We start from the raw sequence: 71474 nt of genomic DNA on the forward strand, positions 1-71474 counted from the left end.
GTACTCTAATTAATGTAGTTGTGGAACCCAGTTTCCACTGGCTTCCCCTGAACAACGTTTCAGCTGGAAGCTTTTTGCTTTGCTTTGCTTTTTTTTTTTTTTTTTTAAATAACATCACTGGGCCTTGCTGTACTCCTGGGACTTCCAGAGGACAAGGCCCTTTCTTCAGTCAAGCTGACCTAAACAGAGCCAGCCCTCCTTCCCCTCCCAAGCCACAGCTGTGTGTTGGAAAGCTGGAAGCTGGGGCCCCTAATAAAGAGCAGACCTCCCAATCTCCTCGTTCCTTCCCTCTCCCCTCACACGGGTTTCAAATTAAAAGTAACTCAAAGCTAAGGCCTAAGAGGAGGAGAGGGGAGTAGGAGGTACAGAAACATCCCTAGATTGAGGAAGTGGGGCTCTCTCCCTAGGGAAAGGGTATCCATAAATCCAGACGCAGAGGAGTCTAGTCCTACCACATCTTTCCCAACTCCACAGTCTCTGGTCCTCAGGTCGGTAAGCAGGCTGAAGTGTTAGGGACCCTAGCAGAGGGTGCCTCTGGTCTCCAGCCACGGGGAACCGCTTTCTACGTCTCTCGGGAGACGAATCTCCGCAGAGAGAGCAAGGAACCCAGAAGAGACGCTGCGCCCTTAGCCAGACACTGGGAAGAAGAGGAGGTGTGCCAGGGGCCCCAGGGAGAACTGTCACCCCAAGTTACACAGGCCGGTCTGGACCCTCTTTCTCCTCCCTTTCTGAGACTTGGGCCTCTCTGCGTTCTGAGCGTGCAGAGGCTCGCAGCAAGCTTCCAAGCCTTAGCCGGGGCAGACCCGAGGCAAGGGCGGGGTTCCCGGCGCTCTGCGGGGACTCCACACATCTGTGCACCACGTCCACAAGCCTCCTCCGGGCCTTCCCGACGAAGGTCCCTTCGGTGGGCCCACGGAGGCGTCTCTTCCAGGCCCAATCAAGAATTGAAGGGGGTGGGAAAAGGGACAGTTAGAGCCTTTTTTCCCTCCCAACCATCAAACGGCCCTTCATTTTCAATTCAGAAAGCCAGAAATGTGCCCCCCCTCATCAATTTCATTTGAAAAACCAGTTGCAGGTTGGTGTAAATGTGATTTTCGTTAACTAACGGCTTTGATAACTGCTGCAACCAAAGGTCTCCTAAAGCCAAAGGACCTTCTGAATTCTCCGCGGAAAGTAGAATTGGGGGGCGGAGCTGGAGAGGAGGGGAGGAGTAAAGGAGAAACAAAAAGCCAACTCAGCGGGGAACGCCCATGAAAGCCGAAGGTGTGACGCCCCGAGCTGCGGCAGCGGTCTCCCAGGGGTGGGGTGGGGACCGAAAGCGCGAGCCCGGGAAGCAGGGCAGGGGGAGATTTTGTTTTTGTTCTCAGGAACCATTTCGATTTGGTTGTAAAAACTTTGTGGAGTCCTCTTTTTGATGGCTGGCTCTGCTACATCTTTTGCCTCCACTTTCACAGTCGCTTGAGCGCCTAGATGCGCAAGGTCACGCCAGAAACACCGCACTCCCCAAACTTCCCACTTGGCTCAACTCCCGAGTTGGGCCTCCTTCCCAGAGGGTCGCAGCTGCCCAGACTCCGGGTTTGGGGAGATAAACCCTCATTCTTAACCCCATGATGATCCCTCAAGGGAAAAGCAGAAGAGGTTGAAAATCAAAATCCGGGTGCAGGCTGAGACCTTCGCTCAGCTGCCCAAGCCGGCGAGGGTCACTCCTCGGGGCGCACAGGGGTGGCCCGGTCACCCGCGATGCCCCAGGCAGAAGCCGACGAGAAGAGACCCCTCAGTCCGCCTCGGCCAGGAGGCGCTTCTTGCCCGCTGCGGCTCCAGGACCACCCAGGACACCGGGCATCGGGGGGAGCAATCTGGAGGATCTTAGAACAACACGGGGAGAGCGAAACTCGGCTCGCCCCACCTCCCAGCGACGCCCGGGCTGACTGACGGGCGCAGCCCCGACCTCTCCAAGCCTCTGGCCAGCGGCGGAGGGCGGACAGCAAGATTCAAACCCGCCTATGAGCAGTGGGAGGGGCAGCTGGGCGGGACTCGTCTTAGGGAACGAACCGCCCCTTCCCGAGGACCTCCAGCCCCGAGGTCGCTCCTGACCACTGGGTTTATTTTGCTTTTGCTGGAGAGGCAGATGTTGCCCTCTCTCCATCTTTGCTCGGCCCAGACTCGGCGAAAACTTCTCCCAACCATTTGCTTCTCTGCGCCACCCCCCACCGGTGTTCTATGCCGGGAGTCTGCTCCGCAGGCCTTTAAACCGTCTGGAATGTCACACATGGAAACCTTTAGCAAATGTTTGTTAATGATCATAACAAAGGCATCATTCAAATTAGGCAGGTAATTACTACCAGAAGGACAACTGAGTGCTTACTGGCTCATCCATTCTCTGCTTTAAACTGGCGAGGAGTTATGGTCCGAAGACACCCTCCGCCCAGTCCGTTTTTCGGGCCCCTTTAAGCTTCTCTGAAATGAACTGTGAAGTTACCATTTGTGGGCGGGGAGTGCTGGGGCCCTGCGTTCGGGAGATCCCGGCGTGACCGGTCTGGCAATCTCTTAGCAGCAAAGCAGGCCTTCCTGGGTAGGCCCTGCTCCCTGCCTCGCTTCCTACCCTCTTGGGTACTTGGTATAAAAACTTAGATCTCAGCTTGACTTTTTTAATTGCATGAAAGCCAGCACCCGCGTTCCCCCTATTATTCCGCACTCCAATTTTTTTGGGGGGTGGTGTCTTTAGTTCCCGTTCGTTATCTACAAACATTACGGTATCCTGTTAGCATTCCGAACAAGGGGCTGTTCATATATTCGCCTTCAATGATTTCCTGAAAGAACATGTGGAAGTAATAGTGAGCAGGGCAGTCACCCGAACCGAAGATGCAGGAGAGGCGGTTGCGCAGAAGGGCTGGGGGTATAGGGCCCCTAGCCCAGCCTCAGGCGTCTTCCCCTGCCTGACATCCCAGGAACCGGTCCCAGTTCAATACAGCACCCCTTGGAGTACTTCTCTGGGACCATCCCCTGCAGGCTGTCCCGCGTCCATCCTCTGGATGAGGTAAAGGTGATGGCTGTCTCACGTTCCAGCCTAAACCGGGCCGCGCTGGCCGTTCTCAGGAGTGTGTGTGTTGTGTGTGGGGAGTGAGGGTGGGGGAGGGATGAGCCCCTCCACCCAGCAAGAGAATTCAAAATTAGGGAAGGCGGGGAAGGTGAACTCGCTCCCTTCCCCCGCCCTCGCTCGGCAGTCCCACTCCGCCCAGGTCTGGTTCCTGGAGCGTCAGCGCCCCCTTTCCTTCGCGAGCAGGATCGCTTTCTCCCGGCGTTGTCTCTTGCCTCGCGCCCCCGGCAAAGGGTTTGGGGCTCCGTTCTCAACCCCCAGGGCACAGGTAAGGTCCGACCTAGGCGGCGGGAGGGAGCGCAGGGAGAGTCAAATTGCACCCCCCAACACCCCCCACACACCTCCCCCCCACCCCGAGCGCGGAGGTGACAGGCTGTTTGTAGAGGATTCCCCAGACGCTCAAGCCTGAGCCTTTTTGTGTGCGTGATAGAAGCCAGGACAACCTCGCCCAGATAACCATGAAAACAAAGACATGACAAGATAAGTGCTCCAAGGGAGTAAAGGTCGTTCTGTCAGAGAACGTTCCAAACCTATGCAGACCCTCGACTCTTTGTACCCTCCTTCAAACCCGTTTTCAAACAAAACCAAAGCAAACCAAAAAACACCCATCATCTTCTTATTAGACTCAACAGTTTGCCTAATCCCATTAAAGGATTAGCAACTGCACGGAACTTTCCCTAAAAGACCCCAGGTTCAAAACGACGCGAGCGCTCGGAGATCTCTCCTGACGGCCCCAGTTATAGTCGGGCTAGGAATTCCTACAGAAGGGCCACTTCTCGATTCCAGATTTATATTCTCTCTGGGCATTAACTACAATTTAACGTGTTCTTTTTCTTCCTTTCAAAGAAAATACAAAGCAACTTAGCTGCGTAGGAAAATGTCCCCCAGATCAGGAGGCAAACTCATTCTGGAAATGATGGGCAGTTTGTATCTTCGCGAACCCCTTCCCCGGCAGAGCATCCACACCTCCCTCTTCCATCCCACCCACCCCATCTGGTCTGCTTCTCCCCGCCCCCCAGTTGTTGTCGAAGTCTGGAGGTTGGGGCTGGACCCCCTGATTGCATAAGAGCGAAAAGTGAAGGCGCAATCTGGGGGCTGGAAGATTCAGAGCGCACGGAGTTCGAGGGAAACTCTTATTTTGAAGAGGCCGAGGGGAGGGGGGGCCTTCATTTCCTGACAGCTATTTACTTAGAGCAAATGATTAGTTTTAGAAGGATGGACTATAACATTGAATCAATTACAAAACGCGGTTTTTGAGCCCATTACGGTTGGAGCTAGAGTGAGTGAAACAGAGGAGGGGACTACAGGAGAGGACTGAAGGCCGTGGACACATTTTTTGCTCCATATGTAGGATTTTCATTGCGAATTGACATAGGAGGAGAAGGTAAGGGAGGAGAAAAAGGATTTTTGTTTCTAAGAGAAGTCCCTAATCAGGCCCTTTGGGCTACAAGAAGTGAAGTAACTTCACTTAAAGTTTGGGCGATCAGAAAAAAAAAAAAATTGGAGTTGAATTCTAGTTGTCTGTCCAGAGAGTAATTTATTTTGAATAAACTTCACTTGGAGGAAAGATAACTATAGAGTTAGAAAGTCTAGGCATTTTAAAAAAACCCACATTTTCCAGACCTATTTTTAAAAGCAGTGTTTTTCTAACAACTCTATGGCCTCCCAAAGAAATTGTTTAAGGTTACATTTTTGAGGTTTCTTTTGGGATTGGGGGTGGTATTCCTGTATACTGGGACTAGCACCTAGTACTGCTGGGAGTTGGGGCAGAGGTGTTTGCCCTCTTCCTGGCATTGGGTCCTGGAAGGCGACAGGTTTTTAACGAGTATTTTCATTCCTCGCCCGCAGTTTGGCGCGACAGCGCTGTAGCGGGTGGTGTGGAGCGCGGCCGGTGGACCGAGGGAGGTGGGGAGAGAAGAGCGCGGAGCGGGGCGCGGAAGGGGTTGAAGGGAGGGGAGGCGTGAAAGGCTCGGCTGGAGAGGGCCGGACCTTGGGTGCCCGCCGGGTGCACATGGCGCCGACCCAGGGCGCGTAATTACTGGACGACGCTGCGCCCGGTGCGAGCCGGGGCCAGACTCACCACAGCCTTGGCGGCTTCGAGACAAGCAGAGGGGGCGCGGATTTGGGCGAGGTTTGGGGAGCTCCTCGGCGGTTTGTGGGATCAGTGAAGTGCAAGGGAGAGCGGGCGCCAGCGCCGCAGTGCGCTCTGGTTGCGCGCTCTAGCGCGGGGGCGACGGCGGCCAGGGCAGGCAGGCAGGCGGTCTGGAGTAATGACAAACACATTTGGCCCCGAGTGAAGAAGTCATCGTCGCCTCGCATTCCAGCAACTGAGATTTGAGGAATTTCGAACTGCGCTCCAAGGGGCCCTCATTGTGCGCGGTGGTCCCCACCCCCACCAATCTCTGCGCGCCCCCTTCCTCGGTCGAACCGTTTATGCAAAGCCCGGGTCTCTGCTCCTGCCCAGTCCCGGCCGCAGGAAGGAAAGAAGGAAGGTCGCCAAAAAAGTGGAGAACTTCTTGTGGGGGAAGTTAGGGACAACTCGTAACGGAGAAACTTGGTTCCCAGGTAAGACAGGAAGATGGGAGGCGAAATACCTCCCTCGGGGCACCCGGACCCTGCACCCCCCTCGCATGCCCCTTTCCGCGCGGGGATGCGTGGCACTCGCCGCCCGTGCTTCACCCTCTCCAGTGTCCCTGTTTCTATTCCACTCCCTGCGCCGGCCAGAGTCTCTGCCCGCCTCGGAGCTCTCTCCTCGCGCCCCTCCTTCTTCCACCGTCTATCCCCATGGAAATCGGCTTTTATACGTGAGATTAACTTCTCCAGGCAGCGCCAGGGGAGCGGGCGGCGTCCACTTGGCTCGGAAACAACTGGGATCAGCGGTTCAGGTCGGAAAGGGTCTCGGCCAGCTGAGAGTGAGAGGGAGTGTGGCTTGACCCGAGCACCGCTGTCTGAGGGGGCCAGGAACCCCGGCCGCCTGGCCAGGTGTGAAGGAGCTGCCAGTAGCCTGGGCAAGCGTCTCAGCCGTGGAGGAAGCGAGGGGCTGTCGGTTCGCTGTCTCTCCCGCCGCCAGAGCGGCCCCCCCACCCCCGCCCTTTGCTCCCCCAGCCCATCTCCAGGGTGAGAGGCAGATTGGGGCTGGAGAGGGAGCGTGAATGACACTTATCAGGTCCGGACTGCCCCGCGCCCGGCCCGGCCGCCTGGAAAAGCCCCTGGCTTCGCTGTGTGGGAAATGGCTTTTTGGCTCCGCAACCGAATTGCTCAACGTTTTGGACCGCCTCGCCTCGCCGCGGTCGCCTTCGAACAGAACTAGGCAGGTTTTTAGAGCAGGGAGAGACATCCGGGGCAAACGGGGCACGACAACCAGCCGCACAGCTCACGGGACTAACACCCCAGAGATCGGCGAGCCCGGGGGCCGCTGGAGGGGAGGAAGGGGCCCCCGGGACGTGAGCACCTCATTTGTTTCCGCTCTGGCTCTGGTTTTAACATTCCCTCCCATCCCCAATCTCCACCTCCATCTGACCGACCCAGGCTCTGGTACTGCTGCTTTGCTCCCCTTCCGTCTTTTCTTTCTCTCTTGCCTTTCTCCTCTTCACAGTCCTTACGGTAAAGGGGGCCCTTCCTCCACTCCCCGACAGGCGAGGGCCCGACCAGCCTCACTGACACCCTAGTGAGTCCCTGCTTCGGGCTCTTGGACAGTCTTGCTTTGGGTTTGACCCAAGTGTAGCTGGTCCAGGATTGGAGTCCCAAGAGCGAGGGGTGGTGGCGAGTGGGAGATAGACGAGGTGGGAGAAGGCACCAGGAAGGAGCCCTCAGCTGCCCCTCGGCCCTTGCACCAGCCTTTAGACCGAGAGGGACTCGAAACGGAGCCTTGGCTCCCGGCCCCAGGTCCGCTTTCCTCCGGGGGCACGGACTGGGGAGGGGTGTAGGGGGAGGGGCATCGGGCCGGGCTTCCCAGCTGCAAACGCGTCTGGCGCCGAGGCGGGCCCGTTTTGTGCCTCCTGGGGACCGGCCGTGGGCGGCGCGCAGTGCCGGGACGCATCCTGGGGACGTGGTGACCGGCGCCTTCCTGCAGACCCCGGTGGGTGGGACTCCCTCTGGCCTCCGGGGAGCTGCGATAGGGTTACATGTTGTTGATGGAAAAGTGGCAATTCATGGGGGAAAGCTAAAAGCTTGCTCGGTCGCCGAAAGGTACGGCTCTCAGCCTCCCTTGCGTCTGGTCTTACGGGGTCCGCGCGCAGCATCAGCCAGCGGGGTACGCGAGGCGGGGGGTAAGGTTTGTGGTCTTGCCTCGAGCGCGGGAGGCAGAGTCGGGGCAAATTGCTTTTCCCCACAACACTCTAGTCCGGGCTCTGCCGGTGCTTGTCTTGTGCTGTAGTGGCTTGGTGGCATTTCCTTTTGTTTTAAACTGAACAGTGAGCCAGGGATCCGTTGGAAAAGTAGATTGTAGGGGATGGACGACCTCGGAATCAGGGTGCTTCCTTCCCCGCCTATAGCAGTCTTCCCCTTCCCCGCGAAAGGGGAGCGAGAGGCGCAGGCGGCGCTTGTGTGCTTAGGGCAGCCGCGGCTGAGCGAGCGTCGGGCAAGGGGGACACTGGGGAAAGGCTGGGTTCTTAAAAGCGCAGGAGGCGCAGCCACGGCGGCCTTCTCTGCGAGCAGCTGTCCGCGGCCGTGGCGCTTTCCGACCCATAGGAGGCGCTAGCGTGCGACTGTAACCCTAAACCCACCCGGTCCTTCTCCCTCCACCCCGTCCGGCCCCCTCTCAGGTCTCAGCCGAAAACAATGCAAACGCCTAGCGTCGTGCCTGGGGCGCAGCGGCGGACGCGGGCGCTAAACCTGGGAGCGAGCGGTCGTTGCCCCAAGCGCCGGGGTGACTGAGCTGACGAGAACGTGGACCAGCGGGAGGGGGAGCGGCCCGCTCGGTGTTCGTGTGGGCGTGGCGGGGCCGGAGGCCGGACTGTGCCAGCGCGGAACCACCCCGGCGAAGGTGGGCGAGCAGCGGTCTCCGCTGCGCTGTCGGGGACCCGGAGCCAGAGCGGCCGGCCGGAGCGAGGAGCTAGCCGGGTAAGATTCTCGGGGCTACCGCGCCCTCTAGCGGGCGTCCGGCTCGCAATCCGGCTCTCCGCCAGCCTCCGGCGGTCCCCGCAGCCGCCGGGTCGGAGCGCAGCGCTGAGACCCAGGGGAAGACTAACCTCGGTCACCTTACCCCCTCCTGGAGGCCTCAGATTGACGCCTCGCGGGCACTTTGTGTGCCCGGATGGCGCTGGGTGGACGAGAGGGGCGGAGGTCTCCGGGTTTGGGGATAAGGGTAGGGGCGTCATAGTAATTACATGTGGGAGAAGCGGAGGATGTAAAATCCTGGGCGCTCTTGGGTGGGGGTCGGTGTCAAGCCCCTCGAAAGTTCTCCTGCCGCGCAGGCGGCCTCTTGCTGTTTGTTTTACGACCCTGCGTTATTATGCAATGGGAGCAGTCGTTTCCAATCAGCCCGTAGTTCCCGGGCTGCGCGGCCGTCGCGGCCCCCGCCGGGGGCTTTACGAGGGGTGACAATGGTATGCGAACAGATTGGGCAGCGCGGGCCCGGCCACGGCGTCGGGACCCCCACCTAGCGCTGCCCAGGTGGTCTCCCTCCCCTGAGCGGGCGGAAACTGCAAGGTGGGGAGAGCGTTGGTGAAACAAAACCCTGAACCGCCCGACCTCCTCCCGAGTGGCTTTTCCTGCTGAACTTTCTAAACCTTTGCGACCTGGGATGGCAGCGCCATTTTCCTGGCTCCCGAAGCTCAGTCTCCCCGGCCGACCCTCTGGCAGGGGTGATGGTGATGGTGATGGTGGTGGTGGTGATGTATGGCCTTCGGCGAATTCTCTTGGGGCCCCGCGGAACTTTAAGCCATTTCGCAGGCAGTTACCCTATTCCTGTTTCTATTCTGCGGGCTTTGAGCTGAGGTCACCACGAAACCTAAATGTACAACCCAATAAAATAAGAGATTGGAAGTTAAGATTTGGGACGTTTTGGCACAGAACTTGTAGCAGCATCTAAGCCGGACTGCCTGTCCCTTGGACCAATACTGCCACCTGCTGGTTTTACTTGAGAACTGCAACGACCCTGTGAGAGAATGGGCTTCGCGGATATTCTAAGCGAGTCGTGGCACCAGGAAGATGCATTTTCCACCCGGTAGGACCAAGTTTTCTTCTTCTGTGAAGTTGCAAGAGTCATTGGGCTGACAACATTTATTTTATGGACTTCTGGGTAGTCTTTCGCCTTAGTTGTTAATCCTTTGTATTTACCTAATGAGCAAAGTGCTGACCTACCACATCTGATTATCAGAACAGACCTGTGAAGAAGATAGGTGGGTTATTTGCATTTCCTTTTACAGTGAAGCCCTAGTGTTGGGGACTTGGTGAGATCAAGTATACTACAAGCTGCTACGCCTAAGGTTGTCCCATTAGGTGTCACACCAGTTTGGTGACAATCAAAAGGAAGTTGACATTGTAGTCTCCTGTGGTCAAATATCTGGTGCAGGAGAGCAGAAAGGTTTATGAGCTCAGACGGTCCCATAAAATGTTCCCATGTAAAACTGCTCCAGCCCCCGCCCATCACTGGAATGTCTAATGGAACTCAAGGAGATAAAAACAGTAAAACAGGCTCTGGTGAGGTGCAGATCCCAGTAAACACACCCTCGCTGAAGTTGCCACCAGGGTAGACCAGCATTTGGATTGCCTGGGCTGAAGTTGCAAGAACATTTGTCGCAGGGGAAAAGCAGCCCATGTAATTTTCACAGTTAGAATTAACTGAAGAGAGCTGAAATTAACTGAACCTCGGAAATCTGAATCTTGAGGTCGTCAGTGACTTTTGGGACTGTGAGAGAGTCTTCTGTGGCCTCTAGTCATGCCAGGGTGGGGTGAAATTCAGTATTCAGCGGCTCTGCAGCGGGATGCATTGTGCAGCTGGTGATCCGGAAGCCAGCTCTCTGGCTTTGTGAGAAGAATGCCATGCTCTCTCTTCTGGAAATAGTGCCCTTGCATTGCTTGTCCTGTGTTTACTCTCTAGCTTAGCATGTTGTTTTTGACTGTAGAGTCATAGTTAATGGCTCTTTGCTTCTGTTTGCAGGGACAGAGATGGCAACCTGTTAAAGAGAAAGAATAGTGGCTGCAAACAGATTTGTTTCTCTGTTTACATGACTGTATATATTGGTTCAACTTGAAACAGTGTTGATAACTACACCAGGCTTCACCACATGCGAGTTCAGATTCAGTTCTCCACTACGCAGGCGGTACAGGGCCAGTCAAGCCTCTGGGGCCTGACTGGTCTCAGTAAGTAGAAGCTGCAGTAGCCCCTCTGATGTCCCTCTCATCTAAAACATTTTTGGAGCCTGCAGAAAAAGAGGCAGTATGAAGCCTAACAGCTGCAGTTTCTGAAGCCCTTTCAATTACACTATAGAATTTAGTCTTTATAATAATGCAGTAAGGCAAGCCAGCGAGTCAGGTGTTAGTCTTGGTTTACGGAAGAGACTGAGGTTCAGAGAGGTGGCCTAGGTGTCAGATGTGGGATCAAGGCCTGCTCTAATGCCATTTCTATCATATCTTCTGAGAGAAGGAATGAAGGACCAGAGAATGGGGGATGGGAGGAGAGACCACACTCATTTGTCTGAGAGTGAACACGGAAGAGATCTCTTTTCTCCAGTCGTTTCTCTAACCCGTGGCAACGAGCTGTGAGTATAGAGGATTGAGACTGAAGTCTCAGCGCACGGCTGGCATGAGAGAAATGATTATGATTAAAAAAGATGTTTTTTGGATGAAATCCACTGTACGTCCTTGCAAAGTGGTTTATTCTTGCTGACTCATAACACGCTGTGTTTCCCTGAATCTGTAACCTCAGTTCCTGATATTTGCATGTCCGACTTTTGGAGGAGCTCTAGGATAGGGGTTACCGATTAAGGATGAGCAGTTACTCCCAGAGTAGAAAAGAACTGGAAATAGCAACATGACTCCTAGAGAGTCTCACTCCAGGGCCAATAGGAAGGGAAGCCTCCGTTCTTTCCAGTTGTTTTCTATTACCTCCCTGTAGGGCTAACAGTCTGCAATTATTCACGAGTAAATTGTCTGAGTTACAGACGAGTAATGACACGAAACTTCACCAATATGCCTAGATTTCTAGCTAGGGAACCACTCTTATCAGAGAAGGGAGGTCGAAATCATAAGCAAACACATGTTGATTTTCAGTATTTGTATCATTATCGCTTGCTCCGAGGCCCTGTTTTCATTGCCCCCTTTGTATGTCAGTAAGTAATCCTCCCCTGGCATCGGGTCCCCCATATCTGGATGCACAGAAGGAAACATGGTGGGGCCTGGCCGGGGCAAAACGCTCGTCAGAGCCTGCGCTGTAAAAGCAGTGAGCCCCTCTTTTAAGCTTGGGAATGCTTTAAAGATACATCATTGGCAAGCCCCGCTGAAGGAATGCAGGATATAAATGTGATAAAACCCAAGACATCAAGCTGGCTCTGGAGGGCTCCTTTGAAGTTTGCTAAGTGGATTATCAGTGGGAGGTTGATATTTATATGTACAAACACACAGGCCCGTTACTGCTAATTGTGGTAAGTCAGTCTTTCCAGCCCGGCTCTGGGGCCCGCTGTGCCCGTCACCACAGCAGTGAGGAGACCCTGCATCCCTGGGCACACGCCAGGATCCTTGGAAGCCATCAGCCAGCTAGCATTGTGCAAATTGCATTTGGGTTCACGGCACATTGTGCTGCTCTCACTGTGGCAGAGAGCAGAGGAGGAAAGCAGGGCCCCAGTTTGCACTAGGAAATAGTTGGGGGTGGAGGGAGCACAGAAGGTTGAAACACTGACCTTCCCTTGAGAGAGAACATATGGTGGATTGCAGAGAGCGTGGTGTTTGCATTACACAGACGCGGTGTTACAATCCTGGCTTTACCACCAACAGTGTGATTTTGGGTCATTTGCTAAACCTCTCTGAGCCACCAGCGGCACTTTTTAAAATCAGATATTTCACAGGGTTATTATCAACAAACACGGCATACACATGACAACTTTGGCTTCATACATATTGGTTTCTCGTTCCTGCTTTGGAGAAAACAGAATTATCATTTTATTCCTGTCTAGCCCGCTCACTGCTACCAGCATTCCATGTTTCATCTGTCTTTCTTCCTCTTCCATTTAACTGGTAGAATTGAATAGGGCAGAAATGTGATGTCTGCAGGTAGACCAGTTGCCACTTCCAAGCAAGAATACATGACGAAGCTCTCATGCTCCACCAAAAACGACTAGGCTATTATCAACTGGATCCTCTGCAACGAAAAAAAAAAAGAAGAAAACAAGGACTAAACACAGGCATACGTGAATTTCTTCTTTGGTTTTGTTTTTTAGACAGCTTACTCAGGAATCCTGTGCACACATCAAAGTCAGTGATGGAACAAGTCAAGTCCCATGAAATCATTTCCGTTGCATGAGTTGGGGTTTTGAGCAACTCAGAGACCCAGTACCTCCCAGGCCAAGGCTTAGGTGATTTTTATGGGTCATCTTAAAGCTTGCGCCCCTGCCCAGGCCCCTCCGCGGAGCCTCTTTAATTGAAACTTGGATGCTCAGCAGACCCAATACCTGGAAGCTCATCGTGGTCGACTTCAGGAAGATCACTTTCTCAGTGACTTCATGTGGGAAGTGAAGCGGGAGATAATAACATTTGTGGGGTGTGCATGGAAAGAAAAGGATAAAGGAGAGGGGCCTTTTCAGAGGGTGGACCAGAACGGATTTTTCAGTGGTTTTACTGCAGGGCAGTATGGGTCCTGCTTTTCATTTTTCCCTCCGTTAATTTTCCTTATCCCCCCCTTTCTTGCCCACTGCTTTTCCCTGTTTTGTCTTAGGGACATTCAGTTTCAGTCTCTCTCTCTCTCTCTACTTCTCTTCCGTTCCCTAGAATTTGTTGCAGGAAATCAGGGTGGAGAACTTGGCTTTTGCAGGTACAGGTACCTGTGTGAGAACGAATCATCCATTGAATTTTATCCCGTGGTTTACTGCATCCCTGAAACACAAGAATTTAGCCACACTTTTCTCTCGCACTTCCTCTCCCTTTTTCACTTCCTTTACGGATCCTCTTTCCATGCCTGTGCCCTCGGCTTTTCTGTGCCTTGTTCAGCTTGACTGTGAATGTAGCAGGTCCTGGGAGAACTTGGGCTGGGGGCCCAGGCCTTAGCCTGGTACAGGCCTGCCTGTGACATCCTCTGAGTGACACTGGGTTAGTGCAACTTGTAAAAACGTCTATACCAGGATGGCTCTCAAGTATTAAGATATTTGTTGGCAGCCTAAGCATCTTTTCCCAAAAGTTGCCGAGGATGTGACCAAGTATTTTCTGTTAGCGAAACACGAAGCCAATCAACGCATTTTGAGTGAAAACAGCTCAAGTTTAGCAGTTGAGTAAATACATGTTTATTTGTTTTTCGCAATCTTAATTTAAATGGTTTAAGAGGAACCGTTCTTCTGTACTTTTGGACATATTCCAAGACAATAAAGTCAGACTTTTTGGAATTTGAAAGCTGCAGACAATCAAAAAGGGTTTGGGCTTCAGATGGTTCCTGTCATGATCTCGGGGCCGCACAAGGCCATCTGATTTCTGCTTCTTAGGCATCTTCCTGTTTTAACTGTGAATCTTAAAACCCAGGATGTTGTTGACTAAAAGGATGCTGTTAACATAAGATTGATGACTAATAAGAACCTGCTGTATAAAAAAAATAATAAAATTAAATTTAAATAAAAAGGCAATTTAATAACTAAAAAAAGAAAAAAAAAACATTTTCCATAGTGCAAAGCGCAAAGAGAACTAGGCTCATGGGTTGTTTTATTGACTAACATTGTTTCTGTTTGACTTTTTCAGTTTTCCAGAACTATGGGGACTTCCCATTGGGCACTCCTGGTCTTAGGCTGTCTCGTCACAGGTATGGATCACAGGCCTATCTGAGTTCATTGTCCTAGGGGAAATCTTTTCTTCCCCTAAGTTCTGTGCTCTGCGGGTATATGACCTATACTGCGCATACTGCAAACAGTCCAAAAGAGTAAAGAGAAGTAGAAACCTATGGGACATTATCTAGAATGACCACAAACCTTCAGTTCTCTCTGCTGTATTGCACTAATTCCAGTTCAAAAAAGAATGTTCTTTCTGTGTGTCATCATGGCGTTGAAATATTGTTAGGAATAATAGTCTAAATTTGCCCACCGCCCTCCTCCATCTCGTGGGACATGGGTTTCCAGTAGAGGTGGATCAGGGGAATTCAAGAATGCTCAAAGGGAACACATAATGGAAAAATCTCATCTAGAAAATCATACCTGTCTAAAGTTATACCTGTCTTAGGTGGAAGATGCTTTCATTGCTACAAAATCTTAGAATCACCATTGGCCTTGAAATTGAATTAACAGACTGACTTTTGGGGAAGCTTAGTAACTCTCTTCCAACAGGAGGGATGCCACTGGGGCCATTTGTTGAAATATTTATTGGACTTTCTTAGTTTTCATCCAGATATTTATAAATTGCAGATGTTCACCATGACACCAGTGTTTTTCTAATCTGAGGAGTTAACTTAAGTCTATTAGTCTCTTTAGGTCGTATCTAGATGGATATGGTAGAACTAAGCACTGTCAGTGATTTAAGAGTTCTGAAGTCCACTCAGTATTCCCCACCTGCGGGATAGTGACCCAGGTGTACTTACCACTTCCCGTTAACAAAAGCTGTTCAATCATAGTGGACACATAACTGAAGTCGGGTGGGATTCCCACACCAGGCTCAGAGGGAGGTTAGAGAACATTAATGAATAATGAATTAAGTCATAACATCTCTTCTACCAGTTTTATAGACAGAGGAAGCAGCTAGACTGACATTTTAGGTTCTAAGATGAACTTAGGCGTTTTTGCTCTTGGGCTTGACTCTTCTTTTTGAATTGAAATCCACATCCTCCTGCTTTGGTTTCTGGAAGTCATTAGAGAGGAGGCACGCCAGAGGGTAGAGAGGAACGGAAGACGCGTACTTCTTGAGCACGAATCTGCCTTGTGTCTTTACTGTCTGCGTTCCCTGTCCACAGTAAAGAATGCACGTGTGCTTGAGCTTATACTATCTTGGGATATTTCATGGTCACACATGAGAGTCTAAAATATGGAGTTGGAGTCAGACGTCCTCTATCCATTGGAGTGTTTGGAGGGGTGAATCCAGGGGCGCTTAGCGGGACTATTGAGGCCTTAGGAGCATTTGCTGCTCTCAGCAGATGCGGTGCCGTTATAATGGGGGGCCTTTCAAGGGCACCCAGGCTAGCGGATTTTTGCGTAGAAATGGTCATTGTTCATGGAAGCTGCTCTGGGTGAGACCGTCCTTTTGGCCTGCATCCTATTCAGAGCATGTTTCCTTTTACAGGGCCAAGCCTCATCCTCTGCCAGCTTTCATTACCCTCCATCCTGCCCAATGAAAACGAGAGGATTGTGCAGCTGAATTCGTCCTTTTCTCTGAGATGCTTTGGGGAGAGTGAAGTGAGCTGGCAGTACCCCATGTCTGAAGAAGAGAACCCCAATGTGGAAATCAGGGACGAGGAGAACAACAGTGGCCTTTTTGTGACAGTGCTGGAAGTGGTCAGTGCCTCGGCGGCCCACACGGGGCTGTACACTTGCTATTACAACCACACGCAGTTGGAAGAAAGCGAGATCGAGGGCAGACGCATTTACATCTATGTGCCAGGTGAGTTGCCTGGGTCCCCTGGACCAAGCTTATCGTCGTCCCGTCTCTCCTGTTGATTGTATGAGAGTTTTTTATAAGTATAAAAATCATAAATTTTCATCGGAGAAAATTTGAAAACTATAGGCGAACACACAAACTTAAATCAAGATCATTTGTCATGCCGGCATCTAGAAATATTCACTTAATATTTTGGAACTGTATTAAGTTTTGAAAATCATTGTCATTGTGGCATCTTTTATTGGCATTGTGCAGAATGTCTGAAATGTACTCATTTCTATTCAGTTTGATCGAGTTCAACAAATATTTACTGTGTATGCTTTGTGTGACAGGCACTGCTAAGTGCTGGGGCCACAAAGTAATTAGGTAGGCCTTATCATGGACTTGCCCATAGTCATTAGAATAGTTTCCAAATAACCATGCTATTTCTTAAATTCAATAAAACATATACAGGCGTACCTTGGAGATGTTACAGGTTTAGCTCCTGACCCCCTCATTAAAGCCAATATCACAATAAAGGGAGTCACACAAATTTTTTTTTGGTTTTCCAGTGGATATAAAAGTTATGTTTGAATTATACTGCAGCCTATTAGGTGTGCAATAGCATTATGTCTTAAAAAAAAACAACGTACGTACTGTAAGTTTAAAATATTTTATTGCTAGAAACACCATTGTCTCAGCCTTCAGTGAGTTGTAATCTTTTTGCAATAGTAATATCAAATATCACTGATCACAGATCACTGTAACAAAGATAATAACAATGAAAAAGTTTGAAATATTAACAAGAATTACTAATATGTGACACAGAGACACGGACTGAGGGAATGCTGTTGGAAAAAATGGCACTGATAGATTTTCTTTTTCTTTTTTTTTTTTTTTGCGGTACGCGGGCCTCTCACTGTTGCGGCCTCCCGCTGCGGAGCACAGGCTCCGGACGCGCAGGCTCAGCGGCCATGGCTCACGGGCCCAGCCGCTCCGCGGCATGTGGGATCTTCCCGGACCGGGGCATGAACCCGCGTCCCCTGCATCGGCAGGCGGACTCCCAACCACTGCACCACCAGGGAAGCCCCTGATAGATTTTCTTGATGCAGCGTTGCCACAAACCTCCGATTTGTAACAAATTCAGGATCTGCGAAGCGCAGTACACCGAGGTGTGCCTGTATTTACTCTTGATGAGTTAGAATATTTTTTTTTCTTTTTAATAAAAATTCAGGTTGATGTTGTCTCTTGTCCTCCAAGACACACGTGCCAGGATAGGAGTAAGGTGGGATTAAGTATGTAAGGGTTTTACTAGGAGAGAGGCTTATGAGAGAAAATGGGGAGGGATCCAGCAGAGGCTGGGAGAGCTGTCTGCCTGCATTGTAAGGGTGACCCTGAATGAAGGACCGTGGGTAGGAAGGTGGGGTAGATGAGTCCTAGACCTCTGGGCAAAGAAAGCTGGGGAGTCCTCCAGCCTAAGGAACCCCTGTTCCACACAGTCATTGTCTGGAAGCATCTCTGGAGGGCATGGCCTTGGGTTGTGATGGATTTCAGAGCCAGGCCCTGTTGCTGGAGGAGGGTGTGGTGCTTTCCCACAGCAGCCACCCTAATTAACTAGCCTTAGCCATGAGCTTGAGATGCATTTGGTCTGCCACCCTCCTAGCATTGCCTGGGTACTCCTTTGTAATGATCTATGTCTGTATCTGTACCTATATCTGTATCTGTACCTGTATCTATATCTGTATCTGTATATATTGGCTTCTTCCAAGGACAGTTGTTAAAAGAAGGACCACCATGTTATTTAAACATTGCATAGGTAACGCATGATGGTAGGGGAGACTTGCATTTTAAAGGAATCTCTGGCTGATGTGTAATGGATATCAAACTGTATATTTTAACCTGAAATTAACTTGCAGCTTAATTAACTTTGCTGGAGTCTTTGCTAACAGAGTTCAAGAATTTGGAACTCTAAACACAAATTCAAGTCACGGCAGTTGTAATATATAGATGGGTGAATTAAAGAGGAATACAGCCAGAGTAGTCAGTTTCAAATAAACATATAAACCACTTACAGCTCTTGCCATCCGTGTCATTTTAGCAGAGGTAGAGTAAGGGGGTTTCAGAAGTGTATCTTCATACCTTTCTGTCTTTTCAAGTTTTTAAAATTGGCTCCTTTTCCTGCCTTCTGTTAACTGTGGGTGCTCCATGGATCTAGACCCTCTTCACTTCTGTTCTGACACTCTTATCTGTATCAGCCTCCCTTCCTACCAATCAAAAAAAATTGTTTCAAAAAGAATAGGTATTTAGAATGTCACCTGTCATTGCCACCATAAATACCACCCCCCCTCCTTCTCCCGTTGTGAAGGCAATGGTAGGAAGGTAGGTATGTTAAAGGTCCCTGGGTCTTGGAGTTTTGATCTGCCTAAGATTGCCCAAAGATTCTTCTTCTTTTTTTTTTTTTCTGGCTGCACTGTGCAGCTTCCGGGATTTTAGTTCCCTGACCAGGGATCGAACCCCGGGCCCTTGGCAGTGAGAGTGCGGAGTTCTAACCACTGGACCACCAGGGAACTCCCAGTCCAAAGGTTCTTCTTGTTCCTCCCTTGCCCTAGCACAAACATCATCTGGGTAGGCCCTGCATTGTCAGAGATCTTGTTTGCTATTATGAAGAGTTGCACATCCTTTGCGAAACTGATGCTTGAGACTCTCAGTACTTCTTACTATAGTAGCTTAAGTAGCTGGTTTTCTTTGGAAAGGAAATTCTCAAGCTATGGGATTATACATTTTATTTATTATTTGAGAGTCATTTTTTTTGATAGGTAGGTTTCTGTACTACTTTTCAATAATACTGACTATAGGCCATAAGCATTGTCAAAAGCATTGCATAATTTTAAAATTATAAGTATTTTCTCATGTTTTGAACAGACCTGATTATTTTGTTGTCCATTTTTTGTTGTTTTTAGTAGTTGTTTAAATTTTTACCTCAATTCCTGACTAATATTTATATTTATCATCAGTATTTTTTTTTTTTTTTTTTTTTTTTTGCGGTACGCGGGCCTCTCACTTTTGTGGCCTCTCCTGTTGTGGCCTCTCCTGTTGCGGAGCACAGGCTCCGGACGTGCAGGCCGAGCGGCCATGGCTCACGGAATCAGCCGCTCCGCGGCATGTGGGATCTTCCCAGACCAGGGCACGAACCCGCGTCCCCTGCATCGGTAGGCGGACTCCCAACCACTGCGCCACCAGGGAAGCCCTAGCATCAGTATTTTTTATGAGGGTATAGGCAATTTGGTATTGTTCATACTTTAAGAAGTATGAACCTTCTAGCTTTTATGATGATTAATGTCAGTGGGGTGCCACTTCTATATATATATGTGTGAAGGTAAAATTCATACCTTTGAATTTGATTAATGGTAAAGGAATAATTTTTCTGCATATATGTGTAAAGATGAAATTAATCCCTAACATGTTTTTCTTTCTTTTTCAAACCTCAGACCCAGATGTAGCCTTCGTACCTCTAGGAATGACAGATTACTTGGTCATCGTGGAGGACGATGATTCTGCCATCATCCCTTGTCGAACGACTGATCCTGAGACGCCAGTGATTTTACTCAGCAGTGACGGGGTGGTGCACGCCTCCTATGACAGCAGACAAGGCTTTAATGGAACCTTCACTGTCGGACCCTATATCTGCGAGGCCACCGTCAGGGGGAAGAAGTTCCAGACCATCCCATTCAATGTTTATGCTTTAAAAGGTACTTGTGCCCTCTCCGCCCCCCCCCCCCTTTTTTTTTTTGCGGTACGCGGGCCTCTCACTGCTGTGGCCTCTCCTGTTGCGGAGCACAGGCTCCGGACGCGCAGGCTCAGCGGCCATGGCTCACGGGCCCAGCCGCTCCGCCAGCATGTGGGATCTTCCCGGACCGGGGCACGAACCCGTGTCCCCTGCATCGGCAGGCGGACTCTCAACCACTGCGCCACCAGGGAAGCCCCCTCCTTCTTAAAATAAGAGTTACGGGCAAAACAGTCAGATGCATGTAGCTTTTTTTCCCCTTGATCTTAGTCCCTGGTGATGGGAGACCCCAAATTCTGATATGGGAACTTAGGATCCCACCTTTACCGTACAATGTTAAGCTGACTTCTGTGGCTGTAACAGTACGAAGCTTAGCAATACCAAAGGCAAAAGCTTTCCTACCCCTGGAAGATTTTGTGTTTCATCAGTTGACTTCAAAATACTCTAAGGAATTCTTTTCTTGCATAAGCCTCTTACTGTTTAGTCACATTCCTGACTACAAAGGCCCTAACAACAAACGCACACCTGTGAGGGTTGGACCCCTAGGTTAATTTTAGTAACTTAAGAAAAGTGATTTTGATTTTGAGAAAAGCTGGTGGTTGTCGACTTCATCCATTTGATGCGAGTGGTTAATGCAAACGGGAAAGGATAAACCATGCTTGGGGGGCAACAGATCTATCGAACGCTTACGTGTAGGCGTGGCGTTAGCAAGAGTGTGCCATTGAACTTCTGTGAAGGGCTTCTTTTATGCCCAGCTCTGTGCTAGGTTCTCGAAGTGCTGAGAATACCTGGGGAGCGGAGTGGGAGAGGAGAATGAGTGATGGGGTGGGAACTAGTGCCTATAGGGGAGCGCAGGTCAGCAAAGGCTGAGTAGATCCATCAGTAAAGGCGGCTGCAGTCGTAATTAACCCAAATGAACCCAAATGCTTGCAGATTCAAATGTGGTTCTGTTTAACTGGAGTTTATTTTTACTATTGTTATTGTTCTGCGTGTGTGTGTGTGTGTGTGTGTGTGTGTCTTATTTTGTGCCAAATTATGTATGTCAACGCAAATCAAGGTTTCTGAGATTTTCAATATTTTGTCTTGATCAAGGTGGTTTGCAAATTATTGTTCAGGGTCATCTTAAAAAAGCCCAAACCTTATAAGATCCTAACTATACTGTGGATATTTAGGTCCTTGTGTTTGTTGTTTTTTTAAATAGCAACATCAGAACTTGATCTGGAAATGGAAGCTCTTAAAACTGTCTATAAGGCAGGGGAATCGATTGTGGTCACCTGCGCCGTCTTTAACAATGAGGTTGTGGACCTTCAGTGGACTTACCCTGGACAAGTGGTAGGTACCCTCATGGCCCCTGGTGGCATGGAATGGAGTACAGGAGGGGTCCAAAGACCCATCACTGATGGGGCACGACATTGACCTCCTGTAGACCCCAGCTTCCCATCTCTAAGCTGCTCACTGACCAGATGGCTTCATGGCTCTTGGAGCAATGGGAGAGTCTGAGATGATGACAACTGGACAGAATGCATAGATACTTCACACTGAGCCCTTTTTCTCATAAGTATGAAAGAAACCGGAAGGTTCTATGGCTACAAGATAACAACCAAAAAAATTAAAAAGAGAATGGATTTTAAAATTTGCTGATTGCTGACAGAGTCATGAATTCTCCTTTTCTTGGCTCTCATACCTTTGGGTTTTGAGGCATTTGATAATGTTGGTTGTCTGCCCCCTTATATTTCTGCTTTGTGGACACCCACGACACTTCTGCCTCCTGCATGCCTGGTCTTTCTTTGCCTGGTTTTCTTCAGTGAACAGGCATAACTCGAGTCATTCAACAAAGATTTAATGATGTTTGCCAAATCCCAAGCACTCTGTTAAAAGCTGGCCCATGTACAGAAAGAGGGAGAAGGAGGGAGGAATGGAGATGGAAGCGGGGAAGGGGAGCCACCGTGCCATCTCTGATCCCTGGGGACTTACACATAGGGTCTCATTCATTCTGGTTTTTTTTTTTTTTGATTGAAGTATAGTTAATTTACAATGTGGTGTTAGTTTCGTGTACAGTAAACGGATTCAGTTATACATACATATATTCTTTTTCAGATTCTTTTCCATTCTAGGTTATTATAAGATATTGAGTATAGTTCCCTGTGCTATACAGTAGGTCCTTGTTGTTTTCCTGTTTTATATATAGCGGTGCGTATATGTTAATCCCGGGTCTCATTCATTCTAATGCATTGTGGTAAGTGTATGTGAACCATTGTGAAAGGCTATGATGGTCCCACGCAGAAACAATGAACAGTATTGAATGCAGGGGCCTCATGGAGAACAAAAAACATATATGTATATATATGCTTTTTTGTCCCCTTCACTCCTAGTTTGCAAATTTCGGCTCCTTGCTCTTTTTTTTGGCATTTTATAGTGTCTCTTCTTTTATCCATTTCTCTCCCCCATGCTTTTGCTGCCCCTTTCCTTTCTCTCCAGGGCGTCTGATTGGAAGTTGTGCATTTTCACATATTGCCTTATAAACCTCATGTTTTGAAGAGACATTCATAGACCTATATATATCTTTGCTGAAATGTAAAGCTGTCTGATTTTTCTGTTCATACCTGATTGCCTTTAATCCTTAAAACAGAAACTTTTCATTTATTGGAGATAAAATATTTTTCCCCTCGAAACCAAACTATGTACTGTTTGGCCCCAAATATATGATCAAAGTATTGGTTATGAATCATATTTTTCTTTGATATTAAAAATAACGTAGGCTTATTGTTGTAACTTCATAAAATTTAGAGAAACAGAGGAAAAGTCACTTCCCAGAACACCTCCATTATAATTTTAGGGAGATAAAATCCTTTAAATACTTTATAAATGTAATAATTAATAGCTACTATACTTTAAATAGTACTTTGTTATGTATTTTTCCTGCGGCAGTAGAGCACAGACACCTTCCTATGTCATTAAATATCTTTTTAACACAGGATTTTCAAAGGAGTGAGCTTGAAAAAACCCTTTTTTTCAATTAGACTTTATTTTTTAGGGCAGTTTTAAGTTCACAGCAGAATTGAGGGGAAAGTACCGAGATTTCTCGCATAGCTCCTGGGCTCACACGAGAGCGGCCTCCCGCATGACATCCCCACAAGGGTGGTACCCTTGTTACAGTCCGCGAACCCATACCAGTGCGTCATTATCTCCCAGGGTCCGTAGCCTACGTGAGGCTTCGCTCTTAGGAGCTAGCTTGTTAAAGTCGGTTCTCCTCCCCTTTTTCTGTAGAAAGGCAAAGGCCTCACAATGCTGGAGGAGACCAAGGTCCCGTCCATCAAGTTGGTGTACACTCTGATGGTCCCTGAGGCCACGGTGAAAGATAGTGGAGATTACGAATGTGCTGCCCGCCAGGCCACCAAGGAGGTCAAAGAAATGAAGAAAGTCACCATCTCTGTGCACGGTACATTCTGCTTTCCAAAATGTCCACTGACTGTGCTGCTCGGGGATCCACTATGCAGTAAGCGTTGTTTAACGGAAACTTTTCCCTGTACAGAGAAAGGGTTTATTGAAATCAGACCCAACTTCAGCCCGTTGGAAGCCGTCAACCTGCATGAAGTCAAACATTTTGTGGTGGACGTGCAGGCCTACCCCCCTCCCAGGATAGCCTGGCTCAAGGACAACCTGACTCTGATTGAGAATCTCACGGAGATCACCACTGACATAGAAAAGATTCAGGAAATCAGGTAAAGAAACAGCCTTCCTGAGTATGCCTTTTCTTTTTATTGTGTGTGTATTCCTAGATAGACTGACGCTTGCGCTTGTCTTACAACCCAAACCAAGAGTCCATATAGAAAATTTAGCAGTCAGAAATAGGAGATAGTGGAAATCGAGTACCTCTTCCGATAACATTGCAATGCAATAATAGTATGTTGGTAAGTTTATGATCAAACGAGAGAAAGAAGAACTGAAAATCTCTGCTCCCGATGAAAGATACGTTCCTGGATTCAGCAAGGGATGGAGGAAAGAAAGTAAAATTGGACCCACTTGTATGGTGATTACAGTTCCAGGGCAATTAGCACATAAACCTACATGAAACAAAACGTTGCTGGCTTCATTTGAAACGCATTTGCCCCAGTGAGGCCTCCATGGGAAATAAGAGTAGTGTCTGGTTAACTGTGGTTAGGAGAAGACATACAGTGAATAGTTTAGATCCCTGCCCTCTGAGGAGTCGGGAGACTGCTGTCATCTCTTAACCAGTGATGGAGTTTTGGGTAAGTCACTCCTCAGCCTCAGTTTTCCCATCTATAATGTAGGGTTAATAATACCTTGTGTCCTTCAAGGCAAGGAACTGGACCAGATGATATTTTGAGGTCTCTTGCAGTTCTAAGCTCTGATTAGAATTTAGGAGTAGAAGGTACCTCTTGAAGGGCTCAGCTAATCCAGCCCTGCACCTTTGTCAGAAACCATCCCAGGGAGACACAGTCCTCTATTTCAAGCCTTCAGGGAAGAAGAGAAGACAGAACCCCTCTCTCATCAGTTCGCTTAACCTCAGGATTTGCTTTCTTCTTTCTGAACTAAATTCCACGTGTAATTGAGAAGCGACATCTGGGAAAATGGACGTGGAAACCTCTGTGGAACAGTGATGGAAAAAGAAGTGGGATACTGAATCTGGAAGGCTTTCTGATGACACGAAATGGAGGTGCACAAAGAGGTGCGCAGTGCCCAACTTTCCACTAGGCTGTGAGGCCAGAGAGGAATAGGGTGATCCTGGCACAGCCAACACTTGAGACACCCGTCTGAGTGCTGTCTGCGAGCTACAGTCAATAGCGACGGCCAGGTAGCGGTCGTCAGCTGAGTGGTCCAGGAGAGCGGCCTGTTCAGGTGCTTCGAGAGTTCCTCCAGCACATCTGATCCCCATGAAGGGCAAGGGAACATAGGATGCATATGATGGAGGGGTGTCTGGCTTACTTAAAACTAGTGGATCCGGGCTTCCCTGGTGGCACAGTGGTTAAGAATCCGCCTGCCAATGCAGGGATACGAGTTCAAGCCCTGGTCCGGGAAGATCCCACATGCTGCGGAGCAACTAAGCCTGTGCGCCACAACTACTGAGCCTGTGCTCTAGAACCTGCAAGCCACAACTACTGAAGCCCGCGCGCCTAGAGCCTGTGCTCTGCAACAAGAGAAGCCACCACAATGAGAAGCCTGCGCACCGCAATGAAGAGTAGCCCCCGCCCGCCGCAACTAGAGGAAGCCCACGCATAGCGACGGAGACCCAACAGAGCCAAAAATAAATAAATAAATAAAACCAAAAAAATACCCAAACAAACTAGTGGATCCACCAGCTTCCTTGGCCGAACGAGTGCAGAAAATGAACAACAAAAGACTGTCTGGTCATTGGCAGCCAGGGTCGCTAAGGGGACTCTAAGGAAGTCCATTCCAGAGTGTGTCCAGTGTGGTGTGGCAGAGGGAAAGCCAGCCCAGCATGCTCCCTTCACAGGTCCCAGCACCTGGCGTCTTGGGCTAGAAGACTCTACATTAGCAGGGTATTTTGGAGCCTGTGAAATGCTTTAGATTATTTCATGTAATTAATTCTCAAAATGACACTTGCATACAGCTTTCCAATGCTGCACATAAGGAACCTGAGGCATGGAGAAGTTCAGTCATGCCCCAGATCTCCTCCCTTCATGACCAGTGCTCTTCCCCTCACTCCACCTTCCTTTCACTCACAGTTCCACACTGTACTGTATTTTTTAATTATAAATTTGTTTATTTATTTTTATTTTTGGCTGTGTTGGGTCTTTGTTGCTGTGCATGGGCTTTCTCTAGTTGCGGCGAGCGGGGGCTGCTCTTCGTTGTGGAGCACAGGCTCTGGGCACGAGGGCTCAGCAGTTGTGGCTCATGGGCTCTAGAGCGCAGGCTCAGTAGTTGTGGCACACAGGCTTAGTTGCTCTGTGGCATGTGGGATCTTCCCAGACCAGGGCTCGAACCCATGTCCCCTGCCTTGGCAGGCAGGTTCTTAACCATTGCGCCACCAGGGAAGCCTATCACACTGTGCTGTTTTGTTAATGACAGCCAAATGGGCCATTACTTTATAGATGCACGCACACACACGTGCACGCACACACACGCTCATGGCCAAATGTCATTTATTGTACGTGTAAGAAACCTTTTGGAGAAACTTCCCATTAGTGAAGTATGAAGGACTATGTTTCTCTAATTTATATATTTTTTAAGATGAATCCTGTGCTTTAAAATCATTCAAGCCTAAAGACAGTGCATTGTAAGAAACCTTATTCCACTCCTGTCCTCGTGTTCCTCCGTACCCCCTCCTCTCCACCCCCAGGGGAATACTTTTGTTAGTTTTGTTAGGTTCTTATGAAACCTTCCAGAGTTTCTTAAAGCAGATACAAGCAAGCAGGAATTTTATACCCTAGTGACCTCTTCGTATCGATACAGAGACAGTGTCCTCGTTCTTTCTTCCAAGGATGTTCCATTGTTTGGCTAATCACTCAAATGATGAATATTTAGGGGAAGCAAGTATTTTTTTAGAAGGTAAAAATCAAGGGTTAAAAAAAAAAAGGAAAGTTGGTGGGTTTATTCCTATTTAGAAGTCTGGCCTTAGCAGAGCTGACTGCTCTTGTAGCCACATAAGCCATTGCTCATCTCAGGTTGTCCCGTCTTATGTTTAAGAATTAAGTGTCTATGACTCAGACCTTCAGTGCGTAGAAAGTGTATCAAAAATCCCAGAAAAGCGATGATATGGACAAGAAAAAAAGATGTTTTTACTTTTTTACAAAAAACAAAATTCGAATTGAATATGGTTATTACTTAATGGTTAGAATTTATTTGGCTACAACTTGCTGAAACAAAGTCCTTTACTTTTAAGGTATCGAAGCAAATTAAAGTTGATCCGAGCTAAGGAAGAAGACAGCGGCCATTATACTATTGTAGTTCAAAATGAAGACGATGTGAAGAGCTATACTTTTGAACTCTTAACTCAAGGTATGTAAGGGCCGTATAAAGATAATGCCAGCTCAGTGGATGTGTGACTGAGAGCTCCCGAGGAGAGCCTGGCACTTTTCCCCCAGGTCGTGGAGGGAAAAGCAGCCCTTTTAGGGGAGAAGCAGGGACTGTAGATGTCACATGTCAGGGATAGCTTTGTTGGACTTACAAATCCACATAATTCTGGGAGGTTCCAGGCTAGTCTGGAATCATTTGGGAATTCCTAGGCTCCACTAGCTTCCTTACCATCTGCTTCTCAATGTGGTCTGGGAAGAGTGACATGATGCTTTTTGGTCTGGATGACCTTAGATTGTTCCAGAGTGTTTGGCCTTTTTGCTTTGCTTTCCTTGTAGACCTCGTACAGTGGCCCTTCCCAGAAAGGAGTGCCCAAGTCTTTACATCCTGGTTCAGAACCTACTCACCTACCTTGGGCCACATACTGTCTTAGGTGGGCTCATTTGACCCTCACAGTCAATCTATGATACAAGTATCAGCATATTTCTAAATTATTTGATCCCAGGTTGCAAAAACATCTTTAAAACCTAATAATACCCCATAGATGCACTTTGGTAAATGCTGCTCTAGATTTAGATGAATCCATTAGATGATTCCCAAGCTATAAGATAATTTTAAGAGCCTTCTTGCCTTTCAAGCCAAATAACCACAGGGGCTTTTTGCTTTCTTCACTGAGGATTTAAAACACCACGGGGCATAAATGCCAAATCACTGAAAATGTGACCATGCTCTTACCCAAGTGGGTCTGTCCAAACTGGAGTGTTAACTGTGCACATGACTCAGTGGCCGCTTGGTTTGTAGGTTTGAATGTCACGCGGACAAGTTCTGAACTCTTGGAATTCCACTTCGTAATTCCCAGAAGTTCTGGGACACGAACCAATTCAATTCTGATTTCTTTTCACCTCTTGCAGTTCCGTCATCCATTCTGGACTTGGTCGACGACCACCATGGCTCTAATGGGGGCCAGACAGTGAGATGCACAGCTGAAGGAACCCCTCTTCCTGATATTGAGTGGCTGATTTGCAAGGATATTAAGAAGTATGGAAATCGCACCTTCCCTTTCCATTTGTGGTCAGAATGTTTCTTCCTTGGGACAGAGGACCTCAAGTGCATTTTACTTCTTTTGCTGGCCCTTGTTTTTGTGTTTGTGATTCTTATTTGGCCTAAGTCTCATAAACTGCAAGATAGGGTTCCAAACATGGACCTCGCGTGTGCGTGCATGCAGGCGTGCATGCACGCAGGTGCACTTCTGTGTCCTTGAGTAGCTGTAAGAAGGTCGACAGCTTTCAGCAGATTCTCAAAGGGTCTCTAATCTGAAAAGAGCATGAATCTAAAGAACTGCTGTAAGAGGATTTTTACTACCCTGGCCCACAGTTTCATCTCCCATTTCATCTGTGGTGAATGTTATTTGGTGGTTAGACTGGCACGTGAAAATAAATGAAGGTACTGCCCAGGTGACTTCTCGCTACCTGCTCTGTGGCGGGAGTTAAGGTCCCCGTCCCTCCTTCAGCCCCCACCCCTCACCCTTCTCCGGCGGGCACGTGAGCAGCACATTTGCACTCCCACCTGTAGTGACTGCTGTGCTCAGAAACCTCGTTGCTTCTCCTGGAGAAGGAGACTCCTAGACCTACGCCCCCCGCAGGCCACAAGGCAGCAGACTTGGATCCAGACTGGAGCTGGTGTCGAGGTCTCACCCTAGTGACACCTGAGGGGGTCCTCACAGTGTGGGTGGAGAGAAGGGAGGGCAGCAGGCCTTTTCGGAGGGGTGGGACGTTGGGATAGTTAAGTTCTTGAAGTCCAGGTTGCTCATGGGTTCAAGGCTTGGGATGGGTAGTTCTGTTGGATTGAACTTGTTTATCTCTGCCTTGTCCTCATAACCAGTTAACTTTTAAATACCCACGTGTAGCTTATTCTCTCTTGGAGAACAAGGTGTTGAATGTTAATCTGCACATAAAATAAGAAAATTGACCTGTAGCCCCCCAAATGCAGACAAAGTCGGGGCTGCTTGCCGTCTTAGATGATTCTCACTACTCCACCCACCCCCATGACTCCCCGTAATTGCCTCTATACCTATACCCTTTTTCTCCGTCTCCAGATGTAATAACGAAACTTCATGGACGATTTTGGCCAACAATGTCTCAAACATCATCACGGAGGTCCACCCCCGAGACAGGAGCATGGTGGAGGGCCAAGTGACATTCGCCAAGGTGGAGGAGACCATTGCAGTACGATGCCTGGCTAAGAATCTCCTCGGGGTGGAGAGCCGAGAGCTGAAGTTGGTGGCTCCCAGTGAGTAGCTCATGGGTCAGGACACGGCCAAGTCAGCAGCCGAGCCCTTCCTCTCTCAAGCGGAACTTTGAATCCCAGATGGGGTCCCGTAGGAATGAAGGTCCCTCGGTGGAAATTCAGCTCCGGATGCTCTTAACGGGCCTTCTCTGGGCATCTCTGTGGGAGCCCTTTCTTTCAGATTCAAATCCCAAACCGCATTGTGCAGAGGCCCCTAGGCATTTTGATTGTCTAGCCGTATAGCTACCCAGTCTCTTTGGTCTGAGCATGTGGGGATGGAGGATGGGGAAGAAGGGTCTTCCTCCTTGTTGCTCTTCATAACAGTTGAGACAGGTTGAATTCTTAAAAAAAAAAAAAAAAAATCAATGAAGCCAAAAGCAATATAAGTAAACTGCAGCCTTTCAAAATAACTGAACTTGATTTTCTGAACTTACGTTCTAAACTTATGCTACTAATGGTAGCTCTCAATCTCACTTATTAATATTTATATTCCAGTTCATATTTTGTCCAGAAGGTTAATGTTGGAGGACCTTTGGGGAAGGTATTTTGTTCCCAACTGAATTTTGTCCCTTTCACTTCTAAGGGAAGAGCTGGAGTAGTTTCATGCATGTAGATAACTGAGAGATGGTCTTGCCCATCCTCCAAATAAGCCTGGTGGCTCTTATGCTTCTCCACCAGTAGTGAAAGATTTCTGGCCCAGAAACAGCCACCCTGCCTTCCTGCCCTCCCGCGTGTTTGTGCAAGTTCTCCACCGTGCCTCTCTCTCTCTCTCTCTCTCTCTGGTCCTCTAGCTCTGCGTTCTGAACTCACGGTGGCGGCCGCAGTCCTGGTGTTGTTGGTGATTGTAATCATCTCACTCATTGTCCTGGTTGTCATTTGGAAACAGGTAGATTTTCTTTTTAAAGAACTAAAACTATTTGAAACCAATAAGAACAAGAAGAAGAGCAACCTAGTTCAGGGCTTGGCACAGAGAAGGAGCTCAGTAACAGCATGATGAGTGAACGTTATTGAATCCTACTGTGTCCAGTCATTCTGCTGCTGCGGTTAAGCTTTGGTACATTCGGACGTTGGTAATTCACCAGTTACCTGTCCTGGTCATTTATAGAAACCAAGGTATGAAATTCGTTGGAGGGTCATTGAATCAATCAGCCCCGATGGACATGAATATATTTATGTGGACCCGATGCAACTGCCTTATGACTCGAGATGGGAGTTTCCAAGAGATGGACTAGTGCTTGGTAAGCTCCTACTGGGGTGATCTCCCAAGACTCCCTTTGATTTGTACGCAACTTTACTCTTTACGGGCCTGTGGAGGAATAAAGGATCTGCGCTTGTGCTTAGCAAAAGCTAAGCATTAGAAATTGGCTTTCAGAAATAGTTTTCTCTCTTGAAAATGAGTTAATTGAATCACAGCAATGACTTGTTTTTACCTCCTTCCCTAGCAAATTACGGTTAAAGAACATTTTACAAAGGGAGAAGAGAATATGAGGAGGCCTGCCAAAGCTACGCATCAAAGTGGCTTTGCTTTGGAAATGACACCAACTGAAAATGAGACGAAGTTCTACAACTAAAAAGGAACAGATGAGAAATGAATGAGGACAATCGGAAAATATATTTTGACTCAGTACATTCTGAGGATTATTAGATACTTCTTTAAAATATAGAATATAAAAATATAGGTTTCTTTTAAAACAAACATGAAAAAATCATCAAGCCAGCTTATCACAGACTTTTCAAATATTTCAATCTTGGGCTGAGACCAAGAACATGAAGCTTAGTCCAAGGGATTTTTTTTGGTTTTTTTAAAATCACATCCTGATTGAATGAAAACAGGACAAAGACAAATGAAAGTTAGAGCTAGAGGTTGTGTCATCATGACTATTCTAACAGTATGTACTTCAGAGGATGCCAAAGGCATTTTAACATTATCCACTTGTCTCATTCCAAAGTACAGCCAAGTTAGGTCTTCTTACAGAGTTACTTAAACTGAAATCAAACGAGACACCCTATTCACATACCTATACCTGGGAACTAAGCTTTCTTTATTATATTTTCTCCCTTGTTTTACAAAAAGGGATGAGGAGCTTAGGGAAGTTAAAAAGTAATAAAATACGGAGAAAAAGGGCAACATCCCTAACGTACCAAGAGGCAGTCCTGTGTCTCTCTGCTTCCGTGTATTGTCAAGTTGCTAGGGAAGCAGTACCTTTCCAGGAACAGTTTCCAGCCGTGCAGACATGCAGTCACAGGCAGTGTTGGCTGTTAGTGCCCTTTTATGAGCCGAGTCTTTCCCTGGCTTGGCAGAAACATCTGTTTTAGACTGTGAGCTCTTTTAAGAGTGGGGACCAGAGCTTCCATTTCATTTTGTATCTCCCAGCGTGCGGCAAAGTGTTGTGCTCCTAGGGCATGTTTAGCCTTTGCCCTTCCTAGTCTTTCTAAGAAACAGGCAGCAAGGGAGCCAGCCCGAAGTTGTCTTCATCACTGCTTAGAATCCGTGATGTCTTGAATACTGAAGTATTGCCAGTGGATAAAGGCTTATTGATGCAAAAGATGCCCCTGTTTGTGTGCGGAAAACAGAAGGGTAGAGAACCAGGAGGTTTGGGCCAGAGCCACAGAAAGCAAGTACCACAGAGCCCACGATTTGGCCCGGTTCTCCAGCTGGTAGACAGAGTGCTCACACCAGCGAGGGCTACACCCTCCTTCTTCCCGCCTGTGTTTTCCTTTCCTTTGCAAACGTTATTTGACAAAAGCAGTTATACTAATTTCCTTCCCTGTGGGCTCAGTTCTGGTTTTGACATGATGATTTGGAGGAATCATTATGCTTCCTCCATATGGGAGAAACACCACCCAGCTGTGTACCCATGAGCGCTGGCCGCGGTAAATGAAGCTGACGAGGTGCCTGATTCTGCATGTGTTGATGGTGCTGGTTGCCCACAGGTCGTATCCTGGGCTCTGGTGCATTTGGGAAAGTGGTTGAAGGAACTGCCTATGGATTAAGTCGATCCCAACCTGTCATGAAGGTAGCAGTGAAGATGCTAAAACGTAAGTGCCCCTTTCTGGAGATTTTTTGAACATGGAGATATTAAGTAAATTGCTCAAAATCACACAGCCAGTAAATGAAAGTTTAGGACTAGATCTTGGTTCTTTTGACTCTAGGTTTTATGCATATTTAGACTGTTTTGTCAGTTAGTTTTATTTAGATTGTTCTTGTTGCCTATATGTTGGAAAATCAAGAGTTATTTGTAGTGGCGTCTTTTTACCCTGAAGCCTAGGGATTAGTTATTAGCATCTAGACTGAGTCACTGTTTCTCTTTTAGACTGTTGTTAAATAAAATGATGTCCAGTCGTAGGGTTAGCCATGTTTTGGGCTTTTTCTGGGTAGTAAATAGTTTAGTTGAACCGATACGTGATTTATTTCTTGAACAGCCACAGCCAGATCCAGTGAAAAACAAGCTCTCATGTCTGAACTGAAGATAATGACCCACCTGGGGCCGCATTTAAACATTGTGAACTTGCTGGGAGCCTGCACCAAGTCAGGTAGGCTTGCTCACCTGAGAGTGAGGATTTTCATAGAACACTACGGTTGTGAAGACTGTCTAGGCTTTGAAATGCCCAAACACGCCAGCAAATATAAGTCCCTTGAATGGAGCTGTTGACTAGATTCTATTGAGGGAAGCTCACCGTTCTTGAGCAGCGTCTCTTAGCAGTGTAGACACAGTGTAATTCATGGCCCTTCTGTTCTTCACTTTCATACTCACCTCCAACTGGTTTTGGACCCCACAGGCCCCATTTACATCATCACTGAGTACTGCTTCTATGGGGATTTGGTCAACTATTTGCATAAGAATAGGGACAGCTTCTTGAGCCGCCACCCAGAGAAGCCCAAGAAAGAGCTGGACATTTTTGGATTGAACCCTGCTGACGAAAGCACCCGAAGGTAGGTGCGAAGAGAGACGCTGTTGTGAACTGTCGTCTTATGAGCTTCACCAGTGGGGAGAACCCATGTCCTGATAGAGGCCATGTCTGCAGATTCAGTGCCAGGAGGTAGCAAGACTTAGAGTCAACTACCCTGCTCCATCATCCTGTAACATGGTGCTGAGAGATACCTGATGTCTGCAGATGTTTTGAACTGGGATATCATGTTGGGGATAGGTTTGCTGATAGGTTTGAATGAGAGTGAGGGTTGGAATAGTTCTGGGAACCAGTTTGCTGTTTACGTGTGTTCTACTTAAGACCTCTAAATGCATCTCTGGCCAGGGATGCCCCAGTACTCATGCCTTGTGAGAAACTTCTAAGTTTGAGATACTGGTCCTTGCTGAACCCTGTGCCTATTAGTCCCCACTGCAGAAGTCTAAAGTGGCTAAAAAGATCTCTGTAGATACGAAGTTCCGTAAGATCAGAAAGGACGTGAGTTCACTTCATATTAATTTACTCAATGGACACCAGATTGGTGCTAAATGTATTGAGTAGCAGGATTTGTCTGCCCAAGCCACTTGGTCATGGGGTGCAGGTTCGTGGCCCGTGAACTGAAAAACAGAATAAAGACAGACACAGCTGAGTTGAGATGGTCCATGTGTTTGTGCGATCGTTGATTGATGCTCATGCCCCCGACTAGACCACCCTCGTGAAGGGTATGGGTGGTTGTGCTTTTGTTCCCTGTGCCGCCCCCATGGCCACCACTGCCTCGCAGGTGGTGGGTACCTAGTTGTCATCTACTGAATGTCGGGCGATCACTCCAGAGGACAGCCTGGTTAAGGTTTCTTTTTCTGTTTCTACAGTTACGTTATTTTATCTTTTGAAAACAACGGTGACTACATGGACATGAAGCAAGCTGACACTACACAGTATGTCCCCATGCTGGAAAGGAAAGAGGTTTCTAAGTATTCAGACATCCAGAGAGCGCTGTACGATCGCCCAGCCTCATATAAGAAGAAATCCATGTTAGGTAAAGGCGTCTTTGCTTACGCTTTGGGTGTTGTGATCTTCCGGTGGTTTAGTATGATGCCTAAAATACTCAGAAGATGCTGAGCAGGCCTGGGAAGTAGGGCCGCCAGGCCACATGGTTCCTAACTGCAGATCTGCACACCTGAGTCTAGGACATGTTTTTGAAGGTCTGTGGCCTGTGGATTGAAAAAAGAAAAAGAATAAAGATAGACCTCATGTAATAAATTTTTCAGACTTTAAATGTAAATATTTTATTTTATTAATTTTATCTTTCTGTCCAGTTTTATTCAGATATAATTGAGATACAGGACTGTGTAAGTTTAAGGTGCACAGCATAATGATTTGACTTACAAACATCATGAAATGATCACCACAGTGAGCGTAGTGGACATCCATCATCTCACACAGATGCAAAATAAAAGAAAAAGAAAAAGATTGTTTTCCTTGTGATGAGAATGTTTAGTATTTACTCTCTTAACTTGCATATATAATATACAGCAGTGTTAATTATATTGATCATGTTGTACATTATATCCCTGTAATGTACATTTTAAAATGTAGTCATTTTAAAGAATTGTTTATTCTGACATAATGATATTCATTTTTTGGTGTTAGCATGACTTTTTTTTTTTCTTCTTCAAATGAAAGTATGGTGGTAGTTGATGTTTTTTCTCAGTACCCTTACTTGGAACAATTAAAAGCTGGCAATCTTATATTGGTTCCTAATATTTTTTTTTAATTTAATTATATAAATCTCTAATATCTGTGAGTTCCATAGCCCTTGTTTTTAGCTTTGCTAATATCCAGTTTGTGTTAGAAACTGGAAAGTGGACAATTTGAGGTTATATTTTCTGACAAGAGTGTTGGGTTTTTCTACTGAATGTTGTTTGAAGGAAGATCCGTTTGTTTTCAAAGCAGATGAGCATGTGGCAGGGTTGAACTGATTTGTAAACTCCAGGGAGCCTAGCTGATGCCCATAGCAGATGGACCACCCCACATCTGCTGGGGGTGGTCCTTCCAGGCTTCTACTCTCATCACAGGCTTGGAGTGGGGAGGAGGCTGCTAGATAGATCTGACGATGCCTTGTTCCATAATCTTGTATTACCGGGTCTGAGACCTCCCGTTGGTCCCTGCAAAAAGGTGTTGAGCTGTCATGGAAATTGTTTTGAAAATCATTAATGTACTCTGGATGCTTTCAGGGTTCTTAAGTGAAAGGTACAGTCATTAAGAAAAGAATGTGCTTGTTCTGCAAAGCGCAGTACAGAATAATATTTTCCACTCCTGCAGCTCCAAGGTCCATTCACATCTCATTGCCAGCTGGGTAAACTTCCAAGCCCTTTTAAAAGATTAGCCAGTGAGACTTGTCGGAACCAGTCCTTCCTCTCCCCTCCTGTATTGTTAAAAATAGTTTACGTTGCTTCCCAGGCTGGACGTAGCTCTAGATGTCAGGGGAACCTGATTCATGCTCAACCCAGGCCCAGTTGGCAGGCAGACCATTGCTTTCTGGCTGGAAAAATGTGAAGGGCTGAAGCTACTCTTCACATGCCTGAACTTTTTCAAAAAGTGCTGAGAACTGCTGGCCTAGATTGCCTCCTTCCTCGAAAACCCTGGGACCCTTCCAGAGGGGACCAACTGGGGAAAGTGGACAAGTTACAAAGAAAGGGAACTACGCGCAAAGTCTTTGGCACTGACCTTTAAGATCACTATCTCTAGTTGGACTGGTGGCTAATTTTATTCACAAAGTAAGCCAAGTACTATGAAGGTGGCTTTAAAAAGAAAAAAAAAGCAATTCCTAGAAGCTGCTTTTTCAAAGAGCCCTCGTGTACATTCCTCACGGATTTGTGTGTGTGTGTGTGTGTGTGTGTGTGTGTGTGTTTAAAGTGGCTGAGGTGATTTGCTAACTAAGATTGAAAAAAGAAATTTGGGAGGCAAACAACAAAATATGTGTGAGAACGCATGATACTGGTCCTTATGGAATCATATATACTTATATATATACTTAAACCAGGTATATGTTTCTACAGATGTATTTCTTTTTAAAGAGAGCACTTTTGCATATTTTACACACACCGCTGTGAGGTTTAGAAACTATAACAAAATGATCTTAAGTGTGTTCTTTGGACAAGCCTCCGCAGTCTGACGAGCGGCCCAGCCCTTCGGGAGTATCAAGGTGGGTGATGTTTCATGCTGTCCGCCAGCACCAACACACTTAATTCCTTTCCTGCAGACTCAGAAGTCAAAAACCTGCTTTCGGATGATAACTCAGAAGGCCTTACTTTGTTGGATTTGTTGAGCTTTACCTATCAAGTTGCCCGAGGAATGGAGTTTTTGGCTTCAAAAAATGTAAGTGTATTCAGGGGACAGAGACTTCTTTAGACCCAGGCCACAGATCTGAGCAAGGTGAGCGTGGAAGGGAGATCATGGAGAAGCCTGTAGCAATGGCTGCTTCTCTCTTCCTCATCCCCAAAGCAGAGTGGGACATCCAACAGGATCAGGTGTCTATTTTTCTCCAGAGCTTTGTCCCTCTCGGGAGGGACTGGGATGAGAGCCTGAGAGAGGGGAGCTCTTTATGCCAGGACAGCCTCCCTGAGGCTGTGTGCCAGGCAGCTCCAAGCGCCCCCGTGAAGTGTCCAGTCTTGCAGGGGTGATGCTGTCTAGCGCAGGTGGACTGACACTCCCCGTCATTTCTTCCCTTTGTGCGCAGTGTGTCCACCGGGACCTGGCCGCTCGCAATGTCCTCCTGGCGCAAGGGAAAATCGTGAAGATCTGTGACTTTGGCCTGGCCAGAGACATCATGCATGATTCGAACTACGTGTCAAAAGGCAGCGTACGTGCTCTCACCTTGTTTGGCATGCTCGCCCTCCCTCACTCGCATCTCTGAAAGCAGGTGTTGCTTCCAGCCATTCAGTGCCCAGATTTTTAACACAGAGTCCATGACATTCATGAATGGGCTCCAGGGGTCAGTATGAAAAGCACAGGCTCTACAGACAGACTCCCTGGGTGTGAGCACCATCTCCAGCACCTACTAGTGTGGGAACTTGGGGCACGTTACTTGGCCATTCTGTACCTCGGTTTCCCTGTCTGTATCAGGGAAGTGACATTAGTACCTATCTCCTGAGTTGCTGCAGAGTATTAGATCACCGGATTCATGTAAAATGCTTAGGACAGTGCCTGGCACATACAAAGCAGCCCGTAAGTGTTAGTCATTAATACATAAGTTGTGCATTTATTTCCAAGGAGAGCACCTCTTTTATCAAATTTTCAAATGGTGTCTACGACCCCTAAAATGTTAAAACCACTTGAGTTAATACATCTTAGAGGCACAGTTTCCTTAAAGATAGTCGTTCTGTCCTACACTTGAACCTTCTCCCCACTATTTCTTATAGTTCAAAAATGTAATTGGCTCTCGGGTCACTAGGTCTGTTCTTAATTTCGTTCCTAGGAAGACCTGAAAATAGGGGACAGGTCCATTCAGGGCTCACGCTTTTGGGGTAGACATTCAGGATTAAATATCTTGGCATGTTATTCCTTGGAAGGGTGTAAGAGGCAGCAGTGACCATCCATCATTCATTAAATACATATTGAGCACCCACTAGGTGGCAGGCACTCTTCTGAGTGCCGAGAGTACAGAAGTGAACTAAAGAGACACTCCTGTGGGGCAAGGTTGCCAGTGCAAGCTATTAGCCCAGAGAGGACCCCTTTCTATTCCTGCTGCCGTAGATCATAGCTGCATCTGCTGGCTTTAACGTCCTCCCCGCTTCCCTGCAGACCTTTCTCCCGGTGAAGTGGATGGCTCCCGAGAGCATCTTCGACAACCTCTACACCACACTGAGCGACGTCTGGTCTTACGGCATTCTGCTCTGGGAGATCTTTTCCCTCGGTATGGGCCTGACATCTCTGCTTGTTTGGGTTGTTCTGGAACAACACTGGAAGGGAGATGCTGTGTTTGCCGAGCTCCAGGATGTAAACAATGTTAAGATACCTAGTGTGGGTCAGGTGCACTGCGGCCGATTCACACGTTGTGCACTTACGATGGCTAGTGTGTTTCCGAGCAGACCGAGAAGGGGTCTTGGGGAACTGTGCCCTCACCCCTGGCCTTTGCCCCACTTCTCCTCTGAGCTACATCAGAGGGACCGTCTCCTGCTGGAAATGCTCCCGATGACATTCACTCACCCGCTGCTTCTTCACCTTGGACTTTGGGTTAAGTGGGTTCACCAGTGGGGATTCGCCCTCCCTCACCTCATGGTGGTGGACACTCAGTGAAAGCAGTGCAGTGAGGGAAGGGGAATAGTGACTCCCTTCCTGGTCATCATTCTGGAGGAGAGAAACCTTCTAGTCATTCAGTAAGTCAGGCACCGGTTCCTGAAGAATACAGGTGCCCCGAGCTACCAGGTGAGGGCCCTGCGAGGGGGTGATTCACACCCCTGACTTCCAGACAGTTCACCTGGGGAGGTGAAGCTTACACATTTAATGATAAGCTGTGTGTTCCTGATTTAAAATTGTAATGGAAGCTCAGAGAACAGAGGAGTCCTGGAGTAGTTTTGGAAGGAAACTAAACTTGACCTGGCCTTGGCCACAAAAATGGGAAATGTTTCATGAATCCACTATTGTCCTGATGTGACAGTAAAGGGCTTTCCCTGCCCCTTCTCCTTTTTCGACCCTAGTTCATCCCTCCAGAGATGTCACTGTGGGTCACCCAAGTGTGTGGCCTAACTGAGTCTCGTATTCTGTGACAAACAGAGAATTATCTAGACATTTCAAGACTGCTGCCTTAATTATTTGAACACTTCGGATGGAAATGACTTTCCATTGGGCAAGGCTGTGAAATCAAGCAGATGATAACACTTAATTTCTTTGGAAGAACCGCTACTTCAAGGCGGGGATCCCCAAACATTTTCTAAAGGTGTCAAGTGTTTCAACAGTGTACCACACACTCGTCAGTCCTGGTCGTTTTCTTCTTGGGTCCTCAGGTGGTACGCCCTACCCTGGCATGGTGGTGGATTCTACTTTCTACAATAAGATCAAGAGTGGGTACCGGATGGCCAAGCCCGACCACGCCACCAGTGAAGTGTGAGCCCCCCCTTGCTATCCCGTGGGCCTGTGTTCATGCCCGGTGGGTCTATGGGGGTAGGGGGTGCCCTGACGTTCCTCCCTGTGCCCACTGTGAGTCCTGTGCTTCTCCAGCTACGAGATCATGGTGAAGTGCTGGAACAGTGAGCCAGAGAAGAGACCCTCCTTTTACCACCTGAGTGAGATTGTGGAGAATCTGCTGCCTGGACAATATAAAAAGGTTTGTCTGAGCCTCTTAAGATGGGTGAGTGGAAAGGAATGGGCAAAGGGAGGAGACAACAGCCGGTCATTGCACAGGAGAGCAGTACTGTTCAACACTATGTTAAAGGAGCATTTTCAAAGGAGGAAAAGATGGTGTGATCCAGTGGCCGGGGCTTCAGGGAGTGCTCCCTGGGCCCTTGGTAGCAATGAGGAGTAGAAACCCTCCTCTTCCTGCACGGCTCCCTTTCATCCTGAGTGTGCGACACCTGTAAGCACTTCATTCTCCATATGCTTGAGTATCTGAAGCTACTGTGCAGTTAGAAGTCTCAGAGCACCCACAGCCATTAAATCGCTAATTTGAATGCACTTAAACCCATGCGAAATTGGCTTTTACCAGCCGACTGGAAGGAACAACCTCAGCTGTTATCTGTGGCTCCAGCTGGTTTTTTGTGGAATAGGAAGCATTGTTCAAAGGAACAAATGTAATTTCATGGAACCAAGCAGGATACGGTAATGAATGAAACAAATTTTTGCTGAGATGCTGAGAAGGAAGCCCAGACACACTTGTGTGATAAACTCAGTTTCTTAGATTCAGTCATCATGTAGGTTTTCCATACTTATTGCTCCTCTTCCTTCTTCTCGAGGAAGAGCAGTGTTAGCTGAACTGGAAGTTAAATACTTTTGTTTATCGATTATCTCACTGCCCCTTACAAGTGCCATAAGTGAGGCAGAAGGAAGGAAGGAAATTAACGATAGGAAAGTCAGAGACACTCTGGTTGGTGAAATTGTGTTGATGGGAACAGACTGGAACTATTGTTGAAAATGGGGTCTTTTTTATTTTATTTTTGATTTTATTTTTTTATTTTTATTTTTATTTTTTGGGGGGGTCTTTTTTAGATCAATGGTCCCTAAGTTTTGAATTACATTTCTCCAGTGTTTGGGGATTAGGAAGACTTCTGGTATGGTGCTCCCAGTGGAAGCCCTGTTCACCTCTTATTGGGACTCATCCAAGCCCTGGAGAGACTGTGTGATGGGGACCAGAAGGGTCCATGCTAGTCCCAGAGAAGGGAGTGTGTGTGTTTGGGGACGCAGTTGTAGCTACTGACTGAGAAGGGGTTCTTGGTATCTCAAGACCTACCAGCAGGAGATCTCTGCCACGGGTGGCCCTTTCTTCATGTTACACATCTCTGCGGAACAGTTAACACCTGACTCTCCTTCAGTTGTCAACAGTTAAAAAATAGTAAGCTCTGAGCATCTGTGTTCTTTTTTGCAGCTCTATCAGTAACCCTTGAGTAACTATGTGAAATGAACATTTGCAGAGTTATGAAAAGATCCACCTGGACTTCCTGAAGAGTGACCATCCCGCCGTGGCACGTATGCGCGTGGACTCCGACAATGCGTACATTGGTGTCACCTACAAAAACGAGGAGGACAAGCTGAAGGACTGGGAGGGTGGCCTTGACGAGCAGAGGCTGAGCGCAGACAGTGGCTACATCATCCCTCTGCCTGACATCGACCCTGTTCCTGAAGAGGAAGACCTGGGCAAAAGGAACAGACACAGGTAGACACGAGACCTCAGCTTCCTGCCGAGCTCTCTCCCGTCCCCTCCCCCAGCACACCTGAAGGGGAGGAGCCATTGCCCCATTGTGAGGCCCTCCTGGTGCTGAATCTGTCCTGGGGGAGCCAGTGGCAGAACCCCCAGGGGTCTGTTTAGTTTTGAAAATGCTTCCCAGATGATTCTTTAAATTTTTTGTTTGTTTACTCAAATATAGTTGGCTTACAATATTATATTAGTGTCAAGTGTACAACATAGGGATTTGATATTTTTATAGATTATACACCATACAAAGTTATTATAAATTCTAGATTATTTCCCTATATGTGCTGTATATTACATCCCTGCGATTTATTTTTTTGCGGTACGCGGGCCTCTCACTGTTGTGGCCTCTCCCCGTTGTGGAGCACAGGCTCTGGATGCACAGGCTCAGCGGCCATGGCTCACGGGCCCAGCCGCTCTGCAGCATGTGGGATCTTCCCGGACTGGGTCAGGAACCCGCGTCCCCTGCATCGGCAGGCGGACTCCCAACCACTGCGCCACCAGGGAAGCCCCCTGTGATTTATTTATTTTATAACTGGTAGTTTGTACCTTTTAATCCCATTCACCTACTTTGCCCCTCTCCCCTCTGGTAACCACTAGTTTGTTCTCTGTGAGTCTGTTTTTGTTTTGTTTGTTAATTTGTTTTCTTTTTTTAGCTTGCACATATACGTGAAAACATACAGTATTTGTCTTTGACTCATTTCACTAAGTGTAACACCCTCCAGGTCCATTCACGTTGTCACAAGTGGCAAGATTTCATTCTTTTTTATGGCTGAGTATTTCATTGTGTATATATACCATATCTTCCTTATCCATTCGTCGGTTGATGGGCACTTAGGTTGCTTCCATATCATGGCTATTGTAAATAATGCTGTTAAGAACACTGGGGTGCACATATCTTTCCGAATTAGTGTTTTCATCTTCTTTGGATAAATACCGAGAAGTGGAACTGCTGTGTCGTATGGTAGTTCTACTTTTAATTTTTTGAGGAACCTCCATATTGTTTTCCATAGTGGTTGCACCAATTTACATTCCCACTAACAATGTGCTAGGGTTTTCTTTTTTCCACATCCTCACCACCACTTGTTATTTCTTGTCTTTTTGATGATAGTCATTCTGACAGGCATGCCATGATATCTCATTGTGGTTTTGGTTTGCATTTCCCTGATGATCAGTGATGTTGAGCATCTTTTCATGTGCCTGTTGACCATCTGTATGCCTTCTTTGGAAAAATGCCTATTCAGGTCCTCTGCCCAATTTTTAATTGGATTGTTTGGGGTTTTTTGATATTGAGTTGTATGAGTTCTTTATGTATTTTGGTTATTAATCCCTTATCAGACATATTTTTGCAAATATCTTCTCTCATTCAGTAGGTTCCCTTTTCATTTTGTTATTGGTTTCCTTTGCTGTGCAAAAGGTTTGATCAGGTCCCATTTGCTTATTTTTGTTGTTGTTGCTCTTGGTTGAGGAGACAGGTCCAAAAACATATTGCTTAGACCAATGTCAAAGAGTGTACTGCCTATATTTGCTCCCTGGAGCTGGTGGAGGTCTGGGGCAGGAAGGGAAATGTTTCCCTGATGGAGAACCTTTGACTGAAGTCCTCAAGTAATTTGATCAAACTGACACAGCAACTATGATTACTGAAATAATATAAGCCTCTCTTGCTGGTTTTTTTCTTTTTTCTTTTCTTTTTTTTTTTGGTATGCGGGCCTCTCACTGTTGTGGCCTCTCCTGTTGCGGAGCACAGGCTCCGGACGCGCAGGCTCAGCAGCCATGGCTCACGGGCCCAGCTGCTCCGCGGCATGTGGGACCTTCCCGGACCGGGGCACGAACCCGTGTCCCCTGCATCGGCAGGCGGACTCTCAACCACTGCGCCACCAGGGAAGCCCCTTTTTTCTTTTCTTTTTTGGCCCCACAGCATGTGGGTGGGATCTTGTGGAATCTTAGTTCCCCGACCAGGGATCTAACCCACATCCCCTGCAGTGGAAGCTTGGAGTCTTAACCACTGGACTGCCAGAGAAATCCTTCTTCCTGTTTTCATATTTAGTTTCTTAATTCAAACTGAGGAGAAAATTGAGAGGCAGGCTGTACTGGGCTATTTGACGCTACATCAGTGGTTTCATTTATTCATTCATTCATTCGTGCTACATTGGGTCTTTGTTGTTGTGCCTGGGATTTCTCTAATTGTGGAGAGCGGGGGCTATTCTTCATTGTGGTGCACGGGCTTCTCATTGCGGTGGCTTCTCTTGTTGCGGAGCATGGGTTCTAGGCGTGTGGGTTTCAGTAGTTGTGGCACACGGGCTTAGCTGCTCCGCGGCACATGGGATCTTCCCCACCCAGGGCTCAAACCCATGTTCCCAGCATTGGCAGGCAGATTCGTAACCACTGCGCCACCAGGGAAGTCCCCATCAGCGGTTTTAAACCCTGGCTGCAAGTTGGAGCCACCTGGGGAGATTTGATAACTACTGCTATACAAGCCTCACCCAGGCCAACAAATGATAATCTCTGGGAGTGAAGCACAAGCACTCTCTGGCTGATTTGTTCTTTCTTTCTTTCTAACTTTGTATTATGGAAGATTTCTAACGTGCATAATTCAAACAGTATAGTGAACTGTCAGGCACCCACCACTCAACTTCAGTGTTGATGAACCCATGACCTGTCTGCTTGCGTAGCCATATCTACTCCTCCTCTACCACTTCCCTCTGGATTATTTTGAAGCAGCTCCTAGACATCATATCATTTCACCCATAATATTTCAGCATACATCTCAAAAAGATAAGGGCTCTATTTTAAAAAATAACTATAGTTATTAAAAATAACTACAGTACCATTATTTCACCCCCCAAATTGACAATAAATAGTTAAAAGCATCCGATATCCAGTCAGTGTTCAAATTTCCTTGATTCTCTCATAAATATTATTTTACATTTAGTTTGTTCTGTTCAAGACCCAAATGAGAGTCACACATTGACTTTGGTTGATAGAGCTCTATAAGTTCGTTCTGCCTCTTTCAGCCCCCTTGCATATTGTTTGTGTAAAAACCAGAGCATTTGCCTGTTGAGTTCCCACATTCAGAATTTTGCTGCTTGCATTACTGTTGTGAGTTTTATCATATGCTTCTGTCTCCTATATTTGTTGGAAATTGGTAGTTAGTCTGGAGGCTTGATCTGACTCAGTAGATTTTTGGTAAGTGTGCTTCAAAGATGATGTGCGGTGTACAGGAGGTACATGCTGTACCGTTGTCTCTTTCTGTGACAATAGCAGCCACTGGTGATCATACCTAGACCCATTAAGTTATTACCAACGTGATGCTAATGCACAGCCAGCACTAGAACCATTGGTTTGTATGGTCCAGGGGGAGGGGCCATGCCCCACTTCCTTGCTCTCTTTGCATAACCCTTGGACAGAGGCAGGAGAAGGTAGGTGGCGATAGTGGCCCCAAGTTCAAGGTCCAAGTTGCTTATGAGTTTCTCTCTTTCTCTCTTCATTCAGGATATTGCTGTCTCTTTCTCATTCAGTTGAATACATATAAATATTTAGGCAGAAGCACATGACATTATTATTTTGGAGGCTTATAACTGTGACCTCTCTCAACCAATTTAGGTGTAAGATATAGACAGCCCTTGTTTATGTGTATGCACCAGGTAATTTTAAAAATATAGTTTTTATTTGTTTTTGTGATGCGATTTGGAGATGGGAAAAAGTGAGCTGTCTGACTTACCTTTCTGTTTATCCTCTGCTCAGAACAATTTTTAAAGGTGTTTATGTTCCTTTAGTAAACACTGTTTCTCCAAGTTTTGGGTAGTTTTTGTAGAACTTCTTGGGGGTGGGAAGAAGGTTGAACAGTGGGTCTTGGAGTGCTCACTATACCCCAGATCTGTCATCCATTTGGTTACTTTGTGTTTGAGGGCCCTGAATATTTCAACTGTAAAAAAGGGTTCTGCTTCTAAATAAAGTTAGAAAATCACTTTGGGATAAATAACATAAGAAAGGTGCCAAGAACTGTTCTAGGGGTACACAAGGCTGGACTTCAGAATTTGACATGTATTCCACAGAGAGAGCAATTCTAGTTGGTAGGTAGTTGTTGTATTAAAAAACTGGGACTTCTGTAAGGGTGATACATTTGGTTTTCTCTGAATCACACAAAGTATGTCCCAAATGATTACACTAGGTCAGCGAGACTGTGGCCCTGACAGGTGGGCTGAGATGGTGAGTGTCTTAGCTTGTGCTGCCTTAACACAGTACCACAGACTAAGGGGCTTAAACAACAGGAATTTCTCACAGTTCTGGAAGCTGGAAATTCAAGATCAAGGTGTTGGCAGGTTTGGTTTCTCCCAAGGCCTCTCTCCTTGGCTTGCACATGGCCACCTTCTTGCTGTGTCCTCACATGGGCTTTTTCTGTTTGTGCATCTCTGGTGTCTCTTCTTATAAGGACACCAATCCTACTGGGCTAGGGCCCCATCCTTATGACTTCATTTAACCTTAATTACCTCCTTAAAGGCCCTGTCTCCACATTTTTCACATTGGGGGTTGGGGCTTCAACATATGACTTTGGTGGGATACAATTCAGCCCATAAAAGATGGGGGATTCCAGATCTGGGATGCTCTGGGTGTAGGCGGGCAGGAGTGAGCATGGTGGTCTTGTGGAACACCCTCCTCAGGCTCAGGATGCTTGGCCTTGGGAGGCGAGTGGGCCTGAGAAAGAAAGGGCCTTGCTGTAGAGGACTTGGGGATGCTAGGTCAGAGCCTATCAGGAGTCAGGTCCTGGGCTACAAGATGAGCACTGTGGCTTGGGAACCAGAAATAAGCCCAGTCATCAGCATTAGGAACCCCCGTCCGTGAAGCCTGATGAGCAGCAAGGATGATGTGGTGCTGAGTCTTGGTGGAAGCTAGCTTCTTCTGTGCCCACAGTCCAGCCATTGGCCAAGGTCCCGGGAACTGGGTTTGGCCTCTTGGGGAGAGAGGCTGCCAGGACTAGATGGTTATTAAGACCAGCCAAGTGGACTAGGATTCACAGTGAGGCTTTAGGACCAGGGTATAAGTGGGGAGGGAAGGTGGAGTACAGACTAGGAACTGAGCAAAAGCTCAGTCTTAAGGAAGGGCCCAATCTGGAGGGTTATGAAGGAGAACTCAGTCCAGTAGCCCCATAGGTTCAAAGAGCTCTCTGGGCCACCGGGGCCCCACGGTGGAGGGTAGCAGACTGTTTCCCGTGGGCTTCTATTGGCCAGGCTTGGTTCTCTACTTGGAAACTGATACGGAAAGGAGGGGAGAGAGCCTCTTTTTTGGTGTGCATGTGTGAGACTCCGTCATGTGGCCACCCAGCTGATGGTATGGCTTCTATGCCGTGTGTGTAGCATGGTGCTGCAGCCTCGCCATGAGGAGGTGAAGCTGTGGTCCTGCCTATCAGCAGGTGATAATCTGCTTGGAGCTAAAAGAGATACATGAAAATTTAGCAACACAGGGTAGGATAACAGTAAGAGAGTAAGAGTTCAGAGAAGGGAAGACAGGCAATAGTGACAGTCTGGAGACCCTAGAGAATATTTTCTAAAAATTTTTGTGAAAAATTTTAAGTGTCCAGAAAAATTCTAAGAATATATCTACCACTTAGATTTAGTTGTTAACACTGTATCACATTTGCTTTACCTATATATTATATATATAATATACATATATATGGTAGTTGTTGTGTGTATCACAAACATACACTCATACTTTTTTTCTTGCTAAGTCACCTGAAACAAAGTCATTTGAAATTCCAGCACACATCTCCTAAGAATAAGGAGACTCTCCTACATAACCATAATAGCATGACCACACATGAGAAAATTGACAACTATTCCTTGATATCATCTAATATCCGGGCCCTATTCAAATTCAGAGTTTGGATAACAGCAACAATAATCATAACTAACATTTATCGAGCGCTTATTATGTGCTAGGTACTCTACTCAGTGCTGTATGGTTATTGCCTTACTGCTGTATTTAATCTCCCTAACAAACAGGAATATTGTCAGGCACTGTTGTCATCTCATTTTATAGGCAAGGGAACAAGTTCAGGAGGTTAAGGGACTTGTGTGAAGTCCCACAGCTGGTAAGTGGTGGACCATTCCACATCTAAGGCTGTCTGTCTCTAGAACTCCCTTCTCAGACGCTACTCTAGTAAGTAAAGAGCCTTCACCTGGGCCTTTAGGACTCAAGGGGGGATTGGATGTAAGAGGAGGGGAAGGAGGGCATGCCTGGGGCGTGGGGTGAAATCCTGAGATCACAGTTTGGACGTTCAGGAGCTTTCAGGGCTAGCAAGTGACTGACCCGGCTGCACTTTGCCCCAATTTCATCCCTCTGCTTTTTCTTCCCCAGGTCTTTTGATCGGGCATTGCTTCTTTTCTCTTCCACTGGGGTTGAGTAGGGAAAATAGAAATTGTCACAGCTTGTTAGCAACTTTGATGGAGGATCTGGCAGAAGAGAAGGGAAGCTGAAGTGTGGAGATGACCTGTGGATCTGGGTTTTCCATACGGCCCACGGCAGTGTGATGGGGGCTGCGTCTGGCTTGGTGGCAAAATCTTGCCCAGCTGGGTAGCCTGGGTTTGAATGCCAAAGGATGTTGCAGGAAGAGCTCCTTTGCTTTGGGGGGCCACCTTGGAAATGCCCCCATGGTCTAGTTGGTCTGACTGTGATCTTTTCTATTCTTTCCCCTCTCCAGCTCGCAGACCTCTGAAGAGAGTGCCATTGAGACAGGTTCCAGCAGTTCTACCTTCATCAAGAGAGAGGATGAGACCATCGAGGACATCGACATGATGGACGACATTGGCATAGACTCCTCGGACCTGGTGGAAGACAGCTTCCTGTAACTGGCAGATTCGGAGGGGACCTTCCACTCCTGGAACCAACTTGGATCCTTTTAAGAAAACCACTTTACTGCAATGCAAAGTTTGAGGGGAGGACTTGGATGATGTGTAAAGAGAAGTTCCCAGCCAAGGGCCTCAGGGAACCTTCTAAATACGAATGAATGGGATATTCTGAAATGAACTTTTTTGTTGTGGCCTCTGGCAATGCTTCAGTAGCATCTCATTGGCATGTGAAGTATGGAGGTAGATGGACAAGGAGATAACGGGCCACAGGAGACAAACTTTGCGATTCAGGGGCATTGGTGAGATTCCAACGTACACAACTTTTACTGCAACAAAACTCCAGCATTGTAATTATGTAAATAACTCTAACCAAGGATGTGTTTTGATTTGTATTAACTATCTTCTCTGGACTTCTGGAGAGACCACTCAGTCCACCCATGTACTTCACGCTTGAAACCTGGTATCAGCTGCTGTTGGACTTTCTTATGAAGTACATGCAAAACCACTTTTGAACCTTAAAAGGTACTGGTACTATAGCATTTTACATTTTTTTTTTTTAGTGTTGAGGAGATAAAAGATAATAATTAACCAACTTTGTTTATTAGATTTGGGTCATTTATAAGCCCGACAACTCATTTTCATATTGTAATCTACGTTTATAATAATGCTACTGTTATCAGTAACGCTAAATGTGTAATATGTAACACGTTTTCCCTACAGAAAAAGCACAATTTTAAAAAAATCCTTACTAAGTAGGTGACAAGTTTGACAGTTTTTGACATTTATATTAAATAACATGTTTCTCTATAAAATATGATTATAGCTTTAGTGGATTAAATTTAGTTGAACATAGAGAACAAAGTAAGAGTAGTGTCTTCCAGCAAGTCAGAGTTTTTAACTATGTACTGAATAGTTCCCTAATCCATTGTACTAAAAGCAATTAACTGCCCTTTGAAGTAATGCGATTTGGAATAAATAAACAAAACCCCTAAATCCTAAATGTTCTCAATATTAAGGCATGAGTCTCTGCCTAACATGACTTCTCATATTATTACCCAGTGGAAAAAGTAATCATCAGCAAAAAGACTGGATTTGCAGAGATTTTGTTTTCATGCCTGGTGATAATTCTGGTGGATCTCAACACATAGATATTTTAAATTCTGTGAACCCTGAAAAAGTCAGAAGTATGCCCTGAACAGGAGCCCCCTTCCTTACCCCCAGGAGGAATAGTTTGGAACTCTGAGACAATAAAGGCATTGTTTAGTGAAGGCTGTGTATGCCATAGCCTGGATCCTTGGTCCCCATATGGAACCGGCAACCAGAATCATGAGATTCTATGTCCCCATCCGAGAGATTCTGAATTAATTAGGTCTGGGGGAGCAGAGACCTGTATTTTTATAAACATCCTGGCTGTTCTGATCAGCCAGATTTGGGGAACACCGGCGTAGATGACAGGAAGTTGCCATGGGAAAAAAATAATTGGAAATAGAAATCAACCACGTAGGAAGCCTCCATTTAAATCTTTGGCTCTGGGTCAGTGACATTTAATGCCATATATCTGGCAATTGCCACACTTAATTTAATATCACAGTCTTAGCTGAGACTGAGCAAGCCAAGTCTTGGTTTAGTAGATCTCACTGCATGGGGAACTGAACCCCCTCCCCACCAGTTTCCCGCCAAAAGGCATGTACAAAAATGATGCAATTCAGTGTACCAAGTCTCTGTATGACCAGGTCACTATTTTGGTGAAAAAAATTTTTTTAAGTTTTACTGATACTTTGGGGTTAGAGGGGAGGACAGATTGTCACATCCATCCAGATTGTCAAACCGGTTGTTGTGGGTTCATTGGCATTCTGTGCGATACCACTTAATTGCTGACACCATATGAATGAAACATGGGCTGTGATTACTGCAATCACTGTGCGTACTCGTGGCAGGTGATGCTTTGGAAGATGTAGAAGCAATAACAAGGTACTTGACTACCTACTGGTGTAATCTCAATGCAAGCCCCACCTTTTTCATGGTAAGTGTGAAGACTGAGCCAGATTGGCCAATTTAAAAAGAAAACCTGACTAGGTTCTGTAGAGCCAATTGGACTTGAAATACATTTGTGTTTCCAGGATCACAGCTCAAGCACTCTGTTTATCGCTCCCTGTTTATCATACAGCCTCCTTTTGTTGGTGCTTTGCATTTTGATGTCCTTTGAGTCTTGCATGACATCATGAGGCTGGATGAAAATTCTCAGACCAGCAGGATCTAGTCCTGACAAATGCTGTCACCTGAGTTTGTATGTGGCTGCATTTTTTTTTTTTTTCTCTCTTAAATAGTGTTTTCAGTGTATGACAGATTTGTTTCCTTTCTGGCCTCCTGCAAAGACCCCAGATGAAAATTTGTCAATCCTTCCTGCTTTCTATTTTTATGAAGACAATCAAAGTTGGCCTGAGAAACACAATTTGTGACTTTTTAAATGATTGATTATGTCCTTAAAATGTGGTCTGCCAATCTGTACAAAATGGTCCTATTTTTGTGAAGAGGGACGTGAGATAAAATGATGTTATACATCAATATGTATATATGTATTTCTATATAGACTTGGAGAATACTGCCAAAACATTTATGACAAGCTGTATCACTGCCTTTGTTTATATTTTTTTAACTGTGATATTCCCCACAGGCACATTAACTGTTGCACTTTTGAATGTCCAAAATTTATATTTTAGAAATAATAAAGAGAAAAATACGTAAATGTTCCCAAAACGGTGGTGTGGTGAATGTTGGAGAACTAACTCGATAGGAAGAGTCTACCGATACAATTGTATTACAAATTGCCCCGTTCATGTTTTTGTTTTAAAACGTGTAAATGAAGATCTTTATATTTCAATAAATGAGATATATATATAATTTTAAATTATGCTAAGGTTTTAGCATTTTTGTCTTTAGTTTAACCATAAATTAAACCAATCCTGTTTAATTTACTTTAGTGACGTTCTAGTAGGACTCTGTATTATGGTTTTAATGAAACCAATAGAAAATTCTAGTTTCAAACATTATTTGAGGTCGTTAGTTCTCAGAACCAGCATTTGGCTTAAAGATGACTGGCACCTAGCTCATCTTTGATCCTGTCTATTGTTTGTTATAGTAGCATTTTGTGCATTTTCCCCTGCACAAGGAATACAAGACTGCATTTACTCTGGACCCGGTTCAAACATTGTTCAAGTACGTAAAATAAAAGGTTAAAGTCTTTTTTCACTGTATCTTCTTCCCTGTCCCTGTCCCATTTCCCAGAGGAAGAACTGCATCTTTTTTGTGTGTTCTTTTATCCTTTCAGCCCCCTTTTTGTTCATCTGCTTATATACATATATACACATCTCTACTTTGCTTTATATTTTACCTAAATGGGGTTGTACTTTATGTAATGCTTTGTAATGTGCTTTGTTCTTTCTTTTTAATAGACTTAATTTTTTTTAGAGCAGTTTTAAGTTCATAGCAAAATCGAGCAAAGGTACAGAGATTTCCCTCATACGCCCCCGTACATTCACCACCTCTCCCATTATCACCATCCCCCACAGAGTGGTACCTTTGTTACCTACATTGACACATCATTATCACCAGAGTCCACAGTGTTTCTTCTCTTTAAGTGCTATCTTTTAGAGATCTCTGTCACAAGTATATATAGGTAAACCTTCCTAATTTTTTATCAGCTGCATAGTATCCTATTGTGTAAATATACCATAATTTATGCAATCTCGTTCCTATAGATAGATTTATAGTTTCCAATCCTTTGCTGTTAAAATGACTTCATGGACTTCCCTGGTGGCGCAGTGTTTAAGAATCCTCCTGCCAATGCAGGGGACACGGGTTTGAGCCCTGGTCTGGGAAGATCCCACATGCTGCAGAGCAACTAAGCCCATGCACCACAACTACTGAGCCTGCGCTCTAGAGCCCATGAGCACAACTACTGAGCCTGTATGCCACAACTCCTGAAGCCTGCGTGCCTAGAGCCCGTGCTCTGCAACAAGAGAAGCCACCGCAATGAGAGGCCCGTGCACCGCAACGAAGAGTAGCCCCTGCTCACTTCAACTGGAGAAAGCCCGCGCACAGTAACAAAGGCCCAACGCAGTCAAAAATAAATAAAATAAAATAAATAAAATAGAGGGAGGGGCTTCCCTGGTGGTGCAGTGGTTGAGAGTCTGCCTGCCGATGCAGGGGACACGGGTTTGTGCCCCTGTCCGGGAAGATCCCACATGCCGCGGAGCAGCTGGGCCCGTGAGCCATGACCGCTGAGCCTGCGCGTCGGGAGCCTGTGCTCCGCAACGGGAGAGGCCACAACAGTAAGAGGCCCGCATACCGCAAAAAAAAAAAAAAAAAAAAAATAGAGGGAGGAGCTTCAAGATGGCGGAAGAGTAAGATATGGAGATCACCTTCCTCCCCACAAATACATTGGAAATATATCTACATGTGGAACAACTCCTACAGAACACCTACTGAATGCTGGCAGAAGACTTCAGACCTCCCAAAAGGCAAGAAACTCCCCACGTACCTGGGTAGGGCAAAAGAAAAAAGAAAAAACAGAGACAAAAGAATAGGGACGGGACCCGCACCAGTGGGAGGGAGCTGTGAAGGAGGAAAGGTTCCCACACACTAGGAGCCCCTTGGCGGGCGGAGACTGCGGGTGGCGGAGGGGGGAGCTTCGGCGCCGCGGAGGAGAGCGCAGCCACACGGGGGCGGAGGGCAAAGCGGGGAGATTCTCGCACAGAGGATCAGGGCCGACCGGCACACACCAGCCCGAGAGGCTTGTCTGCTCACCCGCCGGGGCGGGCGGGGCTGGGAGCTGAGGCTCGGGCCTCGGTCGGAGCGCGGGGAGGGATTGGCGGCGTGAACACAGCCTGAAGGGGTTAGTGCGCTAAGGCTAGCCGGGAGGGAGTCCGGGAAAAGTCTGGAGCTGCCGAAGAGGCAAGAGACTTTTTCTTGCCTCTTTGTTTCCTGGTGCGCGAGGAGAGGGGATTAAGAGCGCCGCTTAAAGGAGCTCCAGAGACGGGCGCGAGCTGCGGCTAAAAGCGCGGACCCCAGAGACAGTCATGAGACGCTAAGGCTGTTGCTGCCGCCACCAAGAAGCCTGTGTGCGAGCACAGGTCACTCTCCACACCCCTCTTCCGGGTAGCCTGTGCAGCCCGCCACTGCCAGGGTCCCGGGATCCAGGGACAACTTCCCCGGGAGAACGCACGGCGCGCCTCAGGCTGGTGCAACGTCACGCTGGCCTCTGCAGGCTCGCCCTGCACGCCGTGCCACTCCCTCCCCCTGGCCTGAGTGAGCCAGAGCCCCCGAATCAGATGCTCCTTTAACCCCGTCCTGTCTGAGCGAAGAACAGACGCCCTCAGGCGATCTATACGCAGAGGCAGGGCCAAATCCAAAGCTGAACCCCCAGAGCTGTGCGTACAAAGAAGAGAAAGGGAAATCTCTCCCAGCAGCCTCAGGAGCAGTGGATTAAATCTCCACAATCAACTTGATGTACCCTGCGTCTGTGGAACACCTGAACAGACAACGAATCATCCCAAATTGAGGAGGTGGATTTTGGGAGCAACAATATATATATATTTTTTCCCTTTTTCTCTTTTTGTGAGTGTGTATGTGTATGCTTCTGTGTGAGATTTTGTATAGCTTTGCTTCCACCATTTGTCCTAGGCTTCTATCCTTCCTTTTTTTGTTTTTTTAAAATATTTTTTTCTTAATAATTTTTTTTATTTTAATAACTTTATTTTATCTTACTTTATTTTATTTTTCTTTCTTTCTTTCTTTCCTTCCTTCCCTCCTTCCTCCCTCCCTCCCTTCCTCCTTTCTTTCTTTCTTTCTTTCTTTCTTTCTACTTTTTCTCCCTTTTATTCTGAGCCGTGTGCATGAAAGGCTCTTGGTGCTGCAGCCAGGAGTCAGTGCTGTGCCTCTGAGGTGGGAGAGCCAACTTCAGGACACTGGTCCACAGGAGACCTCCCAGCTCCACATAATATCAAATGGCAAAAATCTCCCAGAGATCTCCATCTCAACACCAGTACCCAGCTTCACTCAACGACCAGCAAGCTACGGTGCTGGACATCCTATGCCAAACAACTAGCAAGACAGGAACACAACCCCACCTATTAGCAGAGAGGCTGCCTAAAATCATAATAAGCCCACAGACACCCCAAAACACACCACCAGATGTGGACCTGCCCACCAGAGAGACAAACTCCAGCCTCATCCACCAGAAGACAGGCACTAGTCCCCTCCACCAGGAAGCCTACACAACCCACTGAACCAACCTTAGCCACTGGGGACAGACACCAAAAACAACAGGAACTACGAACCTGCAGCCTGCAAAAAGGAGACCCCAAACACAGTAAGATAAGCAAAATGAGAAGACAGAAAAACACAGCAGATGAAGGAGCAAGATAAAAACCCACCACACCTAACAAATGAAGAGGAAATAGGCAGTGTACTTGAAAAAGAATTCAGAATAATGATAGTAAAGATGATCCAAATCTTGGAAATAGAATAAAGAGAATGCAAGAAACATTTAACAAGGACCTAGAAGAACTAAAAATGAAACAAGCAATGATGAACAACACAATAAATGAAATGAAAAATACTCTAGATGGGATCAATAGCAGAATAACTGAGGCAGAAGAACGGATAAGTGACCTGGAAGATAAAATAGTGGAAATAACTACTTCAGAACAGAATAAAGAAAAAAGAATGAAAAGAATTGAGGACAGTCTCAGAGACCTCTGGGACAACATTAAATGCACCAATATTCGAATTATAGGGGTTCCAGAAGAAGAAGAGAAAAAGAAAGGGACTGAGAGAATATTTGAAGAGATTATAGTTGAAAACTTCCCTAATATGGGAAAGGAAATAGTTAATCAAGTCCAGGAAGCACAGAGAGTCCCATACAGGATAAATCCAAGGAGAAATACACCAAGACACATATTAATCAAACTGTCAAAAATTAAATACAAAGAAAACATATTAAAAGCAGCAAGGGAAAAACAACAAATAACACACGAGGGAATCCCCATAAGGTTAACAGCTGATCTTTCAGCAGAAACTCTGCAAGCCAGAAGGGACTGGCAGGACATATTTAAAGTGATGAAGGAGAAAAACCTGCAATCAAGATTACTCTACCCAGCAAGGATCTCATTCAGATTTGATGGAGAAATTAAAACCTTTACAGACAAGCAAAAGCTGAGAGAGTTCAGCACCACCAAACCAGCTTTACAACAACTGCTAAAGGAATTTCTCTAGGCAAGAAACACAAGAGAAGGAAAAGACCTTGACGAAAAGAAATGACGAACCCAAAACAATTAAGAAAATGGGAATAGGAACATACATATCGATAATTACCTTAAATGTAAATGGACTAAATGCTCCCACCAAAAGACACAGATTGGCTGAATGGATACAAAAACAAGACCCATATATATGCTGTCTACAAGAGACCCACTTCAGACCTAGAGACACATACAGACTGAAAGTAAGGGGATGGAAAAAGTTATTCCATGCAAATGGAAACCAAAAGAAAGCTGGAGTAGCAATTCTCATATCAGACAAAATAGACTTTAAAATAAAGACTATTACAAGAGACGAAGGACACTACATAATGATCAAGGGTTCGATCCAAGAAGAAGATATAACAATTGTAAATATTTATGCACCCAAATAGGAGCACCTAAATACATAAGGCAAATACTAACAGCCATAAAAGGGGAAATCGACAGTAACACATTCATAGTAGGGGACTTTAACACCCCACTTTCACCCATGGACAGATCATCCAAAATGAAAATAAATAAGGAAACACAAGCTTTAAATGATACGTTAAACAAGATGGACTTAATTGATATTTATAGGACATTCCATCCAAAAACAAGAGAATACACATTTTTCTCAAGTGCTCATGGAACATTCTCCAGGATAGATCATATCTTGGGTCACAAATCAAGCCTTGGTAAATTTAAGGAAATTGAAATTGTATCAAGTATCTTTTCCAACCACAATGCTATGAGACTAGATATCAATTACAGGAAAAGATCTGTAAAAAATACAAACACATTTAAGGAAATTGAAATTGTATCAAGTATCTTTTCCAACCACAATGCTATGAGACTAGATATCAATTACAGGAAAAGGTCTGTAAAAAATACAAACACATGGAGGCTAAACAATACACTACTTAATAACGAAATGATCACTGAAGAAATCAAAGAGGAAATCAAAAAATACCTAGAAACAAATGGCAATGGAGACACAACGACCCAAAACCTATGGGATGCAGCAAGAGCAGTTCTAAGAGGGAAGTTTATAGCAATAAAATCCTACCTTAAGAAACAGGAAACATCTCGAATAAACAACCTAACCTTTCACCTAAAGCAATTAGAGAAAGAAGAACAAAAAACTCCCAAAGTTAGCAGAAGGAAGGAAATCATAAAGATCAGATGAGAAATAAATGAAAAGGAAACGATAGCAAAGATCAATAAAACTAAAAGCTGGTTCTTTGAGAAGATAAACAAAATTGATAAACCATTAGCCAGACCCATCAAGAGAAAAAGGGAGAAGACTCAAATCAATAGAATTAGAAATGAAAAAGGAGAAGTAACAACTGACACTACAGAAATATAAAAGATCATGAGAGATTACTACAAGCAACTCTATGCCAATAAAATGGACAATGTGGAAGAAATGGACAAATTCTTAGAAATGCACAACCTGCCAAGACTGAATCAGGAAGAAATAGAAAATATGAACAGACCAATCACAAGCACTGAAATTGAAACTGTGATTAAAAATCTTCCAACAAACAAAAGCCCACTACCAGATGGCTTCACAGGCGAATTCTATCAAACATTTAGAGAAGGGCTAGCACCTATCCTTCTCAAACTCTTCCAAAATATAGCAGAGGGAGGAAAACTCCCAAACTCATTCTACGAGGCCACCATCACCCTGATACCAAAACCAGACAAGGTTGTCACAAAGAAAGAAAACTACAGGCCAATATCACTGATGAGCAGATGCAAAAATCCTCAACAAAATACTAGCAAACAGAATCCAACAGCACATTAAAAGGATCATACACCATGATCAAGTGGGGTTTATTCCAGCAATGCAAGGATTCTTCAATATATGCAAATCAATCAACGTGATACACCATATTAACAAATTGAAGGAGAAAAACCACATGATCATCTCAATAGATGCAGAGAAAGCTTTCGACAAAATGCAACCCCCCTTTATGATAAAAACCCTGCAGAAAGTAGGGATAGAGGGAACTTTCCTCAACATAATAAAGGCCATATATGACAAACCCATAGCCAACATCATCCTCAATGGTGAAAAACTGAAACCATTTCCACTAAGATCATGAACAAGACAAGGTTGCCCACTCTCACCACTCTTATTCAACATAGTTTTGGAAGTTTTAGCCACAGCAATCAGAGAAGAAAAGGAAATAAAAGGAATCCAAATCGGAAAAGAAGAAGTAAAGCTGTCACTGTTTGCAGATGACATGATACTATACATAGAGAATCCTAAAGATGCTACCAGAAAACTACTAGAGCTAATCAATGAATTTGGTAAAGTAGCAGGATACAAAATTAATGCACAGAAATTTCTGGCATTCCTATACACTAATGATGAAATATCTGAAAGTGAGATCAAGAAAACACTCCCATTTACCATTGCAACAAAAAGAATAAAATATCTAGGAATAAATCTACCTAAGGAGACAAAAGACCTGTATGCAGAAAATTATAAGACACTGATGAAAGAAATTAAAGATGATACAAATAGATGGAGAGATATACCATGTTCTTGGATTGGAAGAATCAACATTGTGAAAATGACTCTACTACCCAAAGCAATCTACAGATTCAATTCAGCCCCTATCAAACTACCACTGGCATTTTTCACAGAACTAGAACAAAAAATTTCACAATTTGTATGGAAACACAAAAGACCCCGAATAGCCAAAGCAATCTTGCGAATGAAAAACGGAGCTGGAGGAATCAGACTCCCTGACTTCAGACTATATACTACAAAGCTACAGTAATCAAGACAGTATGGTACTGGCACAAAAACAGAAAGATAGATCAATCGAACAGGATAGAAAGCCCAGAGATAAACCCACGCACGTATGGTCACCTCTTCTTTGATAAAGGTGGCAGGAATGTACAGTGGAGAAAGGACAGCCTCTTCAATAAGTGGTGCTGGGAAAACTGGACAGGTGCATGTAAAAGTATGAGATTATGTCTCTCCCTAACACCATACACAAAAATAAGCTCAAAATGGATTAAAGACATAAATGTAAGGCCAGAACCTATCAAACTCTTAGAGGAAAACATAGGCAGAACTCTCTATGACATAAATCACAGCAAGATCCTTTTTGACCCACCTCCTAGAGAAATGGAAATAAAAACAAAAATAAACAAATGGGACCTAATGAAACTTCAAAGCTTTTGCACAGCAAAGGAAACCATAAACAAGACCAAAAGACAACCCTCAGAATGGGAGAAAATATTTGCAAATGAAGCCGCTGACAATGGATTAATCTATAAAATTTATAAGCAGCTATGCAGCTCAATAACAAAAAAACAAACAACCCAATCCAAAAATGGGCAGAAGACCTAAATAGACATTTCTCCAAAGAAGATATACAGACTGCCAACAAACACATGAAAGAATGCTCAACATCATTAATCATTAGAGAAATGCAAATCGAAACTACAATGAGATATCATCTCACACTAGTCAGAATGGTCATCATCAAAAAATCTAGAAGCAATAAATGCTGGAGAGGATGTGGAGAAAAGAGAACACTCTTGCACTGCTGCTGGGAATGTGAATTGGTACAGCCACTATGGAGAACAGTATGGAGGTTCCTTAAAAAACTAAAAATAGGGGCTTCCCTGGTGGTGCAGTGGTTGAGAGTCCGCCTGCCGATGCAGGGGACACGGGTTCGTGCCCCGGTCCGGGAAGATCCCACATGCCGTGGAGCGGCTGGGCCCGTGAGCCATGGCTGCTGAGCCTGCACGTCCGGAGCCTGTGCTCCACAACGGGAAAGGCCACAACAGTGAGAGGCCTGCATACCACAAAATAAAAAAATTTAAAAAAAAAAACTACAAATAGAACTACCATATGACCCAGCAATCCCACTACTGGGCATATACCCTGAGAAAACCATAATTCAAAAAGAGTCATGTACCAAAATGTTCATTGCAGCTCTATTTACAATAGCCCAGAGATGGAAACAACCTAAGTGTCCATCATCGGATGAATGGATTAAGAAGATATGGCACATATATACAATGGAATATTACTCAGGCATAAAAAGAAATGAAATTGAGCTGTTTGTAATGAGATGGATGGACCTAGAGTCTGTCATACAGAGTGAAGTATGTCAGAAAGAGAAAGACAAATACCGTATGCTAACACATATATATGGAATTTAAGAGAAAAAAAAATGTCATGAAGAACCTAGGGGTAAGACAGGAATAAAGACACAGACCTACTGGAGAATGGACTTGAGGATATGGGGAGGGGGAAGGGTAAGCTGTGACAAAGCAAGAGAGTGGCGTGGACATATATACACTACCAAACGTAAAATAGATAGCTAGTGGGAAGCAGCCGCATAGCACAGGGAGATCAGCTGGGTGCTTTGTGACCACCTAGACGGGTGGGATAGGGAGGGTGGGAGGGAAGGAGATGCAAGAGGGAAGAGATATGGGAACATATGTATATGTATAACTGATTCACTTTGTTGTAAAGCAGAAACTAACACACCATTGTAGAGCAATTATTGTCCAAAAAGATGTTAAAAAATGTTAAAAATGTATTAATAAAATAAAATAAATTTAAAAAAATGTAAAATGACTTCCTGAACGTCCTTGCACATACATCCTTGTGCACCTACAGAAGTGTTTTGTTAGGACAAATTCGTAGAAATAAATTGCTAGGCCAAATGGTGTGCAGAAGTAAACTGATATTGAGCCCATGTCTTCAGATATGATTGTCACAGTAAATTCTTGAATGTCTGCATGTGAATCGTCTGTTTTGCTAATTACTTGCAGTTTTACAGGGTTTCCTCTGCCTCACAGTGCTCACTGATGTGACGTATGGGAGGATGTGGGGTTTTGGGCTCTGAAGCATGCCAAATCAAAAGACTTTAGGAAGTAATAAAAAGATAAATTCGTCTTATTTTCAATTCATGGATAATGCAGGTTGATTATGTTGTTAATTGGAATATAGCCTCCTATTCCAATGTAACTCCTTATTGCCCATGTTCAGGTAGGCTGCAGATTAAAGCACGCCTCCTTGGAGTTGAAGCTGAAAGGAGTTTGGCTGCTGGTTGGATATTGGCTCAGCCTCTGTTCCAGCCCAGGAAGAAGGTAGATCATCAGGAACAATAATCCTACTGATTAAACAATAGCTTCCTAATCTAGCATCAAATCAGTGCTCCAAGCACTGCCGAGAGATCTTCTTGTTCTCCTTTTTTACTGTATAATTCTACCTCTTAATTTAATGCAGGCAATTCTCCTACTTTATACAGTCATAATAATAAAAATGATTTTTACTGTTGGAAGGTTTTAAAACTTTTTCAAAGATCCTTTTCATGTTTACTTATTTTGAATCTTACAGTAACACTGAGGCAGGGAAGACTTTTTATAGCTGAGGAAACCACATGATTTCTAAAAATCATACAACAGTAATGAGAGCACTGGGATTAGAAATTCCAAATGTACTAATTCCAGTATTGTTTGCACTACAACACACCATGGAAAAGCAAGAGTTACTGGGAAATGTCAGTATTCAGAAATAGGTTGCTTTGCTTCTTGAAATATTTCAAAAGACAAGTGATGGACTAGCCAGCCTATAGAACTGTTTTATGCATTTGTATAAGAACAATCTCTTTTCAGGCTGTACTACAGTTCTAATAATGGACATTATGATTTTAATAGCTATGTGCTTCATAAAATGCAGCTCAGGGAAATAGCTTAGAATATCCGAAACCAGCATAAACTAGGCAATTTTCCCTGGGATAACAGGGCGATAGAAATGCTTTATTATCTCTGACTCCAAATACATATAAGGATTAAGTCCAACCACATTGTTACAGCAAAATTAATATACTGTGTTTATAACAGACACAATTTTTTCACCCTCATCATTAAAATATATGTGAAAATATAAATGTGGCCTTAATTAGCAGATTCCAACATTCTGTTCCACCCAGTTACATAAATAGCACCCGTGTCCTAAAGAATAATGGATGTATCCTCCCAGATGTATTCATACATGGGTAATGTTTCCATCACCCACATTCTTGTCTACATTTAAAGCGATGGAGACGTCAAGGACACATGGTCTCACGTGGCCAGGGAAGCATATTTGCTCACTGTTTCTGGTTTATAAGCTAATTGGAATTTTAAAGAGATTTGCCACATTATCCTGGCAGATGGTATTTTGCTTTATCATTATTCATGGGTATTAATGACTTCCCTCTGGAGCATGTGTATCCTGTCTATTTTGAATTTCATTACGTTTCATGCTGACTGCTCCAAAGAGAATCAGATCCAGTATTTTCTGTGTGGCACATAAACTGCCGATTGTTTGGTTGGTTAAAGTTTTAGGCTTGATTAGGAATTAAGTAACTCTTTGAAATGAAGAAAACCTTTTTCTTCTGTGTCCTGAGGATTACACTGCATTTATTTTTTTTTATTTTTTATTTTTTTGTGGTACGCAGGCCTCTCACTGCTGTGGCCTTTCCCGTTGCGGAGCACAGGCTCCGGACGCGCAGGCTCAGCGGCCATGGCTCACGGGCCCAGCTGCTCCGCGGCATGTGGGATCTTCCCAGACCGGGGCACGAACCCGTGTCCCCTGCATCGGCAGACGGACTCTCAACCACTGCGCCACCAGGGAAGCCCAACAAATGCATTCTTAAGTGATGCAACCCTTTTGGAACAAATGAAAAATTTCTATGGGAATGTTTGTAATTCCCATCTTTAATATACTTTCTTCACTGGGTTTCCAAGACATTAACCTCTCTTGGTTTTCCTCCTGCATTACTGGTGGCTTTTTTTATCAGTTTCTTTGCTGATTCTTCTCTTCTCCTGGCCTCTATTTGTGTTGGAGTGCCCTAAGGCTAAGTCTTTGAATTTCATTTTTTTGATCTCATCTATCCTCATGGCTTCAAATAGCATCTATACGCTGGAAGCTCCTAATTGTATGTTTCTAGCCGAGTCCTCTCTCCTGAACTACAGATTCATGTGTCCAACTACCTGCTCAACATCTTCCTTTGGATATCAGAGTTGACCTCTTAACGTCAAAACTTGACTCCTACTTCTTCCCTCAAGCTGATCTAACCTCAAGCTCCCTCATCTCTGTTAATGGCAACTCTATAATCTTCCAGTTGCTCATACCCCAAATCTCAGAGTCATCCTTGACAATTCTTTTTCTCTTTCTCACACTCTGCATCTAATCTGTTAAGACTTTGGTTCTACCTTAAGCATCTCCAAGATGTGTTTGGAATCTGACCACTTCTCACTACCTCTGTTACTACCACCCTGGGCCAAGCCACCATCACCCTTTGCCCGGACTGCTGCAGTAGCATCCTGAAACGTCTACCTTGCTTTGCTCTTTCCCCTTCTACAACAGACTTTTCAAAGCAGCAGCCAGAGTGATCCTTTTAAAATGAAGTAGGATCATGGTCACCCCTTTGCTCAAAATCCTGCAGTGACTCCCTCTTTTACTCAAAGTAAAACATAAAGTGTTTCAAATAGCTGTCAAAGCCCTTCAAGATCCAGCCTCTGGCATCTCCCAGCTTCTCCCATTCTCTCCTTTGCTTACTCCCTTCCAACCTCACTGGCCTCATTGCCGTTCTAGAACACAGGAAGGATACACCCCTGTTATGGCCTTAGGGCTGGTTGTTCCCTTTGCCTGGAATGCTCCTCCTCTTGCTATGTTTGGATAATTGTCTCACGTCACGTGTCTGCTCAACTTCACCTTTTCCATGGGACTGACCCTGACTGCCCTATTTAATATTGACCTCAGCTCCATCCACCACCCCACCCATGCTGCCTCTGCTCCCTGCACGTACCCTGCTATACTCTCCCCACCCCCCAACTTGTAACCTTCTAACTCACTGTATAATTTATCCACGAGCTCATGGTTATTTTCTATCTCCGATGCTAGAAAGCAAGCTACACGATGGCAGGATTTGTATCTGTTTTCTTCACTGATTTATCCCTGGTGCCTAGAATAGTGCCTGGTCCAGAGTAAGTGTTTAGTAAATATTTGATGCAGGATTGAATGAATCCCCATCCACAGAGGGAGGAGTTTCAGGAGGCTTTAGGGCAGCAGACAAATGGAGAAAGCAACACTTAAGTTGGAGGTCAAATTCAACATCGACCTAAAGCTCCTACCTATGTATGTCGATCGAAAATGCCTATGACATAATGGCTGTGCTCTTCTCTAATGAAAAAAGGGACAACAAACATGATAGTGAATGTGTGGGAAGTTTTTTAGCAGGGACACATCTGAAAAGTGCTGAAAAAGTGTTTAAATAGAGTTTCTCTTGAATGCAGAAAACTCAGACCCTCCATTGAAGCTATTTGCCACCATAACATCCTTTTTAGACTTATGGGAAGAATTACATTCTTATTTTTATTTTTTAACTTTTTTGGCAGCGTTGGGTCATTGTTGCTGCGCGCCGGCTTTCTCCAGTTGTGGCGAGCGGGGGCTACTCTTCGTTGGGGTGCGCGGGCTTCTCATTGCAGTGGCTTCTCGTTGCAGAGCATGGGCTCTAGAGCGCAGGCTCAGTAGTTGTGGTGCACGGGCTTAGTTGCTCTGCGGCATGTGGGATCTTCCTGCACCAGGGCTTGAACCCATGTCCCCTGCATTGGCAGGTGAATTCTTAACCACTGTGCCACCAGGGAAGTCCTGCATTCTTATTTTAAATAAACCCCAGAGTTTTGCTGGCAACCTGTCCAAGCCTGGAGTGAAGCAAAAGCAAGAACCAGAGGCGGAGGAATTTCTGATCCTGAACACTATTGGAATTAAGTATGTGGGTGGTCTTGGGTGGTGGCTATTTTCATAAGAAATACACTTATGTATTTGTAGACCTTGAGGTGAATTTCTCAGAAACACTGACTTTTACCTCACCAAGATTGAGAATTTGTTCCACTTCTGTAATGAATAAGCGAACATTGTTTAGTCCCAATTCCTCTTCAAATTCAGGACTCTGGTAAGGTTTCGATGGGGGCTACTTGGCAAAGAACCCAGTCCGTCCATAGAGGCATACTTCAGCATGGAGTACGGCACACAATAGTCTGCATTATGACTATGCTACAGCTGAGGGCTAGCCACTTGATAGAGCTCCTCTATGTTAATGACACTACAATAGAAATTATTTATTCTTGTGGTTGTACTGAAGGGTAGGGACCAGGGGGCTCTCACAGAGCCCGGAATTCAAGTGCCTCAAATTTTGCACCCTAGGCATCTCACTTGCCTTACCCTTGTCGTCATGGTCCTGCTGTAATCTGTTCCCATTCTGAACCAATTGGAGTTGGCATTAGATGCTCCAGGAAATCTAGAATTTCTTCATGCTGAATTCCCTTAAATAGTGTCACCGTTTTGATTCTGATGGTCTCTGGCCTTGGACAAACCTTTCCTCGTTAGCGTCTTGAAATTATGGAGAGCTCTCTGTGGAAACTGTTATTTTTTGGAATAAATAGTACCATTTGCTGCTGGAGAAGAGCATTTTCCTCCTATTTCCCTCTTTCCTCCCAAAAGATTGTCTTTCCTTTTCCCACAAACATCATTTATTCCATTTCTGTTGCCAAATCATTGTGTTTCTGATAACAATAATTAAGAATCTGGTGGAAAGTTTTTATAAACTAGCAACTGGGTTTAAACAAAGGCTTAAGGGTCAAGTTCTGATTAGTTGGACTCCTGAAAAGTTCTAACTAGAATGATGAATCCAGTTGTTTTATACATTAGGGGAATCTTTTACTGATTTTTCTTTTTAAATATGAACTTTTGTATATGATATTGCATTAGGAAAGACTAACCAGGTCAGCTCCTTGTAGCTCTGTATCTGTTGCTTTGGTCAGGTCACATGAATTTACTTGGGTTATGATAAGAAACTCTGCACCTGCACAGGGATGATGCTTCGTGAGTATGATTCATCGACCAACTATATTGTCAGAAAAAACTCAGAAGTTGGTTTTTCTGGGGAAAGGCACTAATAGATCAGAGTCTTGAGAACTAATGATAGTAATGAATATGCTTATAATGTGCAAAGACTGCTATCACATATCTTAAATAAGCCTCATGATAATCACATGAGCTAACTCTTATTATTATCATTCTTATACGGTTGATCCTTGAACAATGCAAGGGTTAGGGGCACAGACCCTCAGCCCAGCTGAAAATCTACATGTAACTTATAACTGATCCTCTATATCCGAGGTTCCTCTATATCCACGGTTCCACATCCACAGATTCAGCCAACCTTGGATCATGTAGGGCTGTAATATTTACTACTGGAAAAAATCTGCATGTAAGTGGACCCCTGAACTTCAAACCCATGTTATTCCAGGTTCAACATTATTTATTTTAGATGAGCAAAGGAATATTCAAAGAATGTAGTAATGTCTAGAATTACAAAGGAAGAGGTGTGATTTGTGACCAGGTCTATTTTATAAAGAGGACAGAGAGGTTAATGCCATTGAAAGAAGATTTTTATTATTTACATTTCCTGAGAGGAGAGAGCACACACCGTGCCATGTAGGGGCATATGGGGAAGTACCAGAGTCGGTCAGGAGGCAGAAGGAAAAGGGAAAAGTATAGGTACAACCTTATTAGAGTTTCTTCCAGAAAGGCAAGGCAGATTAAACACTTTGGGATTGGCTAGTTTGAATAATTCCAGCAAGTTTTGGGGCTTAGGGGTTGTCCCAAGATGTCTGGCCCTGGGTTGATATATGACAGGGGAAATACTGACTTGGTGTTAGTGAGATAAAGGAGGTGGTTGGAGGTATGGGCTTGAGATTGGTTGGAGAGTTTGTAATATGACTTTTGTGCACCTGAGAAAGCTGGATACCAGGGGAGATGTAAACAAATTTGGTCATTAGTTTGGCCCTGTGATTAATGAATGCCAAATAGACAAATACAGTCCAAGAAAATACAGTTAGAACAAAACGGTATCAGAGCAGAAACTTGACTCCAGATATAAAGCTGTTTCCATGAAACCATCCAAACTCATCAAATTCTCCATCTTCCGGCCTCCACATCCCTTACCCCACTCCAAACCTCCTAGTTTGCAACATTAGTTCATCAACCACTCAGCTGCGTTAGTTGGAAACCTGACCCATCTGCTACATCCTTCAATTCTACTCCTGAATATCTCTTCAGTTGGTCCTTTTCTTTCTCACTGCCTACTGCCCTTGCCTTGGGTCAGGCTGTCTCGACTTCTCAGTCTCATAATCCTATACCCACACCCAACTAGCTTCATCCTGTTTCCAGAATGATCACTCGTAAATGACAGAGTTGATTACATTACTTCCTTGCTTACATCCTACATGCCTCCCTATCTCCTTCATATTTCTCAGTAGAATACAAAGGATCTTTCATGATTTGACCTTTGCTCTTCTCCTAGCTGTCTATCCTACAAAACTATGACATTGTGTCCATCTACTGACCTGAGCCACAATCCTAGGGCTGGTGCATAATAGGATCTTATTAAATGTTTGGAGAATGAAGATATAGATAGATAGGTAGATTATAGATAGATAGATAGATAGATGATAGATAGATAGATAGATAGATAGATAGATAGATAGATAGATGATAGATGGAGAGAGAGAGACAAAGACAGAGACAGAGAGAGAACGATTGAAATTCTTAACCAAATTGGTTCTCTTAAAGAATTGAGTTTTATTGGTGTGCAGGAATGGACTCATTGCTAGTTTTATTTTGGTTACTGTTAACTTTTTCTTAAAAGATCTGTAAGATTCTTGTGCCTAGGGTAGGGAGTATAATGCATCCAGGGTATCAGAGTCTTATAGTTCCAATCTCTTGCAGTTAAGAACCAGGCCTGGAATAGAGGCACTGTCCCGCAGATTGTTTTAAGTACCACAAGGGGATGCTAGAGAGCAACAGAAACTCTAAAGGAACTTCTTTGAAATGTCCCCTTTTGGCCACATCCTCATTTCCTTGGTCTTGGTAGGAAGTAAGACGTTTTCTTCCATTTGGGGTTACATTTACTTAGTGGATATGGCTCTGCTGTGGATTACCCATATCTGTCTGCTTGTAATAATTTCCTTTATACCAATGTCTCAAAGAGCTTTATCCGTCTTCCCTGCTGTGCGGAGGGACTCCTAATATGCTTTCCTAGTCCTCAACTTTTTTTTTTTAATATTTATTTATTTATTTAATTTTTGGCTGCATCGGGTCTTAGTTGTGGTTAGTGGGATCTTTGCTGCACTGCGCGGGCTCCTCGTTGTGCAGTGTGGGCTTCTCTCTAGTTGTGGTCCGCATGCTCAGTCGTTGCGGCATGCAGGCTTAGTTGCCCCGCGACATGTGGGAATCTTAGTTCCCCGACCAGGGATTCAACCTGCGTCCCCTGAATTGGAAGGCGGATTCTTAACCACTGGACCACCAGGGAAGTCCCTGACCTCAACTTCTTGAATGCAATCTAAATCAACCTGGTTTTCAGAGGAAAGGAATAATGTTGGCTCATGTATCTACCATGGAACCAGCTAGCAGAGCAAGCATCTTTGTATCAATTGCTAAAAGTTGCCTCTTCTGAATGAACAAATTATGAAAAGTGCCACTGCTTCCAGGGTGACCCGACCTGACCCCATGGTAGACTTTGGGAGCTAAGTTTAGGCTGGATTTCAACCCTCACCCCTTTGGCCAGGCAACCTGGAGACAGAATTCCAGAAGAATTAGCGGACCAGAGGGAACTGAGAATAACATGAGGTTTAGGTACATTTTTTTTTTCTGGCTGCACTACATGGCATGTGGGATCTTAGGTCCCTGGCCAGGGATCGAACCCACACCCCCTGCAGTGGAAGCACGGAGTCTTAACCACTGGACTGCCAAGGAAGTCCCCTATATACATATTTTTAAAAATTATTTTCTGGGGAAATTTTGCGAGGGAACTTTGTACAGAATGAGTGTGCATCCCATGCCTGGAGACACCTGCACTTTCCTAGTTGTCTGAAATGTCTGAAATAGGTCTTAATCACAATGAGCACTATTTCTGTATTTCTTCTCTGTATGTGGAATTAACATTCCCTTGTGACTCAAAGATGCTCGGTTACTGAGTCCCAAGGGAAGGTGTTTCGGGTGATCTGCTTTGGTTGTTGCACTGTCAGTTCAACACATTGTAGGAAACATGGAAATTTTCCCTGATGTTATATGAAAGAGCGTTTTCATGCACCAGCCTAGCCTGATTTATTCCTTCCTGTGCATTCTTACAGTCTCCTTCTTGAATTCACTGTCTTGTCTGATTATCACAAGAACCGTCTATCAGTTAGATTACATTTGACTGCATACATCACAAAATCGAAATATCAGTAGCTTATATAGTATAGAGGTTCATTTCTAATTTCACATCAAAGCAGCCTGGAAGTCACCTAGGCTGGTATAGTAAGTAGCTCCACAGGCATCAGAGACCCAGAAACTATCTTCCTGTCCATTCCTCCACCCTTTGTGTGTGGCTTTCATCTTTATAATTACCTCATGGTCTAAGATGGCCACCGGAGCCCCAGCCATCAGGCCCGAGTTCCAGGGAGAAAATAAAGGAAGGTAAAAGAGCAAAAGGTACTTGCCTCCTTGCTGAGTCAACCCCCTTAGGAGTCTTATTCCACAACTTCCATTTGTATCCCATTAGCCATTCCTATCTGCAAAGGAAGCTGGGAAATGTTTTCTAGCTGGGCACACTGAGACTCTTGACAATATAGGAGTTTGTTATATAGGGAGAATGGATATGGTGTAGGCAACTAGCAGCCTCTACCACATATGAGAATTCAATCTGTTGCCCAGGACAATACAGAGATTAGAAAACAAAATGCAAGAGGAGTTACACACGGAGAGTTGCTGCATCGTCTTCACACAGTCACCGAATGCCTGTCTATTCAGTGGCTGCTGGGTGGAGTCAATCCCTCCTCCTGTCTTATCTTGAACCCACCTAGCTTCACTTACCGTCAGTATATTCTCTCTTTCCAGTGCTGTCCTCTCTCCTGGGCTCCAGATTCACACAATTACCAATTTGATAGCTCTTCCTGGAAAACACACAGGACCCTCAAATTCAAGAGGTCCCCGAATGAGCCTGGACACCTGCTCCTTCTCCAGTGCCCACGTACCGGATGCTCAAGCCCCAGACCTGCATGTCACCTGGACTCCTTCTCCTGGCTCCCTACACTCTCCAAGTTCTGCTTCCTAAGTCACTCCTGAATCTTCCCTCCACTCCATCTCCACGACCATCTATAAGGTCATCCCCCATCACCTCTCACCTGGACAGCGGCCACAGCCTCTTGACTGGTCTAGCCTTGTCCATTCTTCCCTCTCTCCAATACATGCTACTCACAACAGCCAGATAAATTATTATTAAAAAACCCCACCAGCCCAATTATGTCACTCCATACCTTCCTGCCAATCGATGGCTTCTTATTGCCCTTAGGGAGAAGTCAATAACAAGGACTAAAAGGCCCTGAGTGATCTGGCCTCTGCCCACATCACTTTGCATCACTCTCCCCTTCGCTCTGGCCCAGCCTCATTTGTCTCGCTGATGAACTAAGCTCTTTCCCATTTCAGACATCGGCAGGGGCGGTTCTCACTGCCTGGAATGCTCTCTCCTTGGACCACTACCTCTTCATTTAGTGAATCGCCATGAATTATTTGAGGTCTCAGACCCACGCACTCCAAAACCATGCCAGATGCTCACTGTATGTGTCCTTTGAAGCCTTCATCCGCTTTCTAATTACCTGCTCAATTGTAAGTTCCTTGAAGGTAGGCCCCCTCTGTCTTTTTCCTTCCTGTTCTCCCCGTGCCTGGCGCAGCACTTAGCACATATTCATTCGATGACACAATCCTTCATTCATTTACTCATTAACTCAGAAGTATTTGTCGATCTTCCTGTCCTCATTTACAGTTCAGTGGTGGGGAAAGACTTAGCAAAATAGTAAGTACCCAAATGGTTACTTCATAAGACTTCTGATCAGAGCTGCAAGTAGAAAGATAGGGCATTATGAATATACGTAAAAGGGGGTTCCAACCTTGTCTTGGAGGGACAAGGAAAAGTGAGTTTTCTATCAAGGACATAAATGGGAATTTTTTTTTTTTTTTTTTTTTTTTTGCTGTACGCGGGCCTTTCACTGTTGTGGCCTCTCCCGTTGCGGAGCACAGGCTCCGGATGCGCAGGCTCAGCGGCCATGGCTTACAGGCCCAACCGCTCCGCGGCATGTGGGATCTTCCTGGACCGGGGCACGAACCCGTGTCCCCTGCATCGGCAGGTGGACTCTCAACCACTGCGCCACCAGGGAAGCCCAATGGGAATGTTTTTGCCATGTCAACTTCAACCCCTCTCTGCATCCCCATCCCTAGTCTTACACTGGACCAACAAATATAAACCCAGTGCGAGACAAGTTCAGCTGAAACCTTTTTTAACCCATCAGTTTCCATTACGCTATCTTCTCAAAGCTTCTGATTTCAGAAAAATAATCCAGGAATTTTCCGCTAATTCCTCTGCCTCTCCCTCCACCATTTTCCTGCCCATTTTTCTACCATCAGACACTCTCTTCCATCTTAGGCTGGTTCTGCTTTTATTGGAACCTGTGTAGAACAAGGCTCCATTATACCAAGCTAAACATGCCCCCTTATTCATCATGCCCTAGGTTCCTGAATTGGGTTACCTTGGGTAAGTGAGATTGTGGCGGCTCTTATGAGTCTGTAGTCTGTGATGGCCCCAGGATAATGAACAAGAGGGGCTTAGAGATGGCAAGGGGTCCTAGGGGACTGTACTTAAAGCCCTCTCTCTCTATAAGTAAAAATGGCAGTTTGTAAAAATGCTTTTATTCAAGTTTATATAAAATTGAAGAAATATATACATCATGAAAGAATAAGAACATCAAGGAGGGTTTGATGGCAGGTCTGATGAAGGTTATAGGGTGGTTAACCGCCAACGAATTCTCCACACCAGCCATCCTTTGACATCAGCTGTTGCTTACAACCTACTGACATCCTTGAGATGCGATGAGCCTTTGTTGGCAGCCAAGCACTGCTGTGTCTTAGAAAGTCAGCGCACGAGCAACGATAAAGTTCCTGGCTGGAATTTAGAGGTCAGAGACTTCATTTTGTGCGTTTTAATCTTTGGACACCCAGATTTCTCGTGGGCAAACCTCCAGCTCCCTTATCCACAGGGTACAAATTTCATGTGAAATCTTTGGGCAGGGGTCTGGGGCAGCCCACCCAGACCCAGACCCAGACCCATGCTCCTTACCTGAGTGGGTAAGTAATCCCCAAGACCTTTGGAGAATTCTTGACTTCCTGTCCAAAGCAGCAAGTTGGCCACAAGGGGGAAGCATTACACAGAGATAGCGCTCTGGCTGGACCTGTTCTTTGTTCTGCCTTTCCTATTGTCATCCACAAAAGGAGGGCAGGTGAGCCGCACTGCAGGGGGCTGCTGTTCAGCCGTGACCATGCCTTCCTGTGGTCTTATCCTGGCCATACCGTGAATGGACACTCAGTGAATAGTAATTTACATTCATGAATATGCAGGGTTTAATTTATTAATGAAATTTAAGCAAATCCCTGAAAAAGATAAATGGCAAATTTGTAGATTCCGAAGAGTCATCGTGTGCTGAAAACTGGGAGTCAGAGGATCTGGTTCCAGGGCTGACCCCGCCGCGCACTCACTGGTTGTGTGCTTCCAGT

General features: G+C 45.6%; 1 protein-coding gene across 5 annotated transcripts; it reads left to right on the top strand.

The window, feature by feature from the left end:
• Positions 1–4259: 4259 nt before the first annotated feature.
• PDGFRA (platelet derived growth factor receptor alpha) lies at positions 4260–49830 on the top strand. Of its 5 annotated transcripts, XM_060299327.1 has the most exons (24): positions 7172–7285; positions 7861–8158; positions 13976–14036; positions 15500–15817; positions 19282–19542; positions 20779–20909; positions 22845–23016; positions 23110–23299; positions 26443–26558; positions 27485–27611; positions 28669–28862; positions 29651–29745; positions 29965–30097; positions 31794–31898; positions 32283–32393; positions 32640–32793; positions 33635–33801; positions 36028–36143; positions 36505–36627; positions 37569–37680; positions 38771–38870; positions 38985–39090; positions 40391–40632; positions 47369–49830. In XM_060299327.1, exons 3-24 carry the CDS (start codon positions 13988–13990, stop codon positions 47514–47516), a joined length of 3270 nt encoding a protein of 1089 aa, XP_060155310.1. In that variant the 5' UTR covers positions 7172–7285; positions 7861–8158; positions 13976–13987; the 3' UTR covers positions 47517–49830. The 5 variants fall into 5 exon arrangements, with proteins under 5 accessions (XP_030736394.1, XP_060155311.1, XP_060155312.1 ...); XM_030880534.2 differs by lacking the exons at positions 7172–7285; positions 7861–8158 and adding an exon at positions 4260–4481; XM_060299328.1 differs by lacking the exons at positions 7172–7285; positions 7861–8158 and adding an exon at positions 5196–5662.
• Positions 49831–71474: the final 21644 nt, after the last annotated feature.

This window comes from Globicephala melas, chromosome 5 (assembly GCF_963455315.2).
Source record: "Globicephala melas chromosome 5, mGloMel1.2, whole genome shotgun sequence".
NCBI classification, from domain to species: domain Eukaryota; kingdom Metazoa; phylum Chordata; class Mammalia; order Artiodactyla; family Delphinidae; genus Globicephala; species Globicephala melas.

What these genes read in the sequence shown, in the direction of transcription:
- PDGFRA (XM_030880534.2), top strand. Translation starts at nt 13,988, where the DNA reads ATGGGGACTTCCCATTGGGCACTCCTGGTCTTAGGCTGTCTCGTCACA. An exon ending in AGTTTTTGGCTTCAAAAAAT is followed by an intron (nt 36,144 to 36,504) that starts GTAAGTGTATTC and finishes CTTTGTGCGCAG; the next exon opens with TGTGTCCACCGGGACCTGGC. An exon ending in GGCAAAAGGAACAGACACAG is followed by an intron (nt 40,633 to 47,368) that starts GTAGACACGAGA and finishes TCCCCTCTCCAG; the next exon opens with CTCGCAGACCTCTGAAGAGA.